The following is a 72,089-nucleotide window of genomic DNA, read 5'->3' on the forward strand; positions in this document are numbered from 1 at the left end:
ATTCAGGGGTTTTTCTCTAGGTCGTAGGGTACAAAAGCGCTAGAAACCATGGGCAATGTTAGCAGCGTTTTAGTTCCGATGCAAACAGCACCTCCAGAAACTCCAAGAATCGTTATCGGACTGAAGCGTTAAAAAAGATAATCGGGGAAAACAGTCTAATGGATCTATCGCAAGGTGAGTTCTTGAAATAAATCTTTATTAGATTTGATTGTTGTGGGGAATTGTTTGAAAAGCGTGGGATGTTATAGAAATATTAAACAATCATTAGGATCAGTATGCTTACCGTATAACAAGGCAATATTAGCTAAAGTGATTATAGCTTTAATATTGTCGAATGTTTTATAGATTCTGAAGCATTCACGCAGATACTCCGAGGTATAACTGAGCTCGAATCATCCCATGGGGCTCCGAAACAAAGTGCCTACAAACAAACGCCTGCCCTGAATTGTCAACGTAAGTAAGCTCCAAGAATTCCATACATAAAAATATTTATACCTTAAAAACAAAAAGTGTGGGCATCTTATATTAAAAGTTATTTTATATGTTTACAGAGGACCTAAAGCCTAGAAGGTTAAACGATGCCCTATGGAGCCTGAACGGTTTCTGCGAAGCATATGACTACGAGACAATTCTGCCCTACTCCCAGGATGTATTTACACAAAAGCAGCGAACAGAGACTTTAAACGGCAGGTCAACTCCCCTTGGCCAGGACAACGTTGTCCCCCATATTTCTAAACACCAAAGGATAATTAGTGCTCAGATCCACAGTTCCGCTTCACCCGAACAATTCTACTTGGCCGATATTCACGAGACGTCGTTCCAAGGACTAGGTATGAATCAATTATATATTATTATTTATATATATTATTATTTTAATATTTATATATTTTTTTTATGCCGGAATATGTTAAAACAAGGCCTAATGCTGTTTTTTTGTTTTTTTCAGGCTCCCCATCTACCGGACCTGCAGATGTTGTAATACAGGTTGAACAAAGACAAAAGCCCCTGGTTTCAGAGCTTCTTCAGAACAGCCCTCGTCAAAAAAGCCGAGGTATTTAATTAATGTATTGTTAATATATAGGCTTATATCTGAAATGTATTTGGCATTTTTAACATATTTTAGGGTTAATAACCTATTTGTGTATGTATTATTTTTATTTCAGACTCCTCACCGGCTTATGAACACAACGCACAAACATCGGAGGATGCCCAGACAAGCATCCCCGAGGAGGCTCCAAAGACACCAGCGAAACCTGATGATGTCAAAGATTTAAATGACATTTCTGAGGTAGACGATTTGATGTTCTGTGAAGCTGCCAACCTTCTTGAATCGGCCAATTCTGTGGGGGAAACAGCAGATTCTGAAATAGACCAAGAACGTTTTTTCAAAGCGTTTACCCTGGGTTTAAAATCACGAAAGGCTCTACTCCAGAGGCGCATGTGTATTCTACTCGAGCATCAATACAATCAGGATGTGTCATTCTGGCGTAGCGAGCTACCCCGTATGTTAAAAAACATTAGGGCTAAAACAAGCAAATACCGCCGTTAAAAACACACATGTAAACACACACACACACACACACATCCTTAATTAGACAGATGGCGCCCCCTATAGACCAAAGTGAGACAATTGAAACACTCTTAGCCAGGATCCCTACAGAGCTCCAAGATATAGTTAACCATATGAATGATTCGGGGGTAATTGACATAATGACAATAGATGAAAATCTATTATCCCAGATTCCCTCCGAACTCATAGACATTATTACACGTATGAATGAGTCAGGGCCTTCCGAGGAAAACATGTTAACACAGATTCCCGAAACCATCATATCTCTAATTACCCAGCTTAACGCGAGCCCTAGGTTTAATTCGGCCCCACAGACACCTCTAAGACAGCCTTTAACAACATTGTCCGAAGAGTCTGAAAGGCAATATGATGTTTTTGAACAGTTGGACAAATGTCTAGCAAATCTGGAGGGGGGCGGTCTTGAGATCAGTGTACAGAACGAGAGCGCTAGGTTTAATTCGGCACCCCAGACACCTATAAATCAGCCTTTAACACCAATGTCCGAAGAGTCTGAAACCCAATACGATGTTTTTGAACAGTTGGACAATTGCCTAGTAAATCTGGAGGGGGGAGGTCTTGATCGAAGTGTACATGTTTTGCGTCGAAATAAATTCAACAATATTGAGGTTCGCCAGTTTTTCAATTTCGCATGGGGGGGTCAGATTCGGGAATATGCTGTGTTTTACGTAATGCTTATGGACACTTTGAATGAACTGTTAGCGAGGATTAGAGATTATAGCGAACCTAGGGATCTCTTACAGTTGGAAATTTGTGGAGACAGTCTACAGAGCAAGGTATCGCTTATTTTACAGAATGGTGAAGCAGAGCTTGAACAATTTGTTAAACTGCTAGAACGCCTTGTACAGTCAAATTTAAACGTGCTAGCAGATAGGACCCTCGAACTTGTAGTACAATTAGTACGCCAACCACAAGGGGGCGGGGGTCAGAGACGAAAGCTCGAGAGTTTAATGCAGTCCGAAATCATAAGCAATAAAAGGGCCTATCTCATAAACGTTCACAATCCAGGTAATAAGCTATGTTTTGCCATAGGTTTGGCCCACTTACTCAGCCCCGGATGTACGGATCAAGCCGCGTTACATAAAGCTCGAGAGCTACAAACTGCGGTGGGTCTCGGTATACAGGATGCTGTGGCTTTCTCAGACATAGTCAAATTTGAAAACTTTCTGAACATCAAGATTGTGGTTTTGTACCACAGTAGGGCTAATGACGCTCTCCTCAAGTTCCAAAATATACCCGAACCACATCCTAAGACTATGTACTTTTATGTGCAAAATGAGCATTACTATGCCGTAACTAACATCACAGCCTTTTTAGGCGCGCCATATGTCTGTCCAGCCTGTCATACCGGCTACACACGCATGGGGGGGCACTCGTGCCGTTACAACTGTTCAGTATGTCTGGATAAACATTGCCCTATGCAGCCGCTAAACTTGACCCCCTGTGCGGATTGTCACCGCACATGTCGTTCGGCCTACTGTTACGAAAAACACAAAACTGAAACATGGCATCCCAAGGCATGTAAATCTGTAAGCAGTTGTGACATTAACAAGAAATGTCCAAAATGTCATTGCAATTACAACCTTAAAATAGATAGCCCTAAACCTCATGTTTGTGGAATTATACACTGCCCAATCTGTAAAGGTCCTTTGAAAAGCAGAGACGCGGAAGCGGTTCAAGAAGTAACACATGAGTGTTACATTCAGCCCTTGGCTGAAGATGAACATACAGAGAAATATGTGTTTTATGATTTTGAGACAACTCAGCAATCAGGGGTTCATTTGCCTATTTTTGTGTCAACCATGACTTTCAAGGGTGAAAAATGGTCGGCCGAGGGACCCGATTGTGCCCGACTCTTTCTAAAACATTTTAGAAAAGCCCAGTACAGAAACTTCACGTTTATAGCTCACAATGCTAGGGCCTATGACTCCTATCTGCTTCTGAACCCTTTGATACAGCAAGGCGTGGCACCCAGTGTCATAGCTCAAGGGAGTAAAATATTATGCTTTGTTGACCCCGCCTTCAAACAGAGATACATTGACAGCTTAAGCTTCTTACCCATGAGATTGGCTCAAATGCCAGAGGCCTTGGGTTTTGAAAACTCTGTCAAAGGCTATTTCCCTCATTTCTTCACATCTGAGGAGAATCTACATTATATAGGATCTTATCCAGCCCCCGAAATGTACGGGTGTGATCAAATGTCTCCCAAAGAGCGTGAGAGATTCATGACATGGTACGAGACCGTAAGACATGGCACTTTTGATTTCCATAAAGAGATGGAATCATACTGTGACAATGACGTTGTTATACTTCGTGAAGGATGCCTCAGATTCAGAGAAGAGGTAATCAAAGATGCGGGCATTGACCCCTGGAGCTGTACAACTATTGCATCAGCGTGCATGAAAACCTATCGTACACACTATCTAACTCCTGAATCTATAGCTATCCCATCGCCAGACAACTACCGACGCCAATTCAAGGCCTACTCTAGTGGTTCCATTCAATGGTTGGAGTACTTGGCCCAGGATAAAGATATTTTTATCCAACATGCTTTGAATCGGGGGGAGAAGGCTTTTGGGCCTTACCATGTAGATGGATACACACAGATTGACGGGGTTGAGACAGTGTATGAGTACAACGGTTGTTTCTTCCACGGTTGTAAATTATGCTTTGTCCCCCACACCTTGTGTGTCCTAACCCAAAAGACTTTTGGGGAAATGTACCAAGAGTTTCAAGACAAACTGAATTCTTTAAAGGCTACTTACGGGTTAAAAGTTGTGGTTTTGTGGGAGCACGAATGGACAGCCCTCAAAAAGGTAGATCCTAGTGTTAAGGCCTTCCTTACCCATTATGACCCTCCAGAGCCCCTGGAACCGCGACAGGCCTTGTTTGGAGGCCGGACCAATGCTTTGACATTGCGTTATGTAGCTCAACCCGACGAGACAATAGGCTATGTAGATTTTACATCCCTATATCCTCATGTAATGAGTTCCTCATTCTATCCTATAGGGCATCCTGAAATTATTCACAGCGACTTTGACGAACCCCAAAATTATTTTGGTTTAATCAAAGCGACTGTCTACCCTCCTAGGGGGCTGTTTATACCTGTGTTGCCTTACAAGGGTCCTAAAGGAAAACTTTTCTTTCCCCTTTGTCGCACATGCTGTGAAAACCACAACCAGGAAAACCCCTGTGATCACACAGATCAAGAAAGAGCCCTGACCGGTGTATGGGTCACTGTAGAATTCTCTAAGGCTTTAGAGAAGGGGTATCGTGTGGCCAAAATCTTTGAAGTGTGGAACTTTTCCAGGAAATCAGACACACTTTTTAAAGAGTACATCAAAACCTTCTTGAGATGCAAGCAGATGGCTTCAGGCTATCCTGCATCGGTCACAGATCAAGAAAGTAAAGACCAGTACATTCAAGACTACCATGACAGAGAAGGCATACTTCTTGACCCTGACAGAATAGAGGTCAACAAAACCAAAAGAAATGTGTCGAAATTGTACTTGAACTCCCTTTGGGGGAAATTAGCGCAGAGATGCAATATGCTAACAACTTCGATCATTAAAGACCCCGAAGAATTTTTGGAATTTGTTTTTTCGGACCAATACGAAATTTCACATTTTTCCTTCTTGAGTCAAGACATTGCCTTGGTGCAATGGAGGCGCCACCAAAAGTGGTTTCTACCCCCGGGTAATGTAAATGTGTTTCTTGCAGCATTTACCACAGCCTATGGCCGCCTTGAACTGTACACCCTCATGGAACAGCTTCAGAGGCGGGTTCTTTACCACGACACAGACTCTGTGGTCTATGTAAGCAAACCGGGGGATTGGACCCCCCCACTTAGCAACTATCTTGGGGGTTTAACGAGTGAACTCGAAGAGGGTGACCATATTACAGAATGGTCCTCATGTGGTCCAAAAAGCTATGCTTTTAGGACTAAAGCCAATCACGTGGTGTTGAAAGCCAAAGGCGTGACTCAAAACTATGAAAATGCACCGCGTGTAAACTTGGAATCAATCACGCGCTTGGTCGAGGGGTTCGTAAAGGACAAGAATAGTGACTTGGAGATTTTGAGCTCCTACAACAAAATAGTGAGGGATAAAAAGGGGTTCCATCTAAGAAACGCACCACTCACTAAAAGATTCAGGGTAGTCTATGACAAGAGACAGCTATTGCCTGACGGTACCACATTGCCCTTTGGCTACTGACTTATGCTACAAGCCCCAGTGTGTCTTAAAGCTTAAGATATTATGACTGCTGTCGAGGGTTTTGACCCCCGGCTACAATTGCCTTTTTCAGCATTAATTGCAGGACCTTCAAACAGTGGCAAAACTTTTTTTGTAAAAAGTATTTTAGAGAATTCTGAACATGTGTTATCTCAAAAGCCTGACAATATTGTATGGTGTTATTCATGTTACCAACCTCTGTATGATGAATTATTGAAGACAATAAAAATCAAGTTTGTTGAAGGAATACCCGATTCTCTGTCTGATGATGAACTTCTCCCCCCACATGTAAATAATCTGCTGGTTTTGGACGATATGCTATTTGCTGGTAGCGAACACCCTGAAATTGCACGAGCTTTTACCCAATATACTCATCATAGAAACCTGTCCGTGCTTTACTTGGTCCAGAATGTGTTTCACCAAGGTAAAAATAGTCGGACCATTAGCTTGAATGCCAACTACATGGTATTGTTTAAAAATCCTAGAGACAAACTGCAAATTAGCACTCTAGCTCAGCAGATGTACCCTGGACGGAAATCATACTTTATGGAGAGCTATGAGGACGCTACCAAAGAGCCATTTTCTTATTTAATCGTGGATTTAAAAGCAAATACTCCAGAACACCTTAGGCTACGTACAGGGCTGTTTCCGGGGGAGAGGCCTGCTGCATACCTTCCTAAAAAGTAAACGCTATGTCTCTGCGTTTAAAAAGAAACCTCCCCCTCTTGAGAAGGCTAGTAGGTTCTACAGCTAAAGAACGGAAGGCCGTCTTGGGTCGCTGTTCTTCAGATCTCATATTAGCCCTATGTGAGATTGCTTTGAATCTTCTCAAAGGACGCATTCCACTCACCCTGAACCAATTGAAAAAATTAAGGAGACAAAAGACAACGATCAAACTCTTTGCCAATAAAAGGGCCAGTCTTCAAAAGAAAAGACATAGTATACAACAGTCTGGGGGTTTTCTTCTACCTTTACTCAGTATAGCCGTGCCCTTCATCACCAGCCTTATTGCGGCCAGACGTGGTGGTTGAACACGGGGTGTGATGGCCACTAAAATGTACTTGGTGCCTCAACAAGAGTTGGATAGACTTAAAAAACAAATGCAGGGTCCTGAAGATATCAGACAAACAGCGGAAAATGATTTGGATATGGCCATGAAGGATGTTTTGAACCGAAAAGGATTGAACCCCTATGATAAGATTCAAAAATACACAAACCTAATGCAAAGGTATTTGACTCGGGTAAAGCAAGGGGAGAGAGAGACTAACCATTTAACCCTTTCCCTACCGGACCCTTTAACAGATGTCGAACCTAACGATAGCCATGCCCCTGTAAGGCCTGTACCGTCGATCTTACCTAGTGGCGATAATATGTCGGGTGAAGCTCAAATGCCATTTGAAGATAAAGTTATGCATGACCTACTGACACATGTGCCTTTACGTAACAGGAAGAATGTTAAATACATTATGAACAAGATAAAAGACTCAAAGGGGATAGCTGCTTGGAACGACTCTGGAGAGTTTATCCTTCAGGGCTCTGTGGTTAGGGGGTCCCATATGCAGGACTTGCTTAAAAGTACCACGGCTGCCCACAAGGTTGCTGATGACCGAAGGCCTCCCGGCTGGCGTCAGTTTCTTAAGGCCCTGGCAATCCTCAACATCCCCCTCTCCGGTGTACCCAACCATAAGCTTCGTCAACAGATTCAAGCTTTAAAACAAAAGCCTTCAACGAGATACAGCACCCCTAAAGATGCCCCAACGACACCGGCCCCATATGAAAGCGATGATGCTAACTCATTTACTCCCATGAACGTCTCAGGACCTTTTCCTAAACCCGATCTCTCGGCGTGGTTAGACTTTTGAAAATGACTTTTGAATGACTATGATTAAATTCAATAAATTTTTTATTTGAAAAATAAGCAAGTTAACATTTGTGGCATTCTTGAAACATATGACGTGAGCATACGCCTTGATTACGCGTTCTTAAAGGACACACATTTGAACACTTTTGATATTTTCTAACAAAACAAGATACAAGGTTATCATTACTTCTTAAATCATCCTTATAAAGAGACATAACATCTTCAAAAGAAACTCCCCGGGCTCTTTGGCACAGGTAAAATACACAGTGGTGACCGCATGTAGTGGAAAGGTTATCTTGCACTTGTTTGATGTTGTAGTAGATCTTTGTACCGTTTAGGGTCAAAAAATCTTTAATAGATTTAGGGAAATGTGAAAAACCGGGGGGAAAGCCATAGGAATCAAAAAAAGTTGAGATTTTTCGTCCACCTTCCTGTTCTAATGTCATAGCTAGCCAATGTTCACCAGGCATGTGTTTAGGATGGGTATTGACAATAAACATTGCAGGCCTCTCAGACCATATCTCCATAGGTAATTCATCACAAGCCAACACTCCACAAAATTGTTTTCCAATCAAGCGGCTCATGAGCCCGTCCAACTCTTGGGTATTCATGTCTTTGTTCAAAGGTCCTTAATAATAATCCACTAAGACCTGTCTTCGGGCATTCACTTCCAAGATTGAATCAGAGCATGCGTAAACAATCATGCTAACTGTACAGGCTAAAGGTGTACGGAAACGCATTTCCAGCCTGAGGTTACCTTGGGACACCACAGACAGATTTCCTGAGGTGTCATCATCAGGTGATAAATTGAAAGCATACAATGTGTAACCCTCTGCAAAATCATTTCTGTCAATAGGTAAAGAGAGATCTTTTAGATGTCGCCCTGTAGCCAGGAATAGATTGTAAAATTCTCGCACAGATATGTTGTTATTAAATTGTGGTTGGAAAGCCTTCGCCGGAACCTGACGTCCGTCCTGACAGAGCGCTACATACTCTGCATTGAAGTGCTGAAAATTAAAGGGGTTTTTATCTAAACTGCCCGTATTAGAGGCGTGATCAACCAGACCTATAACCACATATCTAGGTAAAGGGCCTAGAAATAGGTTTTCTTGACTGCAGATTCTACTGCCCACAGGTATGCTAAAGGTTTTCATGGTAATTCTTTGGAGAGGGTAAAGGGCATTTCCTTTCATCAAAGCATGTGAGTGACCCAGGCGCACGGCCGGAGATACAGATACTTTTTTAATAAAAAGGGTTGCCCCCAACACTTTCAAACTAAAATCCCCGTCTTGGGGAGACATCAGGCAAAAATCATCCTTGGCCCTGGTTAATTTTAATCTTAAATCAACCGAATTTAAGAGTAACCGTTCTTGAAAGAAAATGTCAGAGTGTATAGGGCCTAGCAAATGAAACTCTCGAGATTCGGCGCAGTAGCGAGCTCGTGCCGCTAGTCCTTTGTTTGCACCGGTGGAAGGGTCTGTCGATTCCATAGAGGCTCCTGCAGTATCCTTGCTAAACAGCCCGGCGCTAAATTGGGTTTTGAGAGTGTCTTCGGAGTAGTTTAGTAAACACTCCATGATGGCTCTATAAGGGTATGTAGCGCTGCTTTGACTGATTAGGCGTTCACCCAAAGTCACATCAACTTGGGAGAAAATGGTGGCCAAGGGGTAATTAATGAGACTCACTTTGGCATCGTCTGCAATATTAGACCCATCTCTTTTGGTCACTTTTAGACGTAAATGCACCAAGGTGTTGTTGAGGTCCAGATAGTTGTCACCATGGCCTGGTATGAAAAATTCGATAGGCCCGTTATCGGTAATAGCAGAGAGAGGGGCTATCTCCACATAACTGGATCTATCTATTGAATGCTGCGTTAACGGTGCCGTGAAAAGATCAAGTTCTGTCTTTATAGCTTCAGAGGACATTCGATGTAAAAGAGCCATGTCACTTATTCTTTTAGAAAATACTTCCTAGTATTCTTTTAGCCTGTTTTGGTACAGACCTCCTCACTTTACCCCGTCTTTGACTTACTGAGGTTCTTTTAACAGTTAACCGACGCTTTTTAGGTGCAGGTCTACGCCTTAAACCAGGGGGTCTCTTTTTTGGCCTTCGAGACAATATCATAAGCCCCGAGCCTTCTTGATGCTCCACCTCTGGTGACGCCCTTCGGGTCATAGCATTGGCTACAACCTCACTTACTATATTTTTAGCCGCTGATTTTAAATGTGGTTTGGCTATGCTGAAGCCTCTCTTCATAAACGGTAAAACCATCCTGAAGAGGTTACGGAATATACCTCCTATCCCCGAACCATACATTGTCGGCGCTCCATGATATCCTGGTAGTCCATTACCCACTTGATCCACATAGTATGAAACATAACGGTTAGGGTCGAGCTGATGGTGCTCCATAACCCTTTTATTTGTATTATGTTTATAAATATAATACAGCTATTATATATGTAGAGAGGTTTTGGTGGGTCTAAAGTGGAGTTTTACAATCGTTTTACCATAAGTAAATTCAATGTTTTCGTTCTGATCCGTTTTAAGCTCAACCAGAATGTTTTCAATATAGTTCTTGCTGACATGTACGTAGTGCGGCTTGTCATAATTGACAGTGACGATGTCCCCATCCTTGCCGTCTATATGAACTGTTCGCAGGAGGGGCACACAGCTGTCTCCGACCCTTTGATAGGTTATGATGTCGGTATAGACAAATATGTTGTAAAAGCCTGCATGTATATCCGCAGGGAATGGGAATAATTTATCGTTCACATACGTCCATTTATTGGGACCCATCCCCAACATGTAGGATAAATTACCGCTGGTCTTTATACCTCCGTTAGCAGGCCCTGAGATTTGTATCCTTTTATGGATTGGATTGTAGAATAGGAATATTTCCATCTTGTTCAGGGTTAGGTGTTCATTCAACTCTGAGACGATCCTGTCGACGGTTCTATAGAAACCTTTTTTAAGCTTAATAAGTTTCGCAGGTTCCGAGAACCTTTTGCAATAAAAATCACGGTCCTTAGCTTTGATATTATACCAACTATGGGGGTATGTAATCTCGCTGAGACCTACTTCCCAAGCCTCTGATAACTCTATAGGCTTTGGAAAATTGGTTGTATACTTCGAACTCTGATTATTACGATATATCTGTGCCGACGCATTACTGGGGAGAGTCAGGTAGAAGCCGCTGTGTTCCATGATGCCCAACTGTGTACACGCGAATGATGCGCTAGTTATCATGACTAGGGGTTTAAATTAACCCCCGTTGCCTCCACCACATCCTGCTCCAATACCCAACTGTTGAACTTTTGAGGCCAGTTTTTCCAGCGGACCAGCAACCATTTTTTACCCTTTTCTCTCTTCTGATCTAGAATCTCCTCCACGTGAAAGACTTTGTCTTTACCCAACTGGACCTTCTGTAATTCCTTCTCATAAAAAGATCCCTCTATAAGATCCCCGTCATAATCTTTTAATTTGTAGACCGGCGGAATGCGTGGCAGACATTCGGTAACGGTAAACAACTCCGAGCTAAAGCCTTGTTCGTATTTTTTGTCGAAAACACCCCTCAACTTTGATATACGCACCAAGTCACCCACTAGGAATTTAAAAGTCATTTTTTTCTTACGGCGAAGTGGGAACAAACCATACATATTTTTAAAGACTTGAAAAGAGTTTTCCGAAGAGACCTCCGAGGGCTTCATACGTATAGTCTTATGGTAGCTGTGGTTGTAACCGTTTACTAAATCCTGAACTATGTCTGTATATCGGTTGGTGTTGTGAGCTGTAAAATAGCGCCACATCCGCTCTTTCAAAGTCCTATTAAAGCGTTCCACAACCGAAGCTTTCAAATCAGAGCCTGTAGCAAAATGTACTATATTATACTTATTCATTAGCTTCTGAAATGTTTGATTAAAAAATTCTTTTCCGCCATCCGTCTGCACTTTCTTGGGGGCGCCTCCTGCCTTCAAGATCGATTCAAAGGCCCTGGTCACCTCTGCCCCGCTCTTATTTTTTAACACCCTTACATAGGCTAATTTAGAGAAAATATCTATAACCGTTAGCATGTAGCGATTTCCATCATTTTTATCGGCAAGGGACTGCATGTCACATAGATCCGCCTGAAATTGGGATAATGGATGCGTAGAAAAAACTCTATTTCTTGGAAAATGTTTTCTTACAGGTTTATGTAGAGTGTAGGCATCTTGCTCTGATAACCATTCATTCACTTTAGCATCGCTTAACAGACTACCTGTTTCTTCGACTATAGCTCTCTGTAAACGCTCTTTACCCCCATAAGACCCGGGGTTAGAGGGATTATAATATATGTTTTTCAACAGCTGCTCAGCCATCCTTCTTGCCTCTCTGAGGTACAATAACTGTAATGAGCCACTTTCATATAACGACAACATTTCAGTTTGTGAATTTTTATTTTAAGAATGCAACAATTATTACGTATACAGACAATTCAGGATTTGTTGCAAGATACAAGTCCCCGTTTTCTCAACAATCACAGCATGCAACACCCTGTATATATTGTTTAGATTTACAGGTTTGTTTCGCTGAATTTTTAAAACACACACGTCTGATATATAAGTATATAAACAACAAATATGATACACATTCACATTAAAGGGTGGTTCAAACAAATAATGTAAAATCTTAGCCAAAGTTATTTCTAGTTCTTCAGAATCCTCAACAAGCCTTGATACCATATGTGACCATTGTAAACTCTCGCCCGTATGTCGGACATGTTTCATGATTTGCTCCATTTTTAACACACGCTCTACAATAACCCCTGTATTGTGGGTTGTGTAGAACTTTACATTGTTCACTTTATTTTCAATAATCTGATGCATAACATTTGTAAGGTCTCTCAAAAGAAAAAATGTATTTATTCGCTCAAACATCGTAGACACATAGTTACCCATAGCTCTAAATAAACAAAATGTCACTCGGTCTCTTGGGATTTATTGAGCCAGAAAAGCATCACATCAGCCATCACAGCTTCCCTGTATTTGTTGTCGTCCACCAGGGTGTGTCGGATTTCTTTGAGTTTCTCATGGATGAAGAGGGCCTCCTTCAGTTCATGTAGGAAGGCTTCGGTTACCCCGTAAACTCTAGGGATAGACGGCGCAATACCCATAGACTCCAGGGCGATGACCAGCGCTGGTATAAAACGGCAGGACCACAGTCTTTTCACCAGCTCCTCAAAATGATTGAAAAAGTAGTATCTAGGAGGGTCGTAGAGGCAAGGATGACGACGCTGGCTGGGATGATTGATCTCACAGCCGATGCATTTTTCTCGTATATATTCGCCAATCACCACGTTTAAAAGTGTAGCTACAGAGGCCTTGATTGTATCCACAAAAACAGTACTGGCCACCCCATCAAACACATCCTCAGGCTGGGTAAATGTCGGGGGTGTCACGGGTCTTGCCAGGGGTGCGTAGAGTGTAGGGCTTCGTGGCATAGAGTCTTTAGTGTCGGGCCCCCATGACGTAGTGGCTTCCTCGTAGATGGTCTAGAGATCCATGGTGTATGCTGAAATGAAGAACTGTCTGCTTTTTTTCTTTTTATTGTAGAACAAGGCCCTTGGGTATCTGGGGGGGCGGGGTTAAAGCATCCGCTTACTTAGTTTTCTTCTGACGCTGTATCTTCTTGAGGCTCTTTTGCATCGTAATCTTTACGATTCGTATATATTATGCACTTCTTTAAATGAACAAGGCTCTGACGCTGTTGGCTCTGTACAAAGAGAGCATCCAACGGTTGCAACATTTTCAATTCCAGTACATCCCAACTGTTAAAAGGAATAAGCAGACGCAGTCGGGTATCCCCAGTCAGGCCACCACCCCTAAGTTTGTGGTTTCGGATTGCCTCGGTGCCGATATAGAACTCCACGCTGCCGCACGGTCGGCCATTCTTTCTTTGTATTTTCACCCTGTGAAATATTTGTCCTGAGGAGTCCGGGGTACCTTCCCAACGGGTCTCGTGGCCCGTGAACACACTATACCCCTTGGTGATAAGGCTCAGTTCAGGACACACAACCTTGCGAAAAACCGACCAGTCTTCAACACCATATTCCAAGCCTACAGTCTGGTCTGTATATTCTTCTCCTTCATCTACCGTATAGAGGGTCACTCTACAGGCCAGGTAATCAAACCGATACCCCCACTGCTGGCCATTAGACATCAACACTTGATCTGTCAGAGCATTTGCTGGCGGTATTTGGGTTCTATACACATTTAAAAAACGTTTTTTTGGCGCATCATATATTGCTGGTTGATACTTTGCCCTTGCTCTATGGGCAACCCGAAGGCCTGTTTCAGTTGTTACAGTCATCACTGCTTTGGTACCGATCCCAAATTCCATGGTTATTCTTAAGATCTTGTGCACTCTTAAACAGGTATTGTTCAGCGGCTTTATAAGGGGCCTTAACCAACCCAAACCGTGAGAAACAGTAACAGGTTGACCTGACACATGGTCCCTTACTCAACCCAGGGCATGCACCCTTCTACAGGACATAGGGTCATAAATCATTACATAGGGTCATAAATCAGGCTTGGGTCATCAATCATTAACGGCCTGTCAAAGGGACCCTTACTCACCCCATAGCCCCCACCTAACCAGGCTTGTCTATCAGGCTTGGGTCATCAATCATTAACGGCCTGTCAAATGGACCCTTACTCACCCCATAGCCCCCACCTAACCAGGCTTGCCTGACCAGAAGACATGCACACGTCATCACTACATAGGGTTCACATAGAGTTCACATAGGGTCATCAATCAAAATTTTGACCCGTGACATCTACTCTATTCTCTCTCTAGTCTACTTTACATAATATAACATATCACTAACAACCCACTACTATACATTATAACCTAGCCTACTTTACATAATATAACATATCACTAACAACCCACTACTATACATTATAACCTAGTCTACTTTACATAATATAACATCTACATATCACTAACAACCCACTACTATACATTATAACCTAGTCTACTTTACATAATATAACATATCACTAACAACCCACTACTAGACATTATAACCTAGCCTACTTTACATAATATAACATCTACATATCACTAACAACCCACTACTATACATTATAACCTAGTCTACTTTACATAATATAACATATCACTAACAACCCACTACTATACATTATAACCTAGTCTACTTTACATAATATAACATATCACTAACAACCCACTACTATACATTATAACCTAGTCTACTTTACATAATATAACATATCACTAACAACCCACTACTATACATTATAACCTAGTCTACTTTACATAATATAACATATCACTAACAACCCACTACTATACATTATAACCTAGTCTACTTTACATAATATAACATATCACTAACAACCCACTATTATACATTATAACCTAGTCTACTTTACATAATATAACATATCACTAACAACCCACTACTATACATTATAACCTAGTCTACTTGACATAATATAACATCTACATATCACTAACAACCCACTACTATACATTATAACCTAGTCTACTTTACATAATATAACATCTACATATCACTAACAACCCACTACTATACATTATAACCTAGTCTACTTTACATAATTTAAAATCTCTTACTTGTTGCAAATAAACTTTGAATGGATTAATGATTTCCTCCTCAGATCAATTGTGTCAGTTTTAGCCCTTCTGTCTATATTCTCAGATACTTTTAGAAAACAACAGATTGAAAGACAATAAATAGCCTACTTTATTTTAATAAAAATAAGTGTGAGACATGGCCTTGTGTTGCTGTACTGTCTATAACTACCTTAACAAACAGTGACTTATTATTATTATTATTATTATTGTTGACAGTTACCATGGAGATGACATTTCACAACTACATATTCATGTGATGCATTAAATCACCTGACTGTTTCGATATGTCTCTTAGTATTTTTTTTTATAAGAGATCATTAATAAATTATAACAATTGACATTCAAGAATTACTGTTAACCACAACCAACATGCTGGATCTCTGTTTAGGGGTCAGTGCTCTAAAATGAGTCTCTCTGGGGAGAGAGAGGAGGGGGGCCCTGCCTCTAAAATGAGACTCTCTGGGGAACATGACACCAAAGCTAAGAGGTGAGATGAGAGTTGTGTTAATGAACTATTAAGAGTTTATTTTAAAATGCTATTTCCAAAAATGTTCACATTTGTTTTTAATCAGAAATGGTTGCTTATGGGAGCCTTCAATATTACTGTTCTCAGATTTTTAACTAATAGATTTTAGATGGGTATATATATATACTCACATAGCTATCTTAATTAAGTTGAAAGCACTTACTGTAAATCACTCTGGATAAGAGCATCTGCTAAACTGTAAATAATTATATCATTTACAGTCGAAAATATTACTAGAAAATATTCATATTCATGAAATCACAAGTGAAATATAGCGAAACAGTATAGCTTAGCCGTTTGTTAATCACCCTGTCGTCTCAGATTTTGAAATTATGCTTTTCAGCGAACGCAATACAAGCATTTGTGTAAGTTTATCGATAGCCTAGCATAGCATTATTTCCACTTAGCATCAGTAAGCTTGGTTACGAAAATCAGAAAAGCAATCAAATTAACCGTTTAACTTTGATGATCTTCGGATGTTTTCACTCACGAGACTCCCAGTTAGACAGCAAATGTTCAGTTAATTCCATAAAGATATTTTTTATATCCAAATAACTCCGTTAGTTTGGTGCGTTATGCCCAGGAATCCACCAGAAATAGCAGTCACGACAACGCAGACAAAAATTCCAAATTAGATCCATAATGTTGACAGAAACATGGCAATCGTTTTTATAATCAATCCTCAAGGTGCTTTTCAAATATCTATTCGATAATATATCAACCGGGACAGTTGGCTTTTCACTAGGACCGGGAGGAAATATGGCTGCCTCTCTGTTTTGCGCAAAAATCACTCGTTTACGCTCATTCTTCAAAATAAAGGCCTAAAACTAAGTCTAAAGGCCGTAGACACCTTGGGGAAGCCACAGAAAGGGGCATCTGGTTGATATCCCTTTCAATGGTCAATAGGGATGCATAGGAAAACAGAGGTTTCAAAATAAGAGTCACTTCCTGATTGGATTTTTCTCAGGCTTTCGCCTGCAATATAAGTTCTGTTATATTCACAGACAATATTTTTACAGTTTTGGAAACTTTCGAGTGTTTTCTATCCTAAGCTGTCAATTATATGCATACTCTAGCATCTGGTCCTGAGAAATAGGTTGTTTTCTTTGGGAACGTTATTTTTATTTTTATTTTTCCCCCCAAAAAATAGTGCCCCCTAGCTTCAAGAGGTTAACAAGAAATTAAGCCTGTCCTGGGAATTTTTCTTCTTACTTACAACCTCATGCGTGTTTGAGGTTGTGGACAGGTGTCTTTTATACTGATAACAAATTCAAACAGGTGCCATTAATACAGGTAACGAGTGGAGGACAGAGGAGCCTCTTAAAGAAGAAGTTACAGGTCTGTGAGAGCCAGAAATCTTGCTTGTTTGTAGTTGACCAAATACTCATTTTCCACATTCATTTGCAAATAAATTCATTAAAAATCCTACAATGTGATTTTCTGGATTTTTTTTCTCATTTTGTCTGTCATAGTTGAAGTGTACCTATGATGGAAATTACAGGCCTCTCTCATATTTTTAAGTGGGAGAACTTGCACAATTGGTGGCTGACTAAATACTTTTTTGCCCCACTGTATGTAGCAATTATCACCAGTCAGAACCTCAACCTCAGTATACCAGCATTATAAAACATAATCTTAATATCTGATATTGCGAATAAACAACCTCAGAATATTAAAGACAAGAGATAGATATTTAAAAAACACACCAATCTCTTTCATAATTTCTTTAAACAATAAAAGCTCATTTACGAACATTTCTGAAAATGGATAAATAGCTTTTTGGAATGAAACTCTTCTTATGTTTCCCCATCTGAGCTCAGAGTAGATGAGAGATGTAATGTTTGTCTCTGTTGTGTTGAAGTCCAATCCAGCAGGAGAGACCAGCTTCCCCTGTACCTAGCTGTTTGTCCATGAAGAGTGACAAGTCTATGGGTCTACCTATATTCTTTAGAGAGGGAGACGTTTCTACTGAACAAAGGTAAGAAGAACTCATGGGTCATGGTCAGTGAGTTAAACAACACTGTCTCTAGTCATTTCTCCTCTCCCATTTTCCCATTTCTATTGTTGTTTTCATAATCCATAGGCTAATCCTTTTTTTCCATTTTCATAGTCCTTATCTTGTTAGGGACTAGCTCCCTCTGCGGGGATCAAATCAGCGGAAATTTCAAGAGTGCCACATATAGTGTTTGATAAAACTCAAACTTTCATTAAAACACACATGCAAGGTACTGAATTAAAGCTACACTCGTTGTGAATCTATCCACCAAGTCAGATTTGTAAAATGCTTTTCGGCGAAAGCATGATAAGCTATTATCTGATAGCATGCACCCCCAAAGTACTGGAACGTCACCTAAAACGACAAATTTTGCGGTAGCCGGCGCTACCCAAAACGCTGAAATAAAATATAAAACATTCATTACCTTTGACGAGCTTCTTTCTTGGCACTCCTATATATGTCCCATAAACATCACAATTGGGTCTTTTTCCCGATTAAATCCGTCATTGTATAGCCAAAATGTCGTTCTCCTTAGACCGGTCTGATCCAGGAATATTCCATTTTACAAGACGCAACGTCATTTTTAAAATTACAAAAATTGCCTATAAACTTTTACAAATAGCGATTTTTAACAAAAAGCTGCGAAAATTCGCATCATCCATAAGTGGTTTTAAACAACAATATTAAACAAACACAACATTCCCTCCCTGTGTGTGTGTGTGTGTGTGTGTGTGTGTGTGTGTGTGTGTGTGTGTGTGTGTGTGTGTGTGTGTGTGTGTGTGTGTGTGTGTGTGTGTGTGTGTGCGTGCACTCCCTGGATGAGAAGATATAATCTCATGTTTTGTCCACAGAAACCAACAGGAGAGATCAGAGTCAGAGATTCTCAGTGGTCAGTCTTCCCAGAGTCATCAAACAGACCTGGCCTCCATATTCAGTGTATGTGGTCCTGTTATGTACATTTGTTTTTGTTTACCTCAAGTAAAGTTGATCTGTCAATCATTCATTAATGTGTTAATGAGAAAGCATTTATTCTCTTGCTTAACTTATTTACTTGATTTATTTCAGTTGCTTGAAGAGAATATTATGACATTTGTGAAGAACGAGCTGAAGATGTTCAAGAGGATTCTTAGTCCAGAACTCCCAGAAGGCTTTGAGAGTCAGTTGCAGGATAAGGAAGTGGTGGACGCTGAAGATGAGAAGCAGGAGAGCAGTGCCAGAGAGGGGGCTCTAAAGATCACACTGCACATCCTCAGGAAAATGAACCAGAAGGAGCTTGCTGACACACTGGAGAAATGTAAGAGCTGTCTGCCTCATGTTGAATGATGTTTTATAACATTTAATAGCTGTTGCTAAAGTACAGCTAAAGTACCTGTGTAACTCAATGATATTGTAGCAGCCTAAAAATAGAGAGAGATAGATGGGAGAGAGGGTGAGAGAGAGAGAGGGTGAGAGAGAGAGGGTGAAAGAGGGACAGGGTGAGAGAGAGAAAGAGAGAGAGAGAGAGAGAGAGAGAGAGAGAGAGGGTGAGAGAGAGGGATAGGGTGAGAGAGAGAGAGAGAGCGAGAGAGAGAGAGTGAGGGTGCAGGAGAGAGAGAGGGCGAGAGAGAGAGGGTGCAGGTGCGGGAGAGAGAGAGGGTGAGAGAGAGAGAGAGAGACCTAGTCAAATCAAATGTATTTATATAGACCTTCGTACATCAGCTGATATCTCAAAGTGCTGTACAGAAACACAGCCTAAAATCCCAAACAGCTAGAAATGCAGGTGTAGAAGCACGGTGGCTAGGAAAAACTCCCTAGAAAGGCCAATACCTAGGAAGAAACCTAGAGAGGAACCAGGCTATGTGGGGTGGCCAGTCCTCTTCTGGCTGTGCCGGGTGGAGATTATAACAGAACATGGCCAAGATGTTCAAATGTTCATAAATGACCAGCATGGTCCAACACACCTAGTGACCTCATCAAGTAGCTGCAGGGATGTGTTGTGATGATTTATTTAGAGAGAGAGAGAGTCAGAGAGAGAAAACATTAATAATACCTTCAATAATAATAATATAATCAGTCACACCAGTCTGTAATGTATTATGGTAGTCAGTTATGAGAAGTGGGAAAACCCCCGGACAAAAAATGAAAGTTAGTTAGCAAGTTATTGAACGAAACATATACAAAATCGCAAACTACTCTAATGGACGGCAGATCATTCAAAGCTGATGGCAAATGCCGATTGTCATACAGCAAAAATATCATAGATAGCGAGAGCGCGCCACCCTACATTTTCATATTGTCAATGGACATAAGGGTCAAATTTTTTATTTTATTTTATTTTTTCAAAAATACAACTCCCTCTAAAAAACTGCTTTCTGGACCGTTTTTCGAAATTGTTTCGATTTTTTGTAAATAATACAACCATATGAACATACCTTTGGAACACTAAAATAACACATCTGATTGAATGAAATATTGTTATTAAATACTTTTTTCTTTACATAGTTGAATGTGCTGACAACAAAATCACACAAAAATGATCAATGGAAATAAAATGTATCAACACATGGAGGTCTGGATTTGGTGTCACACTCAAAATTAAAGTGGATTAGCACACTACAGGCTGATCTAACTTTGATGTAATGTCCTTAAAACAAGTCAAAATGAGGCTCAGTAGTGTGTGTGGCCTCCACGTGCCTGTATGACCTCCCTACAACGCCTGGGCATGCTCCTGATGAAGTGGCGTATGGTCTCCTGAGGGATCTCCTCCCAGACCTGGACTAAAGCATCCGCCAACTCCTGGACAGTCTGTGGTGCAACGTGACATTGGTGGATGGAGCGAGACATGATGTCCCAGATGTGCTCAATTGGAATCAGGTCTGGGGAACGGGCGGGCCAGTCCATAGCATCAATGCCTTCCTCTTGCAGGAACTGCTGACACACTCCAGCCACATGAGGTCTAGCATTGTCTTGCATTAGGAGGAACCTAGGGCCAACTGCACCAGCATATGGTCTAACAAGGGGTCTGAGGATCTCATCTCGGTACCTAATGGCAGTCAGGCTACCTCTGGCGAGCACATGGAGGGCTGTGCGGCCCCCCAAAGAAATGCCACCCCACACCATGACTGACCCACCGCCAAACCGGTCATGCTGGAGGATGTTGCAGGCAGCAGAACGTTCTCCACGGCGTCTCCAGACACTGTCACGTCTGTCACATGTGCTGAGTGTGAACCTGCTTTCATCTGTGAAGAGCACAGGGTGCCAGTGGTGAATTTGCCAATCTTGGTGTCCTCTGGCAAATGCCAAACGTCCTGCACGGTGTTGGGCTGTAAGCACAACCCCCACCTGTGGACGTCGGGCCCTCATACCACCCTCATGGAGTCTGTTTCTGACTGTTTGAGCAGACACATGCACATTTGTGGCCTGCTGGAGGTCATTTTGCAGGGCTTTGGCAGTGCTCCTCCTGCTCCTCCTTGCACAAAGCCGGAGGTAGCGGTCCGGCTGCTGGGTTGTTGCCCTCCTACGGCCTCCTCCACGTCTCCTGATGTACTGGCCTGTCTCCTGGTAGTGCCTCGATACTCTGGACACTACGCTGACAGACACAGCAAACCTTCTTGCCACAGCTCGCATTGATGTGCCATCCTGGATGAGTTGCACTACCTGAGCCACTTGTGTGGGTTGAAGACTCTGTCGCATGCTACCACTAGAGTGAAAGCACCGCCAGCATTCAAAAGTGACCATAACATCAGCTAGGAAGCATAGGAACTGAGAAGTGGTCTGTGGTCACCACCTGCAGAACCACTCCTTTATTGGGGGTGTCTTGCCAATTGCCTATAATTTCCACCTGTTGTCTATACCATTTGCACAACAGCATGTGAAATGTATTATCAATCAGTGTTGCCTCCTAAGTGGACAGTTTGATTTCACAGAAGTGTGATTGACTTGGAGTTACATTGTGTTGTTTAAGTGTTCCCTTTATTTTTTTGAGCAGTGTATAATCATAGGAAGTCAAAAGTCAGTGAACCATGGCCAAATGGCATAAGAAATGTCCAAATGCCATATATAAGTATTGAAAGTGCTAAATCAGGATGTTATGTTCATTTGCCATATATGATCATAGGAAGTCGGTTTCCAAGTTGGTTTCCAAATGAAAAAGTAAGTGAACCATGTCCAAATGACATAAGAAATGTCCAAATTGCATTTCTACTGACAAAATTATATATATCCCTGTGTTAAGCCCTGAGTTAAACTAGAAGGTCTATTTGTCATGTTTGATCATAGGAAGCTATAGGAAGTAAGAATTTGGTGCATTGAGAGAGAAGTGGTACTGTTGTTTTTTTTAATAGATTAAAAAAAACGTCCAAATTGACCATTTATGGTTCATTTATATTGGATGGGCATGGGTGGGGGTTCCATGGACCCCTTGCACTCTCCTAAAGGCATTAAAAAAAAAATTTAATGTGCTCCTGGAAACCGATCACCACGTGCACGGTTGTCCATTTGCAGTCTTACAATGGGCAATGGGCTTACCATCACAAATTTGACATGCTCTAATATACTGCACAAATGCCCAATTGACTAGCCTGTTGAACTCAGGATGTCCGGGCAGTGATAGTGGTTCCTCTCCATCTCTCGTTGGTGTTGATTTCTGCATGTCAATTTGGTGATGGTTTATCAGTGTTTAAACTTATTGCAAATGTACTGTCCATTTGCAATGTCTATCAATGGGCATTTACCATCACAAATTTGACAAGCTCTAAAATACTGCAGAAATGCCCAGTTGACTGAATTCGGGATGGCCGGGCAGTGATTCTGGTTCCTCTCCATCGCTCGTTGGTGTTGATTACTTCATGTCAATTTTCAAATGGACAAAAGTCAGGCATCAAGTCAGGCTCCATCAGTCAATAAGATATCATTCTGACACCAAACTGATACAAACTGAAACCAAACCCACTCTGTCCAACTCTTTTAGAAGCCAAATTCAAAGTGCCTTCAGTTCAAACCATAATAAAAACGTAAAACACGTAGTTACGTTCTAGCTGTGGGTCCAATTCTGACATTATATGTAGGCCTAGCTGAGTCGACCATGAATCCCGAGTTTTGGCTCGGTAGGTCATTTGGAGCCTGAGCAGCGACCTTGATTGGTGCTGAAAATCCACTATTGGACAGAAACTTTCGGGACCATCTCTATGGGCCGAGGCAGTTTCAATGTACCTAGTCTTGTGACTCTGGGACTTTTCTAAATGTCATCATTTTCGCGATGGTCAAAATGAATTGTACTTATTTCAAATGTATGAGGCTGTTTCTCGGCCTGAGAACCATGTAGAGCTAAATAACTCATTGTGCACTATCAAATTAAGCTCTAGAAAAGGTTTCTAAAATTTCAGAGATCTAGGTCTGATGGTTCTTTGATAATTTGAACGCAGGCTCTGTGTGTCTGTAAGCCCCACACTGTGTCTCTCCCCACTGACTGTGTGTGTGTTTGATTTTAGAAAATCACTGGAATCACGTAGAGCTCCGAACGCCACAACTGGATCTATAACATTTTTGGATGAAATAAAAAAAATGTAACCATCACCAAATGTACATTGTACAGTTTCTCGTAAATTACAATATGTAAATGGATCCTTTTTTACTTACAACGTAGATACTTTGACATGAAGCGGTCAAATTAACGCTCTATTACCATTTTTGACCATTAATCCCAGAAAATGGGCCTTAACTCAAAAAGCGTTCAGGACTTGACGCCATCTTGCTTCTGGACTAAATGCCCATTTGGCCAAACCTGTGCTCACTGAGTTTCGTCTTAAAGTCTTTTCCGTTTAGGAGAAATGGCCATGTCACTTTGGTGATGTTTTGTACGTTTGCAATAAGCAGCCAGTCGCCATCTGGTGGAATTTTCCGGGAAGAGTGGAAAAATTACCAAAATGTAAACAATTTATCAAACGGAAACCAAATGTCCGAGAGACTTCATTTGATGACTTCCCGGAAGATCTGGCCCTGACCGGCAGACTATTTAAATAACTCTCGCAGGATCGGGATCGTACATATGAAATATCCTCATCAAACATACGGCAAGTGCCGAAAAGTGCCCTTCATGTATGGAATTATTATAATTTAAACTTTATAACAGTACTATAATACTGTAGGCATTAAAAACAGACGTAATATTAATAACCTGTGTTATTTCTTCATTCAGATGAGATTGCTGTGATTTGCCAACGTGAACTCAAGTCTAATCTAAAGAAGAAGTTTCAATGTGTATTTGAGGGGATCGCTAAACAAGGAAACCCAACACTTCTCAATAAGATCTACACAGAGCTCTACATCACAGAGGGTGGAACAGGAAAGGTCAATAATGAACATGAGCTGAGACAGATTGAGACAACAACCAGGAAACAAGCAAGACCAGAGACTGCAATCAAATGTAACGACATCTTCAAACCCTTAACTGGACAAGACAAACCTATCAGAACTGTGCTGACAAAGGGAGTTGCTGGCATTGGAAAAACAGTCTCTGTGCAGAAGTTCATTCTGGACTGGGCTGAAGGAAAAGCAAATCAGGATGTCCAATTTGTATTTTCATTCCCTTTCCGGGAGCTTAATTTGATGAACGGGGAAAAACACACTTTGATTGAACTTCTCAATCACTTCTCAAAGGAAACCAAAGAATCAATGATCTCCAACTACGACAAGTACAAAGTTCTGTTCATTTTTGATGGTCTGGATGAGTGTCGACTGCCCCTAGACTTCCAGAAGAACAAGATTTGTTGTAACGTCACAGAGTCAACCTCAGTGGATGTTCTGCTGACAAATCTCATCAAGGGAAATCTGCTTCCCTCTGCTTTCCTCTGGATAACTACCCGACCTGCAGCAGCCAATAAGATCCCTTCATGGTGTGTTGACCAGGTGACAGAGGTACGAGGGTTCAATGACCCACAGAAGGAGGAGTACTTCAGGAAGAGATTCAGTGATGAGGACCTGGCCAGCAGAATCATCTCACACATAAAAACTTCAAGGAGCCTCCACATCATGTGCCACATTCCAATATTCTGTTGGATTTCTGCAATAGTCCTTGAACACATGCTGAAACATAAGAGAGAAGAGATGCCCAAGACTCTGACTGAGATGTACACACACCTTGTGGTGTTTCATACCAAACAGAAGAATGAAAAGTATCTTGGGAAAGAAGAGACAGGTCCACACTGGAATAAAGAGAGCATTCTGTCACTGGGAAAACTGGCTTTTCAACAGCTTGTGAATGGCAATCTGATATTCTATGAAGAAGACCTGAACGAGGCTGGCATTGATGTCAATGAAGCCTCAGTGTACTCAGGATTGTGCACAGAGCTCTTTAAAGAGGAATGTGGGCTGTACCAGGACAAGGTGTACTGCTTTGTTCATCTGAGCATTCAGGAGTTTCTGGCTGCTGTATATGTGTTCCTCTCATTCATCAACAACAATGAGAATCTAATGGCCAAAACACAGTCAATGTCCAGGAACTTTTCTGCGCTGTTCAGAGACAAGCCTGAAAATATAGTCTTCAAGAGTGCTGTGGATAAAGCCTTACAAAGTGAGACGGGAAACCTGGACCTTTTCCTCCGCTTCCTTCTGGGCCTCTCACTGGAGTCTAATCAGAAGCACTTACGAGGTCTACTGTCAAAGACAAGAAGCAGCTCACAGAGCCATGAAGAAACAGTCAAGTACATCAAGGAGAAGATCAGGGAGAATCCCTCTCCAGAGAGGAGCATCAATCTGTTCCACTGTCTGAATGAACTGAATGACCATTCTCTAGTGGAGGAGATCCAAAGCTACCTGAGAGCAGGAAGTCTCTCTGAAGCCAAACTGTCACCTGCACAGTGGTCAGCTCTGGTCTTTGTGTTGCTGACTTCAGAAAAGGAGCTGGATGTGTTTGACCTGAAGAAATACTCTGGTTCAGAGAAAGGTCTTCTGAGGCTGCTGCCAGTGGTCAAAGCCTCCAGAGCTGTGCTGTGAGTATATAAAATGATGTTTAAGTACTAATCATCAGGAAGAAATATTAGGTATAGAGAAAATTATGTATTATAATACATATATATATATATAATGTATAATGTATAATATAATAATAATACTATTGATAAACACATTGAATCAATACTTTGATGTTCACAGAATATTAATCTATATGTTTGAGAGAATAAACCAAATGCATCTACCATTGTCCTTCTACACTACTCGTTAAATGAACAGTGTGTTGGTGAAATCATGATGATCTCTTTGTCAGGCTGTCAGGCTGTGGAGTCACAGAGCAAGGCTGTGCTTCTCTGGTCTCAGCTCTGAGGTCAAACCCCTCACACCTGAGAGAGCTGGACCTGAGTAACAATGACCTGAAGGATTCAGGAGTGAAGCTGCTCTCTGCTGGACTGGGGAATCCCCACTGTAAACTGGAGACTCTGAGGTCAGTATTCCTGTAGTTGGTCAGCAATTGATAACTGTTCACCAGATCCGCGTGTGTTTACGAAATCAAATCAAATCAAATCAAATGTATTTATATAGCCCTTCGTACATCAGCTGATATCTCAAAGTGCTGTACAGAAACCCAGCCTAAAACCCCAAACAGCAAGCAATGCAGGTGTAGAAGCACGGTGGCCAGGAAAAACTCCCTAGAAAGGCCAAAACCTAGGAAGAAACCTAGAGGGGAACCAGGCTATGTGGGGTGGCCAGTCCTCTTCTGGCTGTGCCGGGTGGAGATTATAACAGAACATGGCCAAGATGTTCAAATGTTCATAAATGACCAGCATGGTCGTATAATAATAAGGCAGAACTGTTGAAACTGGAGCAGCAGCACGGTCAGGTGGACTGGGGACAGCAAGGAGTCATCATGTCAGGTAGTCCTGGGGCATGGTCCTAGGGCTCAGGTCCTCCGAGAGAGAGAAAGAAAGAGAGAATTAGAGAGAGCACATGTGGGGTGGCCAGGCCTCTTCTGGCTGTGCCGGGTGGAGATTATAACAGAGCATGGCCAAGATGTTCAAATGTTCATAAATGACCAGCATGGTCAAATAATAATAAGGCAGAACAGTTGAAACTGGAGCAGCAGCACGGCCAGGTGGACTGGGGACAGCAAGGAGTCATCATGTCAGGTAGTCCTGGGGCATGGTCCTAGGGCTCAGGTCAGTTGAAACTGGAGCAGCAGCACGGCCAGGTGGACTGGGGACAGCAAGGAGTCATCATGTCAGGTAGTCCTGGGGCATGGTCCTAGGGCTCAGGTCCTCCGAGAGAGAGAGAGAAAGAGAGAATTAGAGAACACACACTTAGATCCACACAGGACACCGAATAGGACAGGAGAGTTACTCCAGATATAACAAACTGACCCTACCCCCCGACACATAAACTACTGCAGCATAAATACTGGAGGCTGAGACAGGAGGGGTCAGGAGACACTGTGGCCCCATCCGAGGACAACCCCGGACAGGTGCCAAACAGGAAGGATATAACCCCACCCACTCTGCCAAAGCACAGCCCCCACACACCTAGAGGGATATATTCAACCACCAACTTACCATCCTGAGACAAGGCCGAGTATAGCTCACAAAGATCTCCGCCATGGCACAACCCAAGGGGGGGGGGGGCGCCAACCCAGACAGGATGACCACAACAGTGAATCAACCCGCTCAGGTGACGCACCCCTTCCAGGGACGGCATGAGAGAGCCCCAGTAAGCCAGTGACTCAGCCCCTGTAATAGGTTTAGAGGCAGAGAATCCCAGTGGAAAGAAGGGAACTGGCCAGGCAGAGACAGCAAGGGCGGGCACACATAGTCCACAACATATGTGTTTGGACAGTGAAACTTTACAAATTTACCATAAAATAAAAGGTGACATTATTATATATTATATTATATATATATATATATATGTTACACTCATATGATTTGATCTCATATCTAAAATGCTGGAGTATAGAGCCCCATTTAAAATGTTAGCTTCACTGTCGAACTAGATATGTTGTGGACTGTATACTCAATACAATCTAAATCTGATACCCCACTGTCTAAATAGATATGGTGTGGACTGTATACTCAATACAATCTAAATCTGATACCTCACTGTCTAAATAGATATGTTGTGGACTGTATACTCAATACAATCTAAATCTGATACCTCACTGTCTAAATAGATATGGTGTGGACTGTATACTCAATACAATCTTTTTATTTATTTATTTATTTCACCTTTATTTAACCAGGTAGGCCAGTTGAGAACAAGTTCTCATTTGCAACTGCGACCTGGCCAAGATAAAGCATAGCAGTGTGAGCAGACAACACAGAGTTACACATGGAATAAACAATTAACAAGTCAATAACACAGTAGAAAACAAAGGGGGGAGTCTATATACAATGTGTGCAAAAGGCATGAGGAGGTAGGCGAATAATTACAATTTTGCAGATTAACACTGGAGTGATAAATGATCAGATGGTCATGTACAGGTAGAGATATTGGTGTGCAAAAGAGCAAGTAAATAAATAAAAACAGTATGGGGATGAGGTAGGTGAAAATGGGTGGGCTATTTACCAATAGACTATGTACAGCAGCAGCGATCGGTTAGCTGCTCAGATAGCTGATGTTTGAAGTTGGTGAGGGAGATAAAAGTCTCCAACTTCAGCGATTTTTGCAATTCGTTCCAGTCACAGGCAGCAGAGTACTGGAACGAAAGGCGGCCAAATGAGGTGTTGGCTTTAGGGATGATCAGTGAGATACACCTGCTGGAGCGCGTGCTACGGATGGGTGTTGCCATCGTGACCAGTGAACTGAGATAAGGCGGAGCTTTACCTAGCATGGACTTGTAGATGACCTGGAGCCAGTGGGACTGGCGACGAATATGTAACGAGGGCCAGCCGACTAGAGCATACAGGTCGCAGTGGTGGGTGGTATAAGGTGCTTTAGTGACAAAACGGATGGCACTGTGATAGACTGCATCCAGTTTGCTGAGTAGAGTGTTGGAAGCCATTTTGTAGATGACATCGCCGAAGTCGAGGATCGGAAGGATAGTCAGTTTTACTAGGGTAAGCTTGGCGGCGTGAGTGAAGGAGGCTTTGTTGCGGAATAGAAAGCCGACTCTTGATTTGATTTTCGATTGGAGATGTTTGATATGAGTCTGGAAGGAGAGTTTGCAGTCTAGCCAGACACCTAGGTACTTATAGATGTCCACATATTCAAGGTCGGAACCATCCAGGGTGGTGATGCTAGTCGGGCATGCGGGTGCAGGCAGCGATCGGTTGAAAAGCATGCATTTGGTTTTACTAGCGTTTAAGAGCAGTTGGAGGCCACGGAAGGAGTGTTGTATGGCATTGAAGCTTGTTTGGAGGTTAGATAGCACAGTGTCCAATGACGGGCCGAAAGTATATAGAATGGTGTCGTCTGCGTAGAGGTGGATCAGGGAATCGCCCGCAGCAAGAGCAACATCATTGATATATACAGAGAAAAGAGTCGGCCCGAGAATTAAACCCTGTGGAACCCCCATAGAGACTGCCAGAGGACCGGACAGCATGCCCTGGAGACTAAACTGGAGACTCTGAGGTCAGTATTCCTGTAGTTGGTCAACAAGTGATAACTGTTCACCAGATCCACATGTGTTTACCAGACACACATGGTCAACACCATATGTGTTTGGACAGCGAAGCTTACAGTTTTAAATTTGGTGCTATGCTCCAACATTTTGGATTTGAGATCAAATTTTTCAAATTACGATACAGTACAGAATGTCACTGTTACGATCAATTAGGAGTGGTGGTGGGTGGAATCAGGCGCAGAGAGCAGGGTTCAGTCTTTCCTTCAAATTTATTCCCCAGTGCAACAAAACAGTCACGCCAACACACAGGGCGTATAATAGGTTGCCGGTCCAAACAACAGGACAAAATAGTCCGGAGAATAAATGTACAATTAACTCACACCATCAAACACTGAGTAACACAAACAAGCCCGCACAAATACCCAGCAGGCCTAGTGCCCTTAAATACCATACAAACAAACCTAATACAAAACAGGTGTACCCAATTACCCAATAACCAAAAACAAACGGAAAGGAAATCGATGGCAGCTAATAGGCCGGCGACGACGACCGCCGAGCACCGCCCGAACAGGAAGAGGCACCGTCTTCGGCAAGGTTCGTGACAGTACCCCCCCCCCCCCGACGCGCGGCTCCCGCAGCGCGCCGACCCCGGCCTCGAGGACGACCCGGAGGACGAGGCGCAGGGCGATCCGGGTGGAGGCGATGGAAATCCCTCAAGAGGGAAGGATCTAAAATGTCCCTCCCCGGTACCCAGCACCTCTCCTCCGGACCGTACCCCTCCCAGTCCACGAGGTACTGCAGGCCCCTCACCCGGCGTCTCGAGTCCAGAATAGCTCGTACTGTGTACGCCGGGGACCCCTCGATGTCCAGAGGGGGTGGAGGGACCTCCGGTACCTCACTGTCTTGTAGGGGACCAGCTACCACCGGCCTGAGGAGAGACACATGAAACGAGGGGTTAATACGATAATAAGAGGGAAGTTGCAATCTATAACACACCTCGTTTATCCTCCTCAGGACTTTAAATGGCCCCACACACTGCGGCCCCAGCTTCCGGCAGGGCAGGCGGAGGGGCAGGTTTCGGGTCGAGAGCCAGACCCTGTCCCCTGGTGCGAACACCGGGGCCTCGCTGCGGTGGCGGTCAGCGTCTCTCTTCTGCCGTTCACTGGCCTGCCTGAGAGAATCCTGGACTGCCCGCCAGGTCTCTCTAGAGCACTGTACCCACTCCTCCACTGCAGGAGCCTCGGTCTGACTCTGATGCCACGGAGCCAGGACCGGCTGGTAGCCCAGTACGCATTCGAATGGCGACATATTCGTGGACGAATGTCGAAGAGAGTTCTGGGCCAACTCCGCCCACGGGACGTACCTCGCCCATTCTCCTGGCCGGTCCTGACAATACGACCTCAGAAACCTGCCCACTTCCTGGTTTACTCTCTCCACCTGCCCATTACTTTCGGGGTGATAACCAGAGGTAAGGCTGACCGAGATCCCCAGACGCTCCATAAACGCCTTCCAAACCCGAGACGTGAACTGGGGACCCCGATCGGAGACGATATCCTCTGGAACCCCATAGTGCCGGAAGACGTGGTTAAATAGAGCCTCTGCAGTCTGTAGGGCCGTAGGGAGACCAGGCAATGGGAGGAGACGGCAGGACTTAGAAAACCGATCCACAACGACCAGAACGGTAGTGTTCCCCTGAGATGGGGGAAGATCAGTAAGGAAATCTACCGAGAGATGGGACCATGGCCGTTGTGGAACCGGGAGGGGCTGTAACTTCCCTCGAGGAAGGTGCCTAGGAGCCTTACTCTGGGCGCATACCGAACAGGAAGAGACATAGAGCCTCACATCCCTAGCTAAAGTGGGCCACCAGTATTTCCCCCTAAGACCCCGCACTGTCCTATCAATCCCCGGATGACCCGCAGACGGTAGTGTGTGGGCCCACCGAATCAACTTATCACGGACACCCAGCGGTACGTAACTTCTACCAGTCGGACACTGTGTAGGCGCAGGTTCAACCCTCAACGCTCGCTCGATGTCCGCGTCCACCTCCCATACCACTGGGGCCACCAGCCGAGAGGCTGGAAGGATGGGAGTGGGTTCGATGGCCCGGTCCCCGGTGTCATAGAGACGGGACAGCGCATCGGCCTTAGTGTTGAGGGAACCTGGTCTGTAAGAGATCGTAAATCTAAAACGTGTAAAGAACATGGCCCACCTAGCCTGACGCGGATTCAGTCTCCTCGCTGCTCGAATATACTCCAGATTACGGTGGTCAGTCCAGATGAGAAAAGGGTGTTTAGCCCCCTCTAGCCAGTGTCTCCACACCTTCAGGGCTTTTACCATAGCTAGTAACTCCCGGTCCCCCACATCATAGTTCCGCTCCGCCGGACCCAGCTTCTTAGAGAAGAAAGCGCAGGGACGGAGCTTCGGTGGCGTACCCGAGCGCTGAGACAGCACGGCTCCAACCCCAGCCTCGGACGCATCCACCTCCACTATGAATGCTAACGAAGGGTCCGGATGCGCCAACACGGGAGCCCCAGTGAACAGTGCCTTCAACTGGTTGAAGGCTCCATCAGCCTCTGCTGACCACTGCAGACGCACCGGCCCCCCCTTTAGCAGTGAGGTAATGGGCGCCGCTACTTGGCCAAAACCCCGGATAAACCTCCGGTAGTAATTGGCAAACCCTAAAAATCGCTGCACCTCCTTTACCGTGGTCGGAGTCGGCCAATTACGCACGGCGTTAACGCGGTCACACTCCATCATCATCCCCGAGCTGGAAATGCGATAACCCAGGAAGGAAACGGCTGGTTTGGAGAACACACATTTCTCAGCCTTGACGTATAGGTCATGCTCCAGCAGTCGCCCAAGAACCCTGCGCACCAGGGAAACATGCGCGGCGCGTGTGGCAGAATAAATCAAGATGTCATCGATATACACTACCACACCCTGCCCGTGCAAGTCCCTGAGAATCTCATCGACAAAGGATTGGAAGACGGCTGGAGCATTCATCAACCCATACGGCATGACGAGGTACTCATAGTGGCCTGATGTGGTACTAAACGCTGTTTTCCACTCGTCTCCTCCCCGAATACGCACCAGATTATACTGAGGTCCAGTTTTGTGAAGAAACGCGCTCCGTGGAATGATTCCACCGCCGTAGCGATGAGAGGTAGCGGATAACTAAAACCCACTGTGATCGAATTGAGACCTCGATAATCAATGCACGGACGCAGACCTCCCTCCTTTTTCCTCACAAAAAAGAAACTCGAGGAGACGGGTGACATGGAGGGCCGAATGTACCCCTGTCTCAGAGCTTCCGTGACATATGTTTCCATAGCCACCGTTTCCTCCTGTGACAGCGGGTACACATGACTCCGGGGAAGTGCAGCGTTCTCCTGGAGGTTTATCACGCAATCCCACCGTCGATGAGGTGGTAATTTGGTCGCCCTCTTCTTACTAAAGGCGATAGCCAAATCGGCATATTCTGGGGGAATGCGCACGGTGGAAACCTGGTCTGGACTCTCCACCGTCGTGGCACCGATGGAAACTCCTATACACCTCTCTAAACACTCGTCTGACCACCCCTTAAGAGCCCCCTGTTTCCAGGAAATAAGGGGATTGTGAATAGCCAGCCAGGGAACCCCCAACACCACCGGAAACCCAGGTGAATCAATAAGGTAGAAACTGATCCTCTCCCCATGATTCCCCTGCGTTACCATGTCCAGCGGAATCGTGGCCTCCCTGACCAACCCTGACCAACCCTGACCCTAACGGTCGGCTATCTAAGGAGTGCACGGGGACAGGTGGGTCTATCTGTACTAACGGAATACCCAATTTACGGGCGAGTCCACGATCCATAAAACTCCCAGCTGCGCCTGAATCGACTAGCGCCTTATGCTGAAGAGAGGGGAAAAACGCAGGAAAAGAAATTAACAAAAACATGTGACCAACAGGGAGCTCTGGGTGAGTTTGGTGCTCACTCACCTGGGGTGGCCGAGGAGTGTTCCGCCGACCCTCTCGACTCCCAGAGGGACTCCTCCAACACCGGTCCGAAAGTGTGTCCTCTCCGTCCACAATAGGAGCAGGAGGAGCCCCCTCTGATCCCCCTAGATGCAGCTCCTCCCAACTCCATCGGAGTGGGAGTGGGAGAGCTGGAAGGTGGAATTAACAGGACCCCTTCTGAACGCCCGCGGGCAGCTAGCAGGTTGTCCAATCGAATAGACATGTCTATTAGTTCATCCAGGGAGAGAGTTGTGTCCCTGCAAGCTAGCTCCCGGCGGACGTCCTCCCGGAGACTACACCAGCAGCTAGGGTCCTAAACTCCAACGCAAATTCCTGTGCGCTCCTCGTCTCCTGTCTGAGGTGGAACAGTCGCTCACCCGCCGCTTTACCCTCTGGTGGATGATCGAACACAGCTCGGAAACGGCGGGTGAACTCCAGGTAGTTGTCCCGAGCCGAGTCTGGACTGTTCCAGACCGCGTTAGCCCAGTCCAGGGCCCTGCCCGTTAAACAGGAGACGAGGAGGCTCACACTCTCCTCACCCTGGGGAGCCGGACGCACGGTAGCCAGGTAGAGCTCTAGCTGGAGCAAAAATCCCTGGCACCCAGCCGCCGCTCCATCGTACTCCCTCGGGGGGGAGAGACGCAGTGCGCCGGACCCAGAGGATGATGACGTAGGTGGAGTAGGTGATGTCGGCAGTGGGGGGGCTGGGGTAGACGTCGGTAGGCCACTCCTCTCCCATCGTTCCATCCTCTCCATCATCTGGTCCATCGCGGTACCAATCCGATGGAGGACCGCTGTGTGGTGGTGAACGCGCTCCTCCATAGTGGGGAGAGGGGTGGTCGCTGCTCCTGCTGATTCCATTTGAAGGTGCGGGCTTCTGTTACGATCAATTAGGAGTGGTGGTGGGTGGAATCAGGCGCAGAGAGCAGGGTTCAGTCTTTCCTTCAAATTTATTCCCCAGTGCAACAAAACAGTCACGCCAACACACAGGGCGTATAATAGGTTGCCGGTCCAAACAACAGGACAAAATAGTCCGGAGAATAAATGTACAATTAACTCACACCATCAAACACTGAGTAACACAAACAAGCCCGCACAAATACCCAGCAGGCCTAGTGCCCTTAAATACCATACAAACAAACCTAATACAAAACAGGTGTACCCAATTACCCAATAACCAAAAACAAACGGAAAGGAAATCGATGGCAGCTAATAGGCCGGCGACGACGACCGCTGAGCACCGCCCGAACAGGAAGAGGCACCGTCTTCGGCAAGGTTCGTGACAGTACCCCCACCCCCCCCGACGCGCGGCTCCCGCAGCGCGCCGACCCCGGCCTCGAGGACGACCCGGAGGACGAGGCGCAGGGCGATCCGGGTGGAGGCGATGGAAATCCCTCAAGAGGGAAGGATCTAAAATGTCCCTCCCCGGTACCCAGCACCTCTCCTCCGGACCGTACCCCTCCCAGTCCACGAGGTACTGCAGGCCCCTCACCCGGCGTCTCGAGTCCAGAATAGCTCGTACTGTGTACGCCGGGGACCCCTCGATGTCCAGAGGGGGTGGAGGGACCTCCGGTACCTCACTGTCTTGTAGGGGACCAGCTACCACCGGCCTGAGGAGAGACACATGAAACGAGGGGTTAATACGATAATAAGAGGGAAGTTGCAATCTATAACACACCTCGTTTATCCTCCTCAGGACTTTAAATGGCCCCACACACTGCGGCCCCAGCTTCCGGCAGGGCAGGCGGAGGGGCAGGTTTCGGGTCGAGAGCCAGACCCTGTCCCCTGGTGCGAACACCGGGGCCTCGCTGCGGTGGCGGTCAGCGTCTCTCTTCTGCCGTTCACTGGCCTGCCTGAGAGAATCCTGGACTGCCCGCCAGGTCTCTCTAGAGCACTGTACCCACTCCTCCACTGCAGGAGCCTCGGTCTGACTCTGATGCCACGGAGCCAGGACCGGCTGGTAGCCCAGTACGCATTCGAATGGCGACATATTCGTGGACGAATGTCGAAGAGAGTTCTGGGCCAACTCCGCCCACGGGACGTACCTCGCCCATTCTCCTGGCCGGTCCTGACAATACGACCTCAGAAACCTGCCCACTTCCTGGTTTACTCTCTCCACCTGCCCATTACTTTCGGGGTGATAACCAGAGGTAAGGCTGACCGAGATCCCCAGACGCTCCATAAACGCCTTCCAAACCCGAGACGTGAACTGGGGACCCCGATCGGAGACGATATCCTCTGGAACCCCATAGTGCCGGAAGACGTGGTTAAATAGAGCCTCTGCAGTCTGTAGGGCCGTAGGGAGACCAGGCAATGGGAGGAGACGGCAGGACTTAGAAAACCGATCCACAACGACCAGAACGGTAGTGTTCCCCTGAGATGGGGGAAGATCAGTAAGGAAATCTACCGAGAGATGGGACCATGGCCGTTGTGGAACCGGGAGGGGCTGTAACTTCCCTCGAGGAAGGTGCCTAGGAGCCTTACTCTGGGCGCATACCGAACAGGAAGAGACATAGAGCCTCACATCCCTAGCTAAAGTGGGCCACCAGTATTTCCCCCTAAGACCCCGCACTGTCCTATCAATCCCCGGATGACCCGCAGACGGTAGTGTGTGGGCCCACCGAATCAACTTATCACGGACACCCAGCGGTACGTAACTTCTACCAGTCGGACACTGTGTAGGCGCAGGTTCAACCCTCAACGCTCGCTCGATGTCCGCGTCCACCTCCCATACCACTGGGGCCACCAGCCGAGAGGCTGGAAGGATGGGAGTGGGTTCGATGGCCCGGTCCCCGGTGTCATAGAGACGGGACAGCGCATCGGCCTTAGTGTTGAGGGAACCTGGTCTGTAAGAGATCGTAAATCTAAAACGTGTAAAGAACATGGCCCACCTAGCCTGACGCGGATTCAGTCTCCTCGCTGCTCGAATATACTCCAGATTACGGTGGTCAGTCCAGATGAGAAAAGGGTGTTTAGCCCCCTCTAGCCAGTGTCTCCACACCTTCAGGGCTTTTACCATAGCTAGTAACTCCCGGTCCCCCACATCATAGTTCCGCTCCGCCGGACCCAGCTTCTTAGAGAAGAAAGCGCAGGGACGGAGCTTCGGTGGCGTACCCGAGCGCTGAGACAGCACGGCTCCAACCCCAGCCTCGGACGCATCCACCTCCACTATGAATGCTAACGAAGGGTCCGGATGCGCCAACACGGGAGCCCCAGTGAACAGTGCCTTCAACTGGTTGAAGGCTCCATCAGCCTCTGCTGACCACTGCAGACGCACCGGCCCCCCCTTTAGCAGTGAGGTAATGGGCGCCGCTACTTGGCCAAAACCCCGGATAAACCTCCGGTAGTAATTGGCAAACCCTAAAAATCGCTGCACCTCCTTTACCGTGGTCGGAGTCGGCCAATTACGCACGGCGTTAACGCGGTCACACTCCATCATCATCCCCGAGCTGGAAATGCGATAACCCAGGAAGGAAACGGCTGGTTTGGAGAACACACATTTCTCAGCCTTGACGTATAGGTCATGCTCCAGCAGTCGCCCAAGAACCCTGCGCACCAGGGAAACATGCGCGGCGCGTGTGGCAGAATAAATGTTTTGTTGTAGTCTCTGTTATTGGTAATGTTGAGAGGTTAGCATGTTTTGTTGAATCCTCTGTTATTGGTAATGGTGAGAGTTTAGCATGTTTTGTTGTAGCCTCTGTTATTGGTAATGGTGAGAGTTTAGCATGTTTTGTTGTAGCCTCTGTTATTGGTAATGGTGAGAGGTTAGCATGTTTTGTTGTAGTCTCTGTTATTGGTAATGGTGAGAGGTTAGCATGTTTAGTTGTAGCCTCTGTTATTGGTAATGGTGAGAGGTTAGCATGTTTAGTTGTAGCCTCTGTTATTGGTAATGGTGAGAGGTTAGCATGTTTTGTTGTTGCCTCCATAACTCTCTCACTCATTCATAATTCAGTCATGATTTTCCTTAATCATGGCAGTCACAAGCTTGATGTAGTCATTCTGTTAAAGAAGTATCGGACCAAATACTAAACTTTTGACTACTTTAATACACTATAAGGAAATTCGTCAAAATACTTATAACTTCTTGAATTGGGGCGACTCGATACATGAAGTATACTCAATACAATCTAAATCTGATACCTCACTGTCTAAATAGATATGATGTGGACTGTATACTCAATACAATCTAAATCTGATACCTCACTGTCTAAATAGATATGGTGTGGACTGTATACTCAATACAATCTAAATCTGATACCTCACTGTCTAAATAGATATGATGTGGACTGTATACTCAATACAATCTAAATCTGATACCTCAATGTCTGTCTTTTGACTGATACTGATTTTTAAACTGGTCTGATCAGTCTACTCAAAAATGTGTACTATTCATTTTTCTCTCTACAATCAATATTATGATAATTTGTAATAATGATACAGTGATTCATTCATGAATAGATCTGGCAGGTTTCAGGACACTGATATATCTGAATATGTTGAAAATAATATACTGCCACTATTTTCACCACTAAAGAATAGCATTGTGGTTTTAAAAGGAGTTGACACTTTGCAGGCTGTCAGGCTGTCTAGTCACAGAGGAAGGCTGTGCTTCTCTGGTCTCAGCTCTGGAGTCAAACCCCTCACACCTGAGAGAGCTGGACCTGAGTAACAATGACCTGAAGGATTCAGGAGTGAAGCTGCTCTCTGCTGGACTGGGGAATCTCCACTGTAAACTGGAGACTCTGAGGTCAGTATTCCTGTAGTTGGTCAACAAGTGATAACTGTTCACCAGATCCACATGTGTTTACCAGACACACATAGTCCACACCATATGTCTTGGTTGTGTTTTTCCTAATAGAAACTGAATGGTGAATAATGTCCTGTCATTTTGGAGTCACTTCACTTGTATTGTCAGTAAGAATAGAAGATGTTTCTGAACACTTCTACATTCATGTGGATGCTACTATGATTTTGAATAATTATCAATGAATCGTGAATGATGATGAACGACAAAGTTAAAGAAGTGCAAAGATCAGACCCCCTCTGTTTTTGGTAATGGTGAGAGGTTAGCATGTTTTGTTGTAGTCTCTGTTATTGGTAATGGTGAGAGGTTAGCATGTTTTGTTGTAGCCTCTGTTATTGGTAATGGTGAGAGGTTAGCATGTTTTGTTGTAGCCTCTGTTATTGGTAATGGTGAGAGGTTAGCATGTTTTGTTGTAGCCTCTGTTATTGGTAATGGTGAGAGGTTAGCATGTTTTGTTGTAGCCTCTGTTATTGGTAATGGTGAGAGGTTATCCATCCACTATTCAGTTAATAATCTAATTGTACTGCAGGCAATACTTTGATAATACTTTGATAATTTGTCATTTCTAATAACGATACATTCATGTAGGAATAGATATGGCCACTGATGTATCTGAACATTTCGGGAAAAAATTACTATTACTACTATTTTACTACTAAAATCCACTATTCTCACCACAAAAAAAATATACTGCCACTATTTTCACCACCAAAGAATAGCAGTGTGATTTTAATATGATTTGACTCTTTGCAGGCTGTCAGGCTGTCTAGTCACAGAGGAAGGCTGTGCTTCTCTGGTCTCAGCTCTGAGGTCAAACCCCTCACACCTGAGAGAGCTGGACCTGAGCTACAATCACCCAGGAGACTCAGGAGTCAGACTGCTCTCTGCTGGACTGGAGGATCCACACTGCAGACTGGAGAAACTCAAGTATGTAGTGGGTTTATGTCAATGTTCATATCAGCATGTTTGAGTTATCACGCTAGTTAAGACAAACATTCGTACCACCACCTGGCCAAAGTGATACATTGTGTGTGTGTGTGTGTGTGTGTGTGTGTGTGTGTGTGTGTGTGTGTGTGTGTGTGTGTGTGTGTGTGTGTGATTTCACGTGTATCACTCAATGACTGTCTGTTCTTCTGCTTACCGCTACAGTGTGGAACATGGTGGAGAGAACAGAATGAAACCTGGGCTTAGAAAATGTGAGTTTTGACTGCTGTGAAGAATATGACTAAGAATAAGTCTTAATTCAAGTTAAGTCAAAGACCACCATCATTACTTACTTGGTCATATTAAATATCAGCTGTAGTTCTACAGAAGCAGAAATCAGGTACACTAAAGTTTACAAAGAGTTGCTTTGACAATGTGTGCGTGTGTGTGTGTGTGTGTGTGTGTGTGTGTGTGTGTGTGTGTGTGTGTGTGTGTGTGTGTGTGTGTGTGTGTGTGTGTGTGTGTGTGTGTGTGTGTGTGTAATTAATCAGAATTAGTCTGTTTTGTATTACCATACAGTATAACATATGATAATTCCACAAGTCTCAAATTACCTTAACTTCTCCTTTTGATACCTAGAAACATCTACATTAAATGAATTAGTGAAAAGTGAGTTAACATTCTAATGTGAATGATGATGATTTCTAATATTGTGTCTGGTTTCATCCATCAGATGTCTGTGATCTCACACTGGACCTAAACACAGTAAACAGATACCTCTCTCTGTCTGAGGAGAACAGAAAGGTGACATGGAGGAGAGAGAAACAGCCGTATCCTGATCACCCAGAGAGATTTGAGGACTGTAGACAGGTGCTGTGTAGAGAGAGTCTGACTGGGCGCTGTTACTGGGAGGCAGACTGGAGTGGGAGAAGGGAGGCAGAGTGTAGTGGGAGAGGAGAGGCAGAGTGGAGTGGGAGAGGGGCTGTTATAGGAGTGACATATAAAGGAATCAGCAGGAGAGGAGGGGGTAATGACTTTGATATTGGATACAATGACAAGTCCTGGAGTCTGAACTGCTCTGACAACAGTTACATTGCCTGTCACAATAATAATTCCACTACCATAGACATCCCCTCCTCCGGCTCCCACAGAGTAGGAGTGTATCTGGACTGGCCAGCCGGCACTCTATCCTTCTATAGAGCCTCCTCTGACACACTGACCCACCTGTACACATTCCACACCACATTCACTGAGCCCCTCTATCCAGGGTTTAGGGTTTATGATGATGAGTCAGTGTCCCTGTGTCAAACACAACATGATGTTTCACTCTAATCATGGTCATGTTCAGTAAGACACACTGGAGCAACAATGTAGAATATCTCTCTAGTGTGTAAACACATGAATGTAAATATTAATGAATTAACGCCATTGAAACTGACTGTCAACTAGAGTCATTAATTAATAGAATGAATCACCACACTGTGTTGTAGAAACTGGTTTCATTAGTAGAATGAATCACCACACTGTGTTGTAGAAACTGGTTTTATTAGTAGAATGAATCACCACACTGTGTTGTAGAAACTGGTTTCATTAGTAGAATGAATCGCCACACTGTGATGTAGAAACTGGTTTCATTAGTAGAATGAATCACCACACTGTGTTGTAGAAACTGGTTTCATTAATAGAATGAATCACCACACTGTGTTGTAGAAACTGGTTTCATTAATAGAAGGAATCACCACACTGTGTTGTAGAAACTGGTTTCATTAATAGAATCACCACACTGTGTTGTAAAAACTGTTTTCATTTAGAAATCATTGATCGTGTTGTTATTGGGCTTCTTGGTGTATGTAAATATTGTAGAATGTTTATTTGTCACATTCTTGACACAACAATCTTGTTTGTGTATAAACTCAATTCAACTGAATGAAATGTACATGTGACAGATGTGACTAATAAAGGATCATCAACCAGATGGAAGAAGAGAGGTGGAAATGTTTTAATACTGATCACAATATGACAGTACAGTAATAGATGGAAGAAGAGAGGTGGAAATGTTTTAATACTGATCACAATATGACAGTACAGTAATAGATGGAAGAAGAGAGGTGGAAATGTTTTAATACTGATCACAATATGACAGTACAGTAATAGATGGAAGAAGAGAGGTGGAAATGTTTTAATACTGATCACAATATGACAGTACAGTAATAGATGGAAGAAGAGAGGTGGAAATGTTTTAATACTGATCACAATATGACAGTACAGTAATAGATGGAAGAAGAGAGGTGGAAATGTTTTAATACTGATCACAATATGACAGTACAGTAATAGATGGAAGAAGAGAGGTGGAAATGTTTTAATACTGATCACAATATGACAGTACAGTAATAGATGGAAGAAGAGAGGTGGAAATGTTTTAATACTGATGTCACGTTCTGACCTTTATTTCCATTTGTTTTGTATTTATTTAGTATGGTCAGGGCGTGAGTTGGGTGGGCAGTCTATGTTTGATTTTCTATGATTTGGGGATTTCTATGTTTCGGCCTAGTATGGTTCTCAATCAGAGGCAGGTGTCATTAGTTGTCTCTGATTGAGAATCATACTTAGGTAGCCTGGGTTGCACTGTTTGTTTGTGGGTGATTGTCTATGTTGATTCCTTGTTTCAGCGTAGTTCGCATTAGCTTCACGGTTGTTATTTCGTTTATTGTTTTTGTATAGTGTTTCAGTGTTTTCTTTATTAAAATTCATGATGAACACCTACCACGCCGCATTTTGGTCCTCCGATCCTTCTCGCCTCTCCTCTTCAGATGAAGAGGAGGACGACCGTGACAATTGATCACAATATGACAGTACAGTAATAGATGGAAGAAGAGAGGTGGAAATGTTTTAATACTGATCACAATATGACAGTACAGTAATAGATGGGAGAAGAGAGGTGGAAATGTTTGTGTTCAGTACTATAGAAATGGGTCTTATTCAGTTGTCATTTCTACCCTCCCTCTGGTGCTCGACGTTGCCGGTCTAGAAACCACCATTCCTGGAAACCTTTCTTTACCCACACCTGCTCCTAATCATTACACACACACCTGGCAACCTTCACTACTCACACCTGGCAACCTTCATTACTCACACCTGCTCCTCATCATTACACACACCTGGCAGCCTTCATTACTCACACCTGCTCCTCATCATTACACACACCTGGCAACCTTCACTATTCACACCTGCTCCTCATCATTTCTCACACCTGGCAACCTTCATTACTCACACCTGCTCCTCATCATCAGACACACCTGGCAACCTTCATTATTCACACCTGCTCCTCATCATCAGACACACCTGGCAACCTTCATTATTCACACCTGCTCCTCATCATCAGACACACCTGGCAACCTTCACTATTCACACCTGCTCCTCATCATCAGACACACCTGGCAACCTTCATTATTCACACCTGCTCCTCATCATCAGACACACCTGGCAACCTTCATTACTCACACCTGCTCCTCATCATCAGACACACCTGGCAACCTTCATTACTCACCTGTTCCTCATCATCAGACACACCTGGCAACCTTCATTACTCACCTGCTCCTCATCATTACACACACCTGGCAACCTTCATTACTCACCTGTTCCTCATCATTACACACACCTGGCAACCTTCATTACTCACCTGCTCCTCATCATTACACACACATGGCAACCTTCATTACTCACCTGTTCCTCATCATTACACACACCTGGCAACCTTCATTACTCACCTGTTCCTCATCATCAGACACACCTGGCAACCTTCATTACTCACCTGTTCCTCATCATCAGACACACCTGGTTATGTTTCTATGTTAGACTGTTGTTATCTCCCATCAGTCAGTACTGGTTATGTTTCTATGTTAGACTGTTGTTATCTCCCATCAGTCAGTACTGGTTATGTTTCTATGTTAGACTGTTGTTACCTCCCATCAGTCAGTACTGGTTATGTTTCTATGTTAGACTGTTGTTATCTCCCATCAGTCAGTACTGGTTATGTTTCTATGTTAGACTGTTGTTATCTCCCATCAGCCAGTACTGGTTATGTTTCTATGTTAGACTGTTGTTATCTCCCATCAGTCAGTACTGGTTATGTTTCTATGTTAGACTGTTGTTATCTCCCATCAGTCAGTACTGGTTATGTTTCTAATTTAGACACTTCTATTGTTTTGTATCGTTCCATGTTCTTCATTATTAAACTCACTAACTGCACTTGCTTCCTGACTCCCTGCATCTGTGTTACACTTTATGATCAGACACTAATCATTCTGTTGTTACTACTGTATGATACTGAGAGAACAGGACACTAATCATTATATGTTGTTACTACTGTATGATACTGAGAGAACAGGACACTAATCATTCTATGTTGTTACTACTGCATGATACTGAGAGAACAGGACACTAATCATTCTATGTTGTTACTACTGTATGATACTGAGAGAACAGGACACTAATCATTCTGTTGTTACTACTGTATGATACTGAGAGAACAGGACACTAATCATTCTGTTGTTACTACTGTATGATACTGAGAGAACAGGACACTAATCATTCTGTTGTTACTACTGTATGATACTGAGAGAACAGGACACTAATCATTCTGTTGTTACTACTGTATGATACTGAGAGAACAGGACACTAATCATTATATGTTGTTACTACTGTATGATACTGAGAGAACAGGACACTAATCATTCTGTTGTTACTACTGTATGATACTGAGAGAACAGGACACTAATCATTCTGTTGTTACTACTGTATGATACTGAGAGAACAGGACACTAATCATTATATGTTGTTACTACTGTATGATACTGAGAGAACAGGACACTAATCATTCTGTTGTTACTACTGTATGATACTGAGAGAACAGGACACTAATCATTCTATGTTGTTACTACTGCATGATACTGAGAGAACAGGACACTAATCATTCTGTTGTTACTACTGTATGATACTGAGAGAACAGGACACTAATCATTATATGTTGTTACTACTGTATGATACTGAGAGAACAGGACACTAATCATTCTGTTGTTACTACTGTATGATACTGAGAGAACAGGACACTAATCATTCTGTTGTTACTACTGTATGATACTGAGAGAACAGGACACTAATCATTCTGTTGTTACTACTGTATGATACTGAGAGAACAGGACACTAATCATTCTGTTGTTACTACTGTATGATACTGAGAGAACAGGACACTAATCATTAAATGTTGTTACTACTGTATGATACTGAGAGAACAGGACACTAATCATTCTGTTGTTACTACTGTATGATACTGAGAGAACAGGACACTAATCATTCTGTTGTTACTACTGTATGATACTGAGAGAACAGGACACTAATCATTCTGTTGTTACTACTGTATGATACTGAGAGAACAGGACACTAATCATTCTGTTGTTACTACTGTATGATACTGAGAGAACAGGACACTAATCATTATATGTTGATACTACTGTATGATACTGAGAGAACAGGACACTAATCATTCTGTTGTTACTACTGTATGATACTGAGAGAACAGGACACTAATCATTCTGTTGTTACTACTGTATGATACTGAGAGAACAGGACACTAATCATTCTGTTGTTACTACTGTATGATACTGAGAGAACAGGACACTAATCATTATATGTTGATACTACTGTATGATACTGAGAGAACAGGACACTAATCATTATATGTTGTTACTACTGTATGATACTGAGAGAACAGGACACGAATCATTCTGTTGTTACTACTGTATGATACTGAGAGAACAGGACACTAATCATTCTGTTGTTACTACTGTATGATACTGAGAGAACAGGACACTAATCATTATATGTTGTTACTACTGTATGATACTGAGAGAACAGGACACTAATCATTCTGTTGTTACTACTGTATGATACTGAGAGAACAGGACACTAATCATTCTGTTGTTACTACTGTATGATACTGAGAGAACAGGACACTAATCATTCTGTTGTTACTACTGTATGATACTGAGAGAACAGGACACTAATCATTATATGTTGTTACTACTGTATGATACTGAGAGAACAGGACACTAATCATTCTGTTGTTACTACTGTATGATACTGAGAGAACAGGACACTAATCATTATATGTTGTTACTACTGTATGATACTGAGAGAACAGGACACTAATCATTCTGTTGTTACTACTGTATGATACTGAGAGAACAGGACACTAATCATTCTGTTGTTACTACTGTATGATACTGAGAGAACAGGACACTAATCATTCTGTTGTTACTACTGTATGATACTGAGAGAACAGGACACTAATCATTCTATGTTGTTACTACTGTATGATACAGAGAGAACAGGACACTAATCATTATATGTTGTTACTACTGTATGATACTGAGAGAACAGGACACTAATCATTCTGTTGTTACTACTGTATGATACTGAGAGAACAGGACACTAATCATTCTGTTATTACTACTGTAACATACTGTTAGTGGAATTCTAAATTCCTTTGTATTGTTTCCCAATCAGAATGAATTACTCTGTCAATGCATTCTATGGGATTGTAAAACCCATATTATTATTATAGGAATGGACAGAGCCCCAGTCTTAAACTCAGGTAACAGTGTTAAATTCAAGAGAGTACTGGTACATACACATTTTTCCACAGGTTATAAACTGAAAATGACATCAGCGTTTTCTCACTCTCTCTCCGATCCACACAATAGCAGTGTCTTCAGTTCTGGAGATTGTGTCCCACTCCCCTCATAAAGCAAACATTCCAATCTGTCTAAAATACATTTTCTCCTCCACTAATGGAACATCAAAGAATATTCTTATCTGAAAAGATATATGCCCTCCTTTCTCCCTTAAACCCGCAAGGTACAGACAATTAATTCGTTTTACCTACATTTTCAGTCCTAGTTTAACCAAGAACCCATACATTTCATACCATAACATGATAGTATTAAAACTGAATGGTTCTAATAAAACTGTATAATTCATCATTTCAACTATAATTTCCTCCAACAATCCTCCCTTTGATTAAATATTATACATTCAAATCTACATCTAATTTTATCAAACATAAAAAATAAAAATATGAACAAACTTATAACTAACCTTATTATAAAGGTTTATCAGGTTTATCATATGAATAGACTTATAACTAACCTTATTATAAAGGTTTATCAGATTATCATATGAATAGACTTATAATTAACCTTATTATAAAGGTTTATCAGATTATCATATGAATAGACACATAACCAACATTATTATAAATATTTATCCGACTCTTCACCCATCATTAATCAAATCTAACCTTAAACCTACATCAGAATTATAACTCTTCTTAAAAGGATTTTTGTTACAATCTTTATTAAAAAACAGTCTAATATTGAGATGGGATACAACCTAGCCTCCCTAAACATCGAAAATGGTCTCATCAAATATAAATTCCCCACAAATAAAAGATCCAGATTCGTCCACTTGTTCTGTAGTCATACATTCAGTCCTCCACGGGTCAGAACCTGGAATCGGCCCATACCGCACCATCTATTGTCATAGATTTCTCCAGAGTCCTGGAAATAAGGCCTCATACACAGGGAATTATACAACAGCCCCCCCACAGGTGAATGTAGCCCATAACACAGTGATCATAACATTTTTCCATTTTCCAAATGTACTATCAAAACCCAATTAGTCAGAGAAGTATCCACCCCAGAGTTTTCTGCCAACCCGTGAGCCAGGGTGGTCAAACCAGCTGAGGCTTCGGGCACTGATTCGTCCGGAGCTGTGTTATTTGGGATGTAAGCACAAACATGGTCCTGATAATCACGCATACTTCTCCCTTTTCAGCCATTAACATATCTAATGCAATTCTATTCTGCCAAACCATCCAGCTGGTTGCTTCAGTCTGTTCTGCAAAACCTTTAATAGCATCTCTGGTATACTTGTTAAAGCGCTGTTGATTATCATAAATATAATTAATCCAGTCCACGTTCTTATTGAGAGTAGACCCCCCGGAAATGCTTAACTTTAATCCTGCTAGGATTTGATTTCTTGCTTTGACTCATCTGGCAACCCCCTTGGAACCCCAATGTTATCAAGGTATACTTAGTCAATAAGAGACCCGGATGGAATTGCTCTTTTCTCCCATTTGGCTAAACTTCATGTCTTGGTGTTGAATGAGTGTGAAAGGCATTCCCAAATGTACAAGGGAGCCTAATCCTGTCCAATCTGTCGGTAACCTCGCCCTGACATCATTTCCCAAGAGTACTGTACCGGGCCAAACGGTAATAATATCCTCCGGTCACTGTAAAGGGAGGAAGTCTTGATTTAAGGGGAACCTGGGGATTTAAATAGTGCAAATCAATACAACTGTCATTATCTGGCATTCCTGCTTTGGTGAACAGTTTTACCATACCGGCCCAAACTCCTCTACCCAGAACCGTACTAGGGTGTCGACCAAGACCTGGTCATATCCATACCACAACCCTAGATTCTCCTTCATTTCTGTTTAAAGGGTTAAGCGTATCTTTATGCAATACATCCCTCTCTCCTGATTACAATCAAAAACTCTCATCTTCACTATACTCCACCTCCTTCCATACTGGGTGAGTGGATTCATATAGCCCTCTCTCTCCAAATGAGCTATGACCTGTGTCCACGATCAATATGGAAACTGCACCGATATATGCCATAATGGCTCAGAGTCCTAGACTGCCATGTAGTTAGAGACTCCATTTTGGTATACATAAAACTCCATTGAGAGATCCTTCCCAACCTCTACTCTAACTTCCTGTCTACCCAGATCTAGGGATCTCTATGCTTGTTTTGGAACAAAATCCTCATCGTCTAAACCATGGGTCAAATTACCACTCTCCGGATACTCAGGTAGGACGTGCTGTATCAGGAATATGGCACCCACGATAAGACAGCTCAGACGAACAGCGCCCATGTGAAGCCCAACCCTCTCCCCGAGAACACATCACTTAGCAAGAGCCAGACACACTTTCACTTCTATGAACAACAACAGGGGTGAAAAGACAGGGAGGGTTTTTTCATTCGAGAGATGGCCCCCGGAATTCTGTTAATTCCAGTTCTCCTCTCGAACACTGTTTATTGTTCGACAGTGTCAAGGTGTCTTACCCTCCCGCCGTGTGATATGAATACAGGTAGCTCTTTCAGCTAGCTGTCACCAGGAGTCCTTGGTATGGTCCCCCCAACAAGCCTCAGGGACTGTATTGAGTGACTTCACCTGTAGTTTGCCTGTAATGCATAAAATCCTGGACATACAGGCTTGGTTAACAAACAGTCTCTCATGTGATTTATCTGATTATATCTTTAACTTCTATGCCTATTTGTTAGCTAAAAAACTTTTTTTATTTTATTATTAGTTTCTTATCCAATAGGCCACTAACTTACCCCCTTTTGATACCTGGCTCTGCCCAGGTAACAACCTTATCTACCCTAAATAATGACTTAGGTAGGATTAGTAAATTATCCTTATTTTCTGACATTATCATGTGTGTCCAATCCTCCCTTGGGCATCCATTCATCCCAATCCTGTATCAATTCTCTGTCCAGAGTCTTATCTAGTTTAAGAAGTATCTGTGCTATTTATATATGTTCTTAAGTATATATATTTACCCATTTAAACAGTAATTCCTTTCTCTCCTATCTCTCAAACGCCACTAAGCGTCTCACTGTTTGACTTTATCTAAAATCATGGATTTTAGAAAAAACATGTCTATAAGTGGCAATCTCTAAAGTCCTTACATTTCCTTAATCAATCTATCTTAATCCTTACAAGAATCCTAAATCACAGATGTCATATATTCCTGTCAAATGTAATACTATTTAAATAAAAACCTCCTAAGAGTCAAACAAAGCCAAAATTAATGCTAACCATATTCAAAATCCTTCCTACACTTACAAGCTCTTTCCTTCAGAGATCCTCAGTATTCTATCTGACAATAACATGAATGTAATATATGTTGCATAGTGTGGAATACCTTATCTACAGTAATTTTTCACCCCTAAGAACTTATTTTTCTATGTAATTTCCTGCCTTATGGGCTTAATATGGTGTCCTGTCCAAACCTCAATGAATCTTATCTCCCCCTATTTATTCTCAATGATAAATAGGATTATTTTCTGTTGTAATACCACATCAAGAACTCCACTGCTAATATTGTAAAACAGAATCCTGGAACACTTTCTCATCAGTGATTCAAACAATAATTATAACCCCAAACTAAAACTCCAGTATAATTAATTTACCTTAAAACTAGTAACCCAAATGACCACACATTCATTATACAAATGGCTCTTGTAGAGAAATGCTATTTCTTATGCAGGTGACCAAACTATTGTTAATACAGGGCTACAACTCAAAGTAAAGCCTGTGGGGTCCCCTACAGGATAGCTCCCGCATTACACTAACGGCCAAAACCAGCGCACACACACATAATCTCCTTTGTAGCTGAACATTGTGTGCCCGAAGAGGATTCTACGATGACGGACAGACAACTGAGCCAATGGCGGAAGACTACAGACTACACCCCAGCTGAACCAATCCAAAGATCCGATCTTCCAGAATCAACCTACTTTCTGTTCTATATATAAGTGGTGTACTGATTGTATCGGTCTCTTTGTCTGCAGTTCCGTACGAACCAGCGGGAGAGCCGTAATTACGCTGTTCTAGATATCTTCACTCTGAATAAACTGTCGCTTGTCATACAATTTACCACCTTGTCTGAATCGATCCTTGACCGACTCGCCCGTCTACATATCTAATTTCTAACAGAACTTGGTAGGCAGAGGATAGTTTACTAACGATCCAGTCGAAGTGAGTTGATTTGGGTGTGGGGGGGCGAGTTGGTGAAAGGACGGTTCACGAAAGACGGGTGAAGACTTTCAGGGGAGGACAACAATTCTGCTCAACTCGGAAAACTGATCTCAAGGCGCACCATAAAAAAAAGGTAAGCAAAAGCCTGTTAAATCAAACTTTGCATATTGTCGTATAGTCTGTCCAAATTTAAGTATGTATGAATTCTTGTGTAAATTTATAATTTGCTGACGAGTCGAAAGAACAGTGTATGTGAACATATGTAGTAACGAACCGGCGACGGCCGGTGTGATATAAATCATTGATGAGATATCAGTAAGGGGATAGCTAATTACTATTCATTAAATCTGGCGCCGAGGGGACAAATTGTAATTTTAGGACCCGTGACCCGGTCAGCACAGTCTGCTAGCTTTCAATGATGAGTGATCACTGTTTTGTCCTGGATAGTTCCGATAGGGGTCGGGAATAGAGATCAGTAAGGGGGTAGTTAATTACTATTCATTAAATCTGGCGCCGAGGGGATAAATTGTAATTTTATCCCGTGACCCGGTACGGCTCAGTCTGATAGAGATTCACCGATAGGGGTCGGACATGTGTAATAATTCTGATAGGGGTCAGCTCGATAGGGATCAGGAATAGAGATCAGTAAGGGGGTAGTTAATTACTATTCATTAAATCTGGCGCCGAGGGGATAAATTGTAATTTTATCCCGTGACCCGGTACGGCTCAGTCTGATATAAATTCACTGATAAGGATCGGCTTTCAGGGGTCAGAGATATAACGTGTTGTTTTGTCTTGTTTTGTCTATTTGTAACTGTTTATGTTAAAATGCAATGTGGTTGTAATTGTTTCCATTAAGATTGTTGGTGGTTAGATAGAGGGAGAGAGATAGAATTATAATAAGGGATATTGGATAAATCCGAAACTTCTATATTGTATGTACCTATGTTAATAGGTACATGTATAAATGTATAATCAGGAACGAAATGACTGATGTATAATTGAAATAATATCTGAATATAATATTTAAATATTGAGACTAAATAGTCGAATAGATCCCTTGGTTGTGCGCTCCATAATGCTATACAAACCCATGCGTTTTTTCTCAACCTGAATATACGAAGGAGAAGCTCAGAGATAAGACAGAGCACGAGCAGCAGTGTCTCTTCGAATACATCGTGGGTATTAATCAACGTCGGGCGAAGTATATGCTAACTATATTCAGATAGAAGGAGAGAATTTCGATTAAAACTACGATTAAATTCCGATTGAATTAAATTAAATTACGTTTAAAGCAAATTCACAATGGCGAACCCCAATACTCCAAAGCTGAGGTTTAATGAGTTCCTAGAACAAAAAATGGAATATAGATCCGGGGGACAGGAACAATGGAAGCCTATAAAGAAAGTATGGGAGGGATTGAAGTTAAGATGGGCACAAGCAGGTTATCTAGGAGGGGGGCCGCCAACGGGGGCCCAGCTGAAAACAATGGAATGTGAGTTGAGAGGGACGTAGCAGGAGGCCAGAGACAAGGAAGTTGAAAGAAATAAAAGCCATGTATTTAAGAACCAAGGGACCAAAAAGAGAATGAACAGAAGGCGGGGCCATTGCGTTTCCCACTGGTCTGCTTACTGGCGTAAATGAAGATTTGTGAGAATCAAATCCTGTGCATGAAACACGCTTGATATTCAGTCGGGGACTAATATCGATATGAATGAGGTCGGGGACAAAGCGAGTGTGGTACATTAGGTATTTCAGTTGGAGCTGGTACCGGTGAGAATGTTGAAAAAGTCGCAGGCTTGCTGATGAGAGTTATATCATAGAATATTGAGGGGGGTGCATGACTGTTGGAAAAAGTGTTAAACTCTATTAACGCAAAATTCTTTTTGCGGATTTATATTATGAGGTTTGAACTATACTAATGTTGTAGAATTACATAATCAACATCTGAACATACTTACGTTAAACATTAATTGAGCCACTGAGTAATAGATAAGCTGTACACTAGGTACGGGGCGAAGGGTGTGGTCGATGTAAGACGGGAGTGGTGTTCTAACCAAGTGCTGAGAAATAAGGTAGATTTATTTAGTTATTTTAATTCATTTACACAAGTACTTCCCGGTTATTGATTTTGGTTTGATTGTTCAGATAACATCATTGAAATTAAACAGGAGGTCAAGGTATACTAACATTAGAATCTGTTTTCATTATGGAGAACAATGAAAGGCCCGCAGAGTGGATTGCAGGCTGAGGTTTTTATGTTAAAGGGACAGTGCACATTTATCACAGTTGTGTGTGTCTGTCTAATGGCTGGGTATTTAAGAAGTATTTTGGGGAGACAATTTGGAGAAACACGAATAAGACATGAAACATCGAGACAAATTATTTGAGTTTGAGGGGATTATCATAATTATTAGGTTTTGTTTTTGTAGTAAATGTTTGGGTTAAGGGGATTTCCATGTTCCCAGAGACATGATATTTTAAAGAGGCACGCTCACATATGGAACCTTTATGAGTTTTTTATTTTATGAGTTTTAATTACACAAGTGATTTTTATTTTATTTTAAGGATAAAGGGTTCTTTAATATGTCTAATATGGTATGGAACACGAATATAGGGGGATGGTGTAACCTGTGACCGGATTTCATGGCTCTCTCGGGTGGTCTGATCAGCCACAAGGGGGTGCCATTTGAATAATGAATTTGTGGTCATGGGTAATACTGTTTAAAAAATGAATAAAAAGATTTTAAACGTTTTTTTTTTTTTTTATTTATTTTTTAAGGTAACTTAATTATAGTGGAGTTTACTTAACCTATATAAAGACTTTAGAAATTGCCACCATAGACATGTTTTTCTAAAAATAAAATATCCATGAGTTTAGATAAAGCCAAACAGTGAGACATTTAGTTAAAATGTGGAAACATGGGAAAAGGCAGACAGAAGAGCCCTCCCCCGCACTGCAGAGACCTTGACGGTTGGAGAGCAGAGAGGAGAAGTTTTAGAAGGGAGCCAGGATGAGCAAAGATAACAGAATGTGTAGATAACAGTCACTGAGTGGAGACAAAAGGGAGAATTGGACATGTGGAAAATTAAAAGGGCGCTCCTCCATGATAATATACTAATCTTACCTAAGTCATTATTTAGAGTAGGTAAGGTTGTTACCTGGGCAGAGCCAGGTATCAAAAGGGGGATAGGTAAATTGTGGTCTAGGATAGGATGGGGCCTATTGGATAAGAAACTAATTTTAAAAAAAATGTAGCTAAACAAATGGGCATAGAAGGTAAAGATATAATCAGATAAAACATATGAGAAACTGTTTGTTAACCAAGCCTGCATGTCCAGGATTTTATGCATTATAGGTGAACTGCAGGTGAAGTCACTCAATCCAGTCCCAGAGGCTTGTTGAGGGGACCATACCAAGGTCTCCTGGTGACAGCTAGCTGAAAGAGCTACCCGGATTCATATCGCACGGCCGGAGGGTAAGACACACTGACACTATAGAACAATAAACAGCGTTCGAGAGGAGAACTGGAATTAACAGAATTCCGGGGGCCATCTCTCGAATGAAGAAAATCCTCCCTGTCCTGTCACCCCTGTTTTTGTTCATAGAAGTGAATGTGTGTCTGGCTCTTGCTAAGTGATGTGTTCTCGGGGAAAGGGTGGGGCTTCACATGGAAGCTGTTTGTCTGAGCTGTCTTATCGTGGGTGACATCCCAAATAACACAGCTCCGGACGAATCAGTGCCCGAAGCCTCAGCTGGTTTGACCACCCTGGCTCACGGGTTGACAGAAAACTCTCGGGTGGATACTTCTCTGATTAATTGGGTTTGATAGTATGTTCAGAAAATGGGGAAAATATTATGATCACTGTATTATGGGCTACATTCACCTGTGTGACTGTTTTAGTTTTATGGGGCTGTTGTCTAATTCCCTGTGTATGAGGCCTTATTTCCAGGACTCTGGAGAAATCGATGGAAATAGATGGTGATGTACCAGCGGATTCCAGGTTCTGACCCGTGGAGTGCTGAATGTATGTCTACAGAACAAGTGGACGAAAATTATAAATGAAATTATATTAAATTGGGAGGGTGTCCGTATGGGGATTACATGATAACCGACTTGGACAGTTCTGGGATTGGAGAAGAGGGTATCCTTATAGCATAGGGGATCCCACAAAGGTGGATAGGTTTTCAATGATATGGGGAAAACCTGGGAGCACTGTTGAACTTTGTAAAGGTGATGAAATCCTACTAACCATCAAAACTATTAAGCTCTCTGATGCAGGCACTTACACCCTCGGACTACAAAGGACCGGGACAGACACGATGGGTGTGTTTTCTATTAAGGTGCTGCCAAAACCAGAGGTCCCAGATGAACCAGGGCCAGACACATTCCTCTACCACCCCTGGACCGAACCTGCCACCACTGTGTTAAAAATCCCATTCAGGTAATTAATGTTAGAGACTATTCAGCTATTGATCAATTAGGCACTGAGACTGGTGTTATTGGTAGGGACAATTTGTGGCTGTCTTATATGAGGTATACAGTTAAGACCCTGAAAAGAAAGGACTGCATGAGTTACATGAAACATTGGTCATGATAGACCTGTTCTGGCTACACACCCATTTGCTATAGGAGAAGGAGAGGGGTGGTTGTGTATTCTGAGAGGTTTTTACCTGGTTGAGGCCAATTCAACTCTCTGTTCCTCTTTGAGCCTTGTGTTTCCTACAGTACCTCCTCATCGGGCCCCTTGGGGTGTTAGAGCATATGGGGGCAATTACAGTTGCATCACGGGTACAGGTAATGGCATTGATTATGGGAGATTGCCTGAAGCTGATTGCAGTAGTAACATAACCATTAATTCCACTTGGCCAGTTACAGGCCTAAACCAAACTAGTGGTCTGGCTGATATGACCCAAAAGAGTGCTGAGACCCATTCTTAGAGGAGACTGGCAAGGTACGTGTGCTCTGACCAGTTTGATAATTCCACTGACCATTGTTGATGTTACTGCTGAACAGCTGTTGGGTTCTGTATCCAGGGGACCTGAAAACATTCCATCCCATGGGAGACATAGAAGTAGTGCTCCATGGACAGAGGATGTAGTTGACATACACACTAACCTGTTGGGAGTGCCGGTGGGGGTTCCTCATGAGCTTCAGGCCTTGGGCAGGAATGATGGATTATAGGTCCAGCCATAGTGGATGCAAGGCAGACTGCATGGACTCATTACATCTACTATGATCAACAGCGTTTTGTTAATTACCCCCGTGATGCACTCACTGGTATGTCTGAACAGTTTGAGGCCACATCTAGGGTTGCCAGACAGAATAGACTTGCTTTGGATATGCTTCTTGCCAGTCAGGGGGCGTATGCAAGATGTTAGGTAAACAATGTTGCACGTATATTCCTAATAACACCAGTTCAGATGGTAGTATATCTAAGGCCCTTAGTTGGCTTGATGCACTATCTGCTGAGATGAGGACCATGGCGGGGGTGGAGGAGTCTGGCCTGTTCTCTTGGGTGGGAGCCTGGTTTTGGTAAGTACACTAGAATGGTGGTTACTGGATTTCTGAGCCTAATTCTTGTATTTTTGTTATTTGACGTGTTGTGCTGCTTGCATCATACCGTGTTTCAAGAAGTCTGTTACAGATGTGGTGAAGGTTTCAGGCATGATGATGCCTTTGCTTGATGCTCCAGTTGGAGATGCTGATACTGAAGCATGCTTTCAGGGGAGGATGAGACTGACTGAGGATGACCCATGGTATGCTGTGGGTGAGGTAGTAGAATAAATCTTACACCACCACAGTTCCTTGCTATACATTTTTTATGATAGGTTTTCTTTCCATTATGTTTGTTCTCCCTGTTGTGAAGGTTTCGAGTCCCTGGGTGGCATGAAGCCCAACTGGTGCAGGATAGGAGTAGCTGAGAGGACCAGATGGTTTATAATAATGCTTTGCTTTGCTTTACTCTGTTTTCCATGACCAAAGTTTTATCCTGTATCTTACATGTCAATAAACAATAAAGTGTTATCCTGTTTTTGCTAAGTGACACCCTTGTGGGTGTCAAAAGGGGGACTTAAATTTCACACCATTTTCTTTTGTTCTGTTTTTGAATGAGCTGTTCTCTTTTGACATGAAGGTATTTTAAACTTTGTGACTGTTATATGATTCATCGCAAAATTTTTGTTCACACCCTTGGGGGGTGTTTTACATTATAGCCATTACCATATATATGATTGAATATTATCTGCTGTTGGCTTGTGTTGATGTATGTAAGTGTAATGCAACATAGCTGACTTGAAACATTGTTAAAAGTGTCAGGGCCAGGGGACTTTCTCATGCTGGAAAAAATACAGAAGGGAGGGCACATTCAGAGCGTGGGGTTGCGAGAACAAGCGGTTTTTTGTTAGATAACAGGAGCCAGGTGCGAGATAACGGTATGGAGCATGAGAGCCTGGCTGCAACTTCTCTTATGACATTCCAGAATCGCATTGCAGTGGATATGCTACTGGCGGAGAAAGGTGGAGCTTGTACTGTTTGGTGAACAGTGTTGTACTTTCATCCCTAATAACACAGCCTCCGATGGTAGCTTGACCGTAGCTCTGGAAGGTCTGCGGACGCTTAATGGTAAAATGAAATCTCATTCTGGGATGGATACCTCGATGTGGGACTCCTGGATGAGTGCGTTTGGTAAATATAAAACCCTGGTGTCCTCCATTTTGGTATCCATTTCGGTGTTCGCTGCCATTTTAGTTCTCTGTGGATGCTGTTGCATTCCATGCATCCGTTCCCTTACCACTAGGGTTATCTCTAGAGCTATTGACCCTTCCTCCCCCTCCCAGATGTTTCCTCTGCTGGATAAAGACCTACTTGAATTAGAGGATGAGGAGGAGAGTGCCTATTAGGTTTACATTATATCTGCTGTTGCCTTATGGGGATGTATGTATGTGTTATGCAAGTGGATCATTCCGCCTGACTTGCCTAGTTTAAGTCACATCTCTTTGGAGATGTGAAGAGAGGGAATCACAACTTTTTCCTGCGGGAAAAAGTTGGCTTATGTAGACAAGCATTTTACTTTTATTTTGAGCTGTTGTTCTCCGCTCTGTTAAATGAGGGTTGTAAGTTCCTAGGTGGCTGGTAGCCAACTTAGTACATAGTGGGATTGAATGGAGAACATGATGGTAATACATATATATCTATTTCTGTTTAATACCGTGCCTTATTTCATATTCCCCTTGGGAGAAGTTTCTCTTTGTGTCTGGATCTAGTTAGGTTGTGTCACGTCTCTGGTGAGACGTGAAGAGAGGGTTTTGTAGAGAAATGCTATTTCTTATGCAGGTGACCAAACTATTGTTAATACAGGGCTACAACTCAAAGTAAAGCCTGTGGGGTCCCCTACAGGATATCTCCCGCATTACACTAACGGCCAAAACCAGCGCACACACACATAATCTCCTTTGTAGCTGAACATTGTGTGCCCGAAGAGGATTCTACGATGACGGACAGACAACTGAGCCAATGGCGGAAGACTACAGACTACACCCCAGCTGAACCAATCCAAAGATCCGATCTTCCAGAATCAACCTACTTTCTGTTCTATATATAAGTGGTGTACTGATTGTATCGGTCTCTTTGTCTGCAGTTCCGTACGAACCAGCGGGAGAGCCGTAATTACGCTGTTCTAGATATCTTCACTCTGAATAAACTGTCGCTTGTCATACAATTTACCACCTTGTCTGAATCGATCCTTGACCGACTCGCCCGTCTACATATCTAATTTCTAACACTCTCCCCTGAGGCTGATCAGACCCCAAGAGATAGCCATGATAAGCTCGATAGGTCATACCACCCGTTTATAGTCATGTTCCATACTACATTAGACATATTAAAGAATCCTTTATCCTTAAAATAAAAATAATCACCTGTGTAACTAAAACTCATAAAATAAAAACTCATAAGGTTCCATATTTGAGCGTGCCTCTTTAAAATACCTTTGCACTAAAACAAATAGTCCTAACAAATGTTTTATGTGTATATATTTGCAAACCTTAATGGATAATCAAGACTTCCAGGCCTTTTTCAATTTGGTCGTTTATTCCCTCAATCTCCCCCACTCTCCCCAAGATTATAGTCCCAGGAAACATCTAAAAGTGAGACACCTAAACATCAATTTTCCCAGAAGAACACAACACGCCTAACTAGCATTCACTATGCTAATTCCGATTCAGAAACTCAAAAGTGAACTATAAACTAAACCTAATGATAATTCCCCTTTGACTCATCATTAATCATCAGTTTTAAACAATGTCAATGTATATGTTTACTTAAATGAACATGCTACCCTTAGTTACAATTAACCTGATAACATTATTATCCAATGCTTCCCTTAGATACAATTAACCTGATAACATTATTATCCAATGTATTTTCAACATAAATACCCTAACATTGTTCCACATAATGGAAACAGTGCTCAAATTCACTGGTGTTACATAAACAATCAAACCCGGAATCAACAACCATCCAGTCTCCCTTTCTCATAGCCTGATACAGTCCAAATAAACGCCACAAATCTATGATGCCCACCTAGCGTATCAGCTGCTAGTTTTTAGCATCCTTCCTGACGACTCACAAACTACTTTTAAAAATGTATTTGGACATTTTTATCAACTTCTGAAAAGTGGCTCAAAACAATAATGCACACATTTTCCTTCTAAAAGACAAACAATTTTCTCCGTTATCCCTAGTCACAACATAATTTCCGTGGTGACAAAAGAGCCTTGCGAGTGATATCATCAACAAGCGCTCAACCTCGACCCAATCCGTAACGACTTTCAATGAATTGTAAATAATTGTTGTTCGATAAACCAAACCTAATTTATCTCATCTGTTCAAATCTTGAATTATAATTTACAACACCAACCAATATCTCTAAATTCGCTAATTTTATAAAAACATTTCGATGGGCATAAATCGTAATTGTCTCTTCGTTATTATTTAGAATTCATTTTGATTTAAGTAACTGTCTCGTCTTTGACTTAGCATTTTAATTACGACTCTATTCCCAATACGTTATTCACTTGCCTAATTAAAACTCCTAATAATCCCCTTAACCCAAACTTTTACTACAACAACGAAACCTAATAATTATGATAATCCCTTCACATCATTGGTTTTAAATCTCTCGATGTTTCATGTAACTCATTCAGTCTATCTGCAAATAGATCGTCCCAAAATATTTTATACACTGCCATACACTCAAACCACTGTGATAAACGTGCACTGTCCCTTTAAGATAAGACATTTCATTGTTCCCCGTAATAACAGATAATGTTTTTAGAATACGTTAACTTCTTGTTCGAATTCACTGGCGTTACCTAACCAAAAATCAATACTCGGGAAAACAATCACAACTTTTTACGATTTCAACTATTCTTACCTATTTTATAGTCCAAAGCGTTGCACCATATAGCCCCATTGAATGCCTAGCAATTCCGTTGCTGTAGCATCTTTTCAGACTGTCCTTATGATATTTAGCTCCTTTAAAAAAAATGTATTTGGAACTTTTTTGCCACTTTTGAAAAGTAATTCTAAGCTATAATGCATTTTCCCTCTAAATGCCACAACCCATTTTCTCTGTTTAAGTTTATCGTATGTCCGTCGATTCATAAAAATATAACATTCTGGTTATCGTATCGCTCCGTTATTCCCTACATTTAACTTTAGGTGACTTTCTCTTCTATGATACATTTATTTAATTACGACTCCCATCTCAATACATTATTCCACCAGATCATTTTGGGCAAAATAGTGTATTACAACGAAATTGTCTCGCCATTATTTTCAATTACTTCTTTTTTTCAATTCAATCTAAAACACATATTAAACGTTCAGTTCATATCTTTTACAAACACTAGCGACCGTATTTGTTTCAGGCAAAACATACAAATAGATGAATTACAATCTAAAATCTATTTTAGTCTATCGGTTTCAAAGCTGAAATACGAACCTTGGTGTCCCGCTATTAAATTGATTGTGTTTACGTGCCGATAACTATATTATTATAATTGTCTGTAGTCGCAAACTTCAACACCGAGAATTCTCAGAAAATCGTCCTAATTTAAAACCCTTCCTGACTATATTAGTAATATCAGCTTCCATTCAGGTTCTTTGTCTGAGTCAGATTTTGGACACCTCCCTTCCATTCTCTTTGTTTCCTATAACGGTAATCTCCCGTTAGTTCTGACACTTCCTTTGAGGAATTTCTATCCATCCTTACCGTTACTTAGCTATGGTATTTAATCACTTATCTATGCCTTTCTTTATTTAATTTTCTATGTGTGTGTATTTCTATGGATCTGCTATTTACCGTTACTTAGTTACTTTAGTTGGTTTTCTGTCTGACTATGTGTGTGTCTCTTTAATAATAATCGGTATGTATTTCTCCTTTTTGGAAACCACGTCTATAGACTTTTGATCGGACATTACATTTCACCCGTAGGATATTCTCATTGGGACTTTCAACGTTAATATCTCATATCTCACTACTCTAAACTAAGTTAACCTCTCCTTTTTGGATATTAATTTCTTTCAACATCGTACAGGTTCAATTATTCTGTTCGCCTAGAATTACCCTGACTTCTCACCAAGCCTAATTTATCCTCACCTGTTTTATATATATCTTATCTGCTACTTCTTGATAGTCAGACTACTTCCCATATACAGATAGACTCAGGTTCAAACTTTATTTAGGTATGTTTTTTGAATTAATGGCTATCCTATTTGTACGGAACAAGCGTCCTAATTCCCCAATGCGTACTATATCTCTCCTTAATAACCTTCCGGGTGGCAAAACCAGGATTTATTAAGCTCTAGTTTATTTATGGTAGTGCACCTTACCACAGGTCAATTTCAGACCCGTTTCCTTCCTATCGATTTAGGTTAAAACCCAAGGTAGAAACCCATTGTATTTGTTCAGAATATTCAAGCACCTATCATTGATTAAATCCAAACTCCTTTATAACATTTAATCAAAAATATATCCTAAATAATCCCTTCCAAATTCGAGAATAAAGGCTACTTACCTGCTGCCGACTGGGAAAAGCACTGTTCGTTTGGATCTAGTCACCATCCCGGTCTTCTGGGGTGTATACCGGCCTGTTTTTTTTAACCTCAATTCAGAGGCCAGGTCTTAACTAACGTGCACGATTTTTCCGGCGTACAACCTCCAGATGGCAGGGACGGATATTTAGATCCGGCTCGAAGGACCAATTTGTTAAAGGAATTAAATTGCTCTATGTTTTAATACCCAATTAAAATTAAACACTGTCAATTCATAAGGATTTGTAAGACCCTTATTCTATAATAATGGACAGAGCCCAGTCTTAAAGTCCAACAGCAGAGTTTATTCACGAGAGTACTGAACACGATACAGGTTAACACAGGTTATAAACTGAAAATGACGTCATTAGTTCCAGTACCAACCCGTGCCATCTCCGTTCCAGTACAAAGGATGTATCTCAAGCCTTCCCACATCTGTCTCCCTACCAATTTAATATAATTTATGGCTGAGCCAAGGTTTTCCGGTGTAGATAAGCATTCTAGCCAGTCTGAAGATATCGTTCATTCATTCCTACCCAGGAACAGACCGTCATTGTTCTAATCCTCGATTCATTCACACACATTATATTCAGTACTGGGATCAAGAATTAAAACTCATACATATACAACAACATAATAGTATTCTGATTAGTACATATACAGTAACATAATAGTATTCTGATTAGTACATATACAGTAACATAATAGTATTCGGTTAGTACATATACAGTAACATAATAGTATTCTGATTAGTCAGTCCTGATTGTAATGATTACATAATTAGTCATCATTGATAAAAATTACCTTAACCTCTTGAACCTTTTGTAACTAGGGGGCAGTATTTCATTTTTGGATGAAAAACGTTCCCGTTTTAAACAAGATATTTTGTCACGAAAAGATGCTCGACTACGCATATAATTGACAGCTTTGGAAAGAAAACACTGATGTTTCCAAAACTGCAAAGATATTATCTGTGAGTGCCACAGAACTGATGCTACAGGCAAAACCAAGATGACATTTCAAACAGGAAATGCCCCAGATTTTGAATGCAATGTGTTCCAATGTCTCCTTATATGGCTGTGATTGCGCAAGGAATGAGCCTACACTTTCTGTCGTTTCCCCAAGGTGTCTGCAGCATTGTGACGTATTTGTAGGCATATCATTGGAAGATTGACCATAAGAGACTACATTTACCAGGTGTTCGCCTGGTGTCCTCCGTCAAAATTATTGCGTAATCTCCAGCAGCATGGACGTTTCCATTTGGTTCAGAAGAGAAAGGCAACTGCCACGAATGATTTAGCATCGAATAGATGTGAAAAACACCTTGAGGATTGATTCTAAACAACGTTTGCCATGTTTCTGTCGATATTATGGAGTTAATTCGGAAAAAAGTTCGGCGTTGTAATGACTGAATTTTCGGGGGGTTTTCTTAGCTAAACGTGATGAACAAAATGGAGCGATTTCTCCTACACAAATAATATTTTTGGAAAAACTGAACATTTGCTATCTAACTGAGAGTCTCCTCATTGAAAACATCCGAAGTTCTTCAAAGGTAAATTATTTTATTTGAATGCTTTTCTTGTTTTTGTGAAAATGTTGCCTGCTGAATGCTAGGCTTAATGCTATGCTAGCTATCAATACTCTTACACAAACGCTTGTGTAGCTATGGTTGAAAAGCATATTTTGAAAATCTGAGAAGACAGTGTTGTTAACAAAAGGCTAAGCATGTGGGCCAATATATTTATTTCATTTCATTTGCGATTTTCAAAAATAGTTAACGTTGCGTTATGGTAATGAGCTTGAGGCTATAATTACGCTCCCGGATACGGGATTGCTCGTCGCAAGAGGTTAACAGGTTGGAAGCAGGGATTGATCTCTGTTCTCAGGTGGAAAGTTGTATGAGACGTACCAGGAAGAGTCACCACGACACCAAGGCTCTGCACAGGAAATCAGACACGTACCAGGAAGTGTCACCACTACACCAAGGCTCTGCACAGGAAATCAGACATGTACCAGGGAGTGTCTCCACTACACCAAGGCTCTGCACAGGAAATCAGACACATACCAGGAAGTGTCACCACGACACCAAGGCTCTGCACAGGAAATCATCATTTTAATGGTTGATGGCAGTGGGGAACCAAACCGTAGAGTTCAGTCTGCTTGTCCACAGACTGCTTTCAGGTACGGACACAAACATTTCATATTTTGTAATTTGGGCGAAGTATCTGTTTAAACCAGGTCTGGAAGAACATCCTGCTCTCCAGGAGGGTTGGCCTCCCCGACCTGTTTCCCAGGTGTTTGAACATCTTGTTATAAATATTCATTTCTAAAAATCACCCAACCTTCAAGAAAAATCTAATGAATATCAATATTCAGGTGGTTTCTGTCTACTAGTTGTAGATCAATATTCAGGTGGTTTCTGTCTACTAGTTGTAGATCAATATTCAGGTGGTTTCTGTCTACTAGTTGTACATCAATATTCAGGTGGTTTCTGTCTACTAGTTGTAGATCAATATTCAGGTGGTTTCTGTCTACTAGTTGTAGATCAATATTCAGGTGGTTTCTGTCTACTAGTTGTAGATCAATATTCAGGTGGTTTCTGTCTACTAGTTGTAGATCAATATTCAGGTGGTTTCTGTCTACTAGTTGTAGATCAATATTCAGGTGGTTTCTGTCTACTAGTTGTAGATCAATATTCAGGTGGTTTCTGTCTACTAGTTGTACATCAATATTCAGGTGGTTTCTGTCTACTAGTTGTAGATCAATATTCAGGTGGTTTCTGTCTACTAGTTGTAGATCAATATTCAGGTGGTTTCTGTCTACTAGTTGTAGATCAATATTCAGGTGGTTTCTGTCTACTAGTTGTAGATCAATATTCAGGTGGTTTCTGTCTACTAGTTGTAGATCAATATTCAGGTGGTTTCTGTCTACTAGTTGTAGATCAATATTCAGGTGGTTTCTGTCTACTAGTTGTAGATCAATATTCAGGTGGTTTCTGTCTACTAGTTGTAGATCAATATTCAGGTGGTTTCTGTCTACTAGTTGTAGATCAATATTCAGGTGGTTTCTGTCTACTAGTTGTAGATCAATATTCAGGTGGTTTCTGTCTACTAGTTGTACATCAATATTCAGGTGGTTTCTGTCTACTAGTTGTACATCAATATTCAGGTGGTTTCTGTCTACTAGTTGTAGATCCGTGTCATCATCTAACTCTATATAGATAAAAGTAAGTCCTCCTACCATCTCTGCATAGATATAATATGATGTCTTTATGAGTTGTAAGTCCTCCTACCATCTCTACATAGATATAATATGATGTCTTTATGAGTTGTAAGTCCTCCTACCATCTCTACATAGATATAATATGATGTCTTTATGAGTTGTAAGTCCTCCTACCATCTCTACATAGATATAATATGATGTCTTTATGAGTTGTAGTCCCCCTACCATCTCTACATAGATATAATATGATGTCTTTATGAGTTGTAGTCCCCCTACCATCTCTACATAGATATAATATGATGTCTTTATGAGTTGTAAGTCCTCCTACCATCTCTACATAGATATAATATGATGTCTTTATGAGTTGTAAGTCCTCCTACCATCTCTGCATAGATATAATATGATGTCTTTATGAGTTGTAGTCCCCCTACCATCTCTACATAGATATAATATGATGTCTTTATGAGTTGTAAGTCCTCCTACCATCTCTACATAGATATAATATGATGTCTTTATGAGTTGTAAGTCCCCCTACCATCTCTACATAGATATAATATGATGTCTTGTAAGTCCCCCTACCATCTCTGCATAGATATAATATGATGTCTTTATGAGTTGTAAGTCCTCCTACCATCTCTGCATAGATATAATATGATGTCTTTATGAGTTGTAGTCCCCCTACCATCTCTGCATAGATATAATATGATGTCTTTATGAGTTGTAAGTCCTCCTACCATCTCTACATAGATATAATATGATGTCTTTATGAGTTGTAAGTCCCCCTACCATCTCTACATAGATATAATATGATGTCTTGTAAGTCCTCCTACCATCTCTACATAGATATAATATGATGTCTTTATGAGTTGTAAGTCCCCCTACCATCTCTACATAGATATAATATGATGTCTTTATGAGTTGTAAGTCCTCCTACCATCTCTACATAGATATAATATGATGTCTTTATGAGTTGTAAGTCCCCCTACCATCTCTGCATAGATATAATATGATGTCTTTATGAGTTGTAAGTCCTCCTACCATCTCTACATAGATATAATATGATGTCTTTATGAGTTGTAAGTCCCCCTACCATCTCTACATAGATATAATATGATGTCTTTATGAGTTGTAAGTCCTCCTACCATCTCTACATAGATATAATATGATGTCTTTATGAGTTGTAAGTCCCCCTACCATCTCTACATAGATATAATATGATGTCTTTATGAGTTGTAAGTCCTCCTACCATCTCTACATAGATATAATATGATGTCTTTATGAGTTGTAAGTCCCCCTACCATCTCTACATAGATATAATATGATGTCTTGTAAGTCCTCCTACCATCTCTACATAGATATAATATGATGTCTTTATGAGTTGTAAGTCCCCCTACCATCTCTACATAGATATAATATGATGTCTTGTAAGTCCTCCTACCATCTCTACATAGATATAATATGATGTCTTTATGAGTTGTAAGTCCTCCTACCATCTCTACATAGATATAATATGATGTCTTTATGAGTTGTAAGTCCTCCTACCATCTCTACATATATATAATATGATGTCTTTATGAGTTGTACGTCCTCCTACCATCTCTACATAGATATAATATGATGTCTTTATGAGTTGTAAGTCCTCCTACCATCTCTACATATATATAATATGATGTCTTTATGAGTTGTAAGTCCCCCTACCATCTCTGCATAGATATAATATGATGTCTTTATGAGTTGTAGTCCCCATACCATCTCTACATAGATATAATATGATGTCTTTATGAGTTGTAAGTCCTCCTACCATCTCTACATAGATATAATATGATGTCTTTATGAGTTGTAAGTCCCCCTACCATCTCTACATAGATATAATATGATGTCTTGTAAGTCCCCCTACCATCTCTACATAGATATAATATGATGTCTTTATGAGTTGTAAGTCCTCCTACCATCTCTACATAGATATAATATGATGTCTTTATGAGTTGTAAGTCCCCCTACCATCTCTGCATAGATATAATATGATGTCTTTATGAGTTGTAAGTCCTCCTACCATCTCTGCATAGATATAATATGATGTCTTTATGAGTTGTAAGTCCTCCTACCATCTCTGCATAGATATAATGTGTCTTTATGAGTTGTAAGTCCCCCTACCATCTCTACATAGATATAATATGATGTCTTTATGAGTTGTAAGTCCTCCTACCATCTCTGCATAGATATAATATGATGTCTTTATGAGTTGTAAGTCCTCCTACCATCTCTACATAGATATAATATGATGTCTTGTAAGTCCCCCTACCATCTCTACATAGATATAATATGATGTCTTTATGAGTTGTAAGTCCCCCTACCATCTCTACATAGATATAATATGATGTCTTGTAAGTCCTCCTACCATCTCTACATAGATATAATATGATGTCTTTATGAGTTGTAAGTCCCCCTACCATCTCTACATAGATATAATATGATGTCTTGTAAGTCCTCCTACCATCTCTACATAGATATAATATGATGTCTTTATGAGTTGTAAGTCCCCCTACCATCTCTACATAGATATAATATGATGTCTTGTAAGTCCTCCTACCATCTCTACATAGATATAATATGATGTCTTTATGAGTTGTAAGTCCTCCTACCATCTCTACATAGATATAATATGATGTCTTTATGAGTTGTAAGTCCTCCTACCATCTCTACATATATATAATATGATGTCTTTATGAGTTGTACGTCCTCCTACCATCTCTACATAGATATAATATGATGTCTTTATGAGTTGTAAGTCCTCCTACCATCTCTACATATATATAATATGATGTCTTTATGAGTTGTAAGTCCCCCTACCATCTCTGCATAGATATAATATGATGTCTTTATGAGTTGTAAGTCTCCCTACCATCTCTGCATAGATATAATATGATGTCTTTATGAGTTGTAGTCCCCATACCATCTCTACATAGATATAATATGATGTCTTTATGAGTTGTAAGTCCTCCTACCATCTCTACATAGATATAATATGATGTCTTTATGAGTTGTAAGTCCCCCTACCATCTCTACATAGATATAATATGATGTCTTGTAAGTCCCCCTACCATCTCTACATAGATATAATATGATGTCTTTATGAGTTGTAAGTCCTCCTACCATCTCTACATAGATATAATATGATGTCTTTATGAGTTGTAAGTCCCCCTACCATCTCTGCATAGATATAATATGATGTCTTTATGAGTTGTAAGTCCTCCTACCATCTCTACATAGATATAATATGATGTCTTTATGAGTTGTAAGTCCCCCTACCATCTCTGCATAGATATAATATGATGTCTTTATGAGTTGTAAGTCCTCCTACCATCTCTGCATAGATATAATATGATGTCTTTATGAGTTGTAAGTCCTCCTACCATCTCTGCATAGATATAATATGTCTTTATGAGTTGTAAGTCCCCCTACCATCTCTACATAGATATAATATGATGTCTTTATGAGTTGTAAGTCCTCCTACCATCTCTGCATAGATATAATATGATGTCTTTATGAGTTGTAAGTCCTCCTACCATCTCTACATAGATATAATATGATGTCTTGTAAGTCCCCCTACCATCTCTACATAGATATAATATGATGTCTTTATGAGTTGTAAGTCCTCCTACCATCTCTACATATATATAATATGATGTCTTTATGAGTTGTAAGTCCTCCTACCATCTCTGCATAGATATGATATTTTGTCTTTATGAGTTGTAGTCCCCCTACCATCTCTACATAGATAAAATATGATGTCTTTATGAGTTGTAAGTCCTCCTACCATCTCTGCATAGATATAATATGATGTCTTTATGAGTTGTAAGTCCTCCTACCATCTCTACATAGATATAATATGATGTCTTTATGATGTCCTCCTACCATCTCTACATAGATATAATATGATGTCTGTATGAGTTGCAAGTCCTCCTACCATCTCTGCATGTGGCCAATACTAAAATGTCAACAATTATATTTGATTCCTGGAACATTTAATATCCAATGCTTATTTGCAAAACTGTCCGTGACGAGCTGCAACAAATACAAAGCCTCTTATCATTCATCTTCAAAGACTGAAGTAGGAATATAAGGCTTCCAATATGTGATGACTGTAGACTGGCAGCACTGGGAAGAAGTGGAATAATACAATACTTTTGGGGAATTACAGTAGTGTTGTTGCTGACAAGTAATTACCCTGATCAGACTTACTGTATATTATAGAAGGAGATCAGACTTACTATATATTATAAACCATTGTTAAGAAGGAGATCAGACTTACTGTATATTATAGACCATTGTTAAGAAGGAGATCAGACTTACTGTATATTATAGACCGTTGTTATGAAGGAGATCAGACTTACTGTATATTATAAACCATTGTTAAGAAGGAGAATAGTTCCACTGATCAGACTTGCTGTATATTATAGACCATTGTTAAGAAGGAGAATAGTTCCACTGATCAGACTTACTGTATATTATAGACCATTGTTAATTAAGGATATCAGACTTACTGTATATTATAGACCGTTGTTAAGAAGGAGATCAGACTTACTGTATATTATAGAGCATTGTTAAGAAGGAGAATAGTTCCACTGATCAGACTTACTGTATATTATATACCATTGTTAAGAAGGAGATCAGACTTGGGATTGTCTGTCACGTTCTGACCAAAGTTCTTGTGTGTTTTCCTTGTTTTAGTGTTGGTCAGGACGTGAGTTGGGTGGGCATTCTATGTTGTGTGTCTGGTTTGTCTATTTCAATGTTTGGCCTGATATGGTTCTCAATCAGAGGCAGGTGTTAGTCATTGTTAGTCATTGTTTCCTGTGTCAGTGTTTGTGCCACACGGGACTGTTTTGGGGTTTTCACTTTGTTACGTTGTGTGTTCATGTTCAGTTTTTCTCAATAAAAACCATGGAGACTTACCACGCCGCATATTGGTCCTCCGATCCTTCCTCTTCAGACGAAGAGGACGAAATCCCTTTCATTATCTGAGAACAGCGCCCAGCAGACAAATCATTAGAAACGGTAACCAGCCAAGTAGATGAGTAAAACATGTCAGAAATAGCGATAAAATTAATAACTTACCTTTGATGTGATTCATATGGTTTCACTCACAAAACTCTGTTACCCAATAAATGTTTGTTTTGTTCAATCAAGTCCCTCTTTATTTCCAAAAAAACTCTGTTTTGTTAGCGCGTTTTGTTCAGGAAAACACTGTCTCAAACAACATCTGGTGAAATTGCAGAGCGTGAAACTCAACAAAACAGATACTCTTAATAAACATAAAAGATACCCATGTTATACACCAGCTTAAAGATAAACTTCTTGTTAATCCAACCGCTGTGTCAGGTTTCAAAAAGGCTTTAATGCGAAAGCAAACCATGCTATTATCTGAGAACAGTGCCCAGCAGACTAATCATTACAAACAGTTAGCAGCCAAAAAACTAAAAAAAAGTCAGAAATAGCGTTAGAATTAATCACTTACCTTTGATGGTCTTCATATGGTTGCACTCCGAAGACTCCATGTGTCACACTCTGACCATGGTTTGCAATTGTTTGTTTCCATGTTTTGTTTGGTCAGGGTGTGATACGAGTGGATATTCTATGTTGTATGTCTAGTTTGTCTGTGTCTATGTGATGTTGCATGTTTGCACTCAGTGTTTGATAGCGGTCACGTTCGTCTTATTATTTTGTATAGTTTGTTTAGTGTACTTCGTGTTTTTTCATCATTCATTAAAATAATGTATTCACAGCACGCAGCGCTTTGGTCTCCTCACTACGACGTGCGTAACAGAATGACCCACCAACAAAGGACCAAGCAGCATGGTAAAAGGCAGCAGCAGCGATCGCAGGACTCATGGACTTGGGAGGAAATTCTGGACGGCAAAGGACCCTGGGCACAGCCAGGGGAATATCACCGCCCCAAAGCAGAACTGGAGGCAGTGAAAGCAGCGAGGCGCTGGTATGAGGAGGCAGCACGGCAGCGCGGCTGGAAGCCCGAGAGGCAGCACCAAAAATGTCTTGGGGGGGGGGGTGCACTTGGAGCAGTCGGCGAAGTTGAGGGGTGAGTCTGAGATTGTGAAGGAGTTGTTGGAAAGATTGGAGGAGAGTGAACGGAGGGGAGATTATGAGACATTCGAGGAGTTGTTAACGAAATTGGAGGAGAGTGAAGAGAGAGAGCTGTTGGTTTGGCGTAGTATACACGGCATTCGCCCTGAGGAACGTGTTAGCTGTCAGATGCCACCTGTGTCAGTTCCTCGTACTCAGCCTGAACCTTGTGTTAAAGTTCCGGAAGATTTGATGCCGGCTATACACACCAGGTCTCCAGTACACCTTCACAACCCGGTGTGTCCTGTTCCTGCTTCTCACACTCATCCTGAGGTGCGTGTTCTCAGCCCGATACAACCAGTACCGGCACCACGCACCAGGCCACCAGTGCGCCTCCAGGGTCCAGTACTCCCTGTTCCTACTCCTCGCACTCACCCTGAGGTGCGTGTCCCCAGCCCGGTACCACCAGTGCCGGCACCACGTACCAGGCCTATAGTGCACCTCGGCAGTACAGTACGCCCTGTTCCTCCTCCCCGCACTCGCCCTGAGGTGCGTGTCCTCAGCCCAGGACCACCAGTGCCGGCACCACGCAGCAGGCCACCAGTGTGCCTCCAGGGTCCAGTACTCCCTGTTCCTGCTCCTCGCACTCGCCCTGAGGTGCGTGTCCCCAGCCCGGTACCACCAGTGCCGGCACCATGCACCAGGCCTACAGGGCGCCTCGCCAGTCCAGAGCGTCCAGTGACAGTACCCAGTCCAGAGAGTCCAGCAACAGTACCCAGTCCAGAGCGCCCAGCAACAGTACCCAGTCCAGAGCGACCGGCTACAGTACCCAGTCCAGAGCGCCCGACAACAGTACCCAGCCCAGAGTGTCCGGCTACAGTACCCAGTCCAGAGCGTCCGGCAATAGTACCCAGTCCAGAGCGTCCGGCTACAGTACCCAGTCCAGAGCGTCCGGCTACAGTACCCAGTCCAGAGCGTCCAGCAACAGTACCCAGTACAGAGTGTCCGACAACAGTTCCCAGCCCAGAGCGTCCGGCAACAGTCTACAGACCGGAACCTTCTACGACGGGTCACAGTCCAGAACCTCCAGAGTCTCAATCCAGTCCGGATCCGCCAGAGGCTCCCTCCTGTCCTGAGCCGCTAGAGTCTCCCTCCTGTCCTGAGCCACCAGAGTCTCCCTCCTGTCCTGAGTCGCCAGAGTCTCCCGTCTGTCCTGAGCCGCAAGAGTCTCCAGTCTGTCCTGAGCCGCAAGAGTCTCCCGTCTGTCCTGAGCCGCCAGAGGCTCCCGTCTGTCCTGAGCCGCCAGAGGCTCTCGTCTGTCCTGAGCCACCAGAGGCTCCCGTTTGTCCTGAGCCGCCGGTCAGCCAGGAGCCGCCAGAGCCGTCAGCCAGCCAGGAGCTGCCAGAGCCGCCTGTCACGTCGGCGATGCCGGAATCGCCCTCCTGTCCGGAGCTGCCCCTCTGTCCGGAGCTGCCCCTCAGTCCGGAGCTGCCCCTCAGTCCGGAGCTGCCCCTCAGTCCGGAGCTGCCCCTCAGTCCGGAGCTGCCCCTCAGTCCGGAGCTGCCCCTCAGTCCGGAGCTGCTCCTCAGTCCGGTCTTAGGTCCAAGGTCGGAGGCGAGGGTCGCCACTCTAAAGAGGCCCTTGAAGAGGGCAATGACTATGTTGGAGTGGGGTCCACGTCCCTCGCCA

General features: G+C 42.4%; 1 long non-coding RNA gene across 1 annotated transcript; it reads left to right on the forward strand.

Moving 5' to 3' along the window:
- The first annotated feature begins 17,812 nt into the window (after positions 1-17,812).
- On the forward strand, positions 17,813-18,977 carry LOC116372094 (uncharacterized). Its single transcript, XR_004209116.1, has 3 exons — positions 17,813-17,844; positions 18,714-18,798; positions 18,928-18,977. It is a non-coding gene; the product is annotated as an uncharacterized LOC116372094 (long non-coding RNA).
- The last annotated feature ends 53,112 nt before the right edge of the window (positions 18,978-72,089 follow it).

Source organism: Oncorhynchus kisutch, unplaced genomic scaffold (genome assembly GCF_002021735.2).
Source record: "Oncorhynchus kisutch isolate 150728-3 unplaced genomic scaffold, Okis_V2 scaffold3909, whole genome shotgun sequence".
Taxonomy (NCBI): domain Eukaryota; kingdom Metazoa; phylum Chordata; class Actinopteri; order Salmoniformes; family Salmonidae; genus Oncorhynchus; species Oncorhynchus kisutch.